Consider the following 63,346-nt stretch of genomic DNA (forward strand, 5'->3'; position numbering starts at 1 on the left):
CTCGAAGTTATATTATTATCTTAAACACAACTAATATTAAATAAACCAACCAAAGTTAGGTAATAGCGATAAATACAAACACAACTTATATTTCACTAATGCAAGTTTATTAGGTCACATGGCTTTAAAATATCTATGTATATTCTCCTATAGATTGTGAATATCAAGAGCAGCCTTAGCACTGCAGCCAACCCATGCAAACATTTGCAACATAAGCAAAAATTTAGGAAGTTTAATGACTGCATTCAAATCATTTACAAGGATCTAAATATGAAGTTGACAATAACAAATTTGAACATTTAGCCCGACTAGAAGACATCATTTTTTTATGTATAGAACCATAACTACCATAACTAAGAAGGATATAGATAAAAACAAATTGTCATTCCTTGCAGCATTGATAATGTCTTGAGCACATTGACCTCTGCTGGAATAAACTTACTAAGCCAATATTCTTATTAAACATGAATTATTCAGATCAAGACATACTTGTTTCGTTCAGGAACCAGGTTGGGTTAGTCACTGGACCAACATGACTAGTACTAGTGACGTGATCGGGCTGTCTCATGCAACATGTCAATTTGCTTTATAAATTGATGGTATCTTGAAAGAGCGTGTTACGCATGATGCATATGTCATTTTGATACAAATGCAATGCTTTGTTGATAATATCATGATAAACCTGAAATATAGACCTCTCTTTTTGTCAATAAGAAAATTTAAGTAGTTTAAATTTTTTTACTGTGATACTATTCTACAACTCTTTTCATTTAGATTTTAGTTTGCTAGAGAGAGGTTTAGCTATACGGGTTTATCAAGATATCACCTAACATGAAAATTGGAAATATTTTCCTAGCAATTTCCACATCAGCTCATAGTGATTATTCTCCTCTTTAATAGAAATAATACATCAAAATGAAAGAAATACCCATAATTGATATCGTTTGTGCTTGAACGTACTACAACAAAAATAAGCAGAAAATGGAAAAAAATGGCATACGAATAAAGAAACATGATGAAAATCCTAGTGTTAGGTAGATATAAATTTGCTAGATTCTACAATTGTAACAACAATTTATGTTAGCAATATGCTAGAATCTAGATAAGAAATTAATTAGAAATTATTTAAAATAATATACTAGTGTTTTTAGGTTAATTGATTTATTATCAATTAGTGTGAAGTAATTTGAAGTTAGAATGCCTTAAAAGTAAGAAAGCAAAAAAAGCATAGTAGTTTTGATAAGCAATAAATATATTTAAGTAATGACACTTAACCTAAATCTTCTGATGCATACATCGCATAGATAAATCAATGCATTGATCTTCTTTTTGAACATACTCTATCAAGACTCTACTAATTAAACTAGTGATTCCGTGTATATGTGAACAAAATAAGACGGTTGATTTTGATCATTGTGTGCAAAATTTTCCGTCCCATTTTTTTTTGTGTATGGGGTATGTGTTTGATCTCAAACATGTTGAAATTTTTCATTAATTTTTATATTTCGTCCAAATAAGTTGTAAAATCAGGTCATTCTTCAAGTTCTGATACCATCTTCATCAATTTGGAACAATCTTTCGTAAATGTCACTTAAAATTGTGAGAAAGATTTCATACATTCAATTGCCCAAATAGAGGTTTCAAATTCCGCATGCAAGGGTGAGAGGCTACCTCTTGTGTTTCTTGTCCCCATCAAACTCTCATAGCTTTCTAATTACTATACCAACCTTACCCAGAGAATACATTATTTTTCTTCTAAGATCCATCAGTGAAACACCATCTTCCTGATTTTGGTGGTATATTTTGTGTAATATCATACATAATGGCCAGTAATTGTGTTTTTTCTGATGTATTACCACATGTGCTTTACTCCAATGTATTATTGATAGCTCAAAATTTTAACCTTTGAATATCGCAATTGCGCACCAAATCACAGTAGTATAAAATGAATCAAATCTACAGAGATCAAGGAGAATAAAGTTAAGCTAAGACAAAAAGAGAGATTGTTGTTTTACTAAAGCTAAGCAGAAATAAAATATATACTAAAAGCTAAAACATATAAACAAAAAGTGTTAAGTATTATAGAAATTATAGCAAATGACATGAATGTTAACAGTTTATCATAGAATTAATTAAGAATCATTCTAGAACTCAAAACACATTTGTATAATCTTCCCACTCCCGTGACTCCAGCCACTATGTCTAACAATCTAGAAAACTAACTCTCGTTGAAACTAAGAGATTAGACACGCATTAAGTTCGAGTTTCGATAGGTTCACAAAGTGCAGTAACATCAACTCATGTTGGATAAGGACACGTTGCTCACAGAGATTATGTTCAAGAAATCAAATCAACTCCTGATGCATAAATTCAGTTAACCTAAGATCGTGAACTAGGTAATAAATCCAATTCAATCGTTAAAATAGTCAACGTGAAGAACTCTAATAAAGATTCTCTAATCAACCAACCTTAAACATTCATTCTCAGTAATTCTTTTGAAACCTTAAACCCTAAATACTTAGACATAACCAGGTAACACAAGATCAATGACAAACTCTGAATAATTAGATTAAATAGATAAAAACAGGATAAATAAATAATTCATAATCTAATAAATACGATAAATTAAGAAATTTCATCTGTTCCGATTTGTGCAGGGTCAAAATATGACACAAATCAAGAAGATAATAAGTTTTAAGAAAATCAATCATGTGTAAATATATGGTCCAATTAGAATCACAAAGTAATATTTTGTATGTATATATATATATATATATATATTTATTTATTTATTTATTTATATTTATATAAGTCTAAATAGAACATTGTATTGTTTATTATGGAGTTTACTTCTATTTTTTCCTTAACAATTCATTAAAGTTTGATAATATTCAGTAAAATTATATATAAACTACATTTAAATTATATGAAAGTCAGATTTTAAAATTTTAATCATATACAACAAATAATATAATATGATAATATGAAAGTCAGATTTTTGAAATTTAATCAATATATATATACAGTAAAATAAACTATTTGTCTTATTTTAGTTAATATATTCTAAAATAAAATAAAAATTAAAAGAGATTTTTTTTGATAACTTATAATTCTATAAACTAATAAAGTGTTATTGTCTCAACATTATTAATTTAAATATTTTTAACTGTAGGTCAAAAATACATCATGGTCAAATTTTAGGCAAACCAAATTAAAAGGAGGAAAAACGAAGTTATTTTTAAGGGAAAAATTTATGTTTACCACTTTCATGGTATCACTTTTCATCTTTACCACCACTAAAGGAACATTTTCAAAAATACATTCTTCACTAAGTGGCAAAAGACTCTTATACCCTTGTTATCTATATATATAATAAATTATTATTTAAATAAATAAATAATTAATATTTTTTATGTTTTCGAATTATACTTTTTTCAAATTCGAACTTTTTAACCAACTTTTTTAAAAAAAAAAATTGGAAATTTTTTATTTTTCCAAAATTTATTTATAAAAATCGAAAATTATGTTTGAAACTATTTTTAAAAAAATATTCATATTTTTGAAGTATTTATTTATATATTTATTAAAATCTTAAATATGAAAAGTGATATTATGAATGTGGTATTTGTGGCAATTTTCCTATTTTTAAGCGTAGTAAACCGGGAAACATACCAGTCTTCAGTTAAACCGGAAAACATACCAGTCTTCAGTTAAACATGCATAACTTTTGATCTAACTGATGGATTGACCTCTAACCTGCGGACCTGTAAAGCTAACTCAATTATGTATCTTGTTTCAGAATATGAGATTCATCCATTGGTCAAAAGTCATCTATCCGTTACAAAATGTTTGGTGCATCTACACAATTTTGCACCTTTAATTGCCTTTTTGAATCCAATTCAGCCTAAATCCTGCAAAAATAAATAACACCAAAAGATTCCAAAATACTCCAAAACACATAATTTGACTCGGTACAAACTCAAAATATAGGTAATAAACTAGCAAAAGCACCGATATATCAATTGCTTCTGTTTCTGCCACTTATAAGATATCACGAGGATCTCTATCAAAATATTATCGAACACATTGGAATTCCGTCCTTTCCATACCTATCAAAGTATCCATGCAAATTGATAATATTCTAGATATCTTCTTATTCTCCATAACAAATCATCTTTATTGGCGAAAACCGGCTGCATAGGAAAGTGTCTGGGTTTGTGCAAAATCCTTGAGAAGCCTCATACCTAAATCGCCCGAGGGCATTTAAATAAGACATGATTTATTGTTTAATAGAGCACACTGTGTATTACATTTGATTCCTCTCATTTTTAGTTTTCTCTTCACTAGTAGACAATCTGAAATAATTTGTCAAATGAAATGTTTTATCTTTGGTGGGCACCTGGGTTTTCAAGAGAAACTCTTTAAAACATTAGTATCTGGTCCAAAAATCGGTTCATGTGTTGCTTTATCTGGATACATATGTTCTATGTGGTATCCAGACTTAATTGTACACTTCCATGATTGTGTAAAGTGATACACATCCTTATATGTGGTCTGCTTCCTATTCAATGGAATACTCTGAATAAATCGTGCATCTATTAGATTAACCAAAATTCTAATTATCTCCATTTCCATGTATGTGGAGTAGTATTGATGAGTTTATCTACCACAAGTGAAGAATTCATGTTGTTAAAAATGAGAACTCTTCAAATCTTCAGAAGAAAACATTTTCTTTAGCATTCAACGTTTCACCTTGCCAAAGAATGCTATTGTATAGAATAACCATTAGAAATTATAATCAACGTATTTGTTGGCTAGAATATATTTAAAAGGGATGAGAGCTTATTCATCCGATCACGAGGGCCAGCTAGAGAGAAAACAACTCAAGTCATCAAGTAGGGTCTATAATGTGAAAGAGCATTATTTATTTATTTTTCATATAATTGTTTTACTATTGTTTATATGTAAAACTAATTTATATTTCTTTTATGGGAAATTCTTCCAAATAGCCTCTTTAAAAAATTTTGTCACAAAAATAACCCTCAAAAAATAAAACGGCCGAAAATAACTTTTTTATTTTGAAAATTTAATATTTATTTTTTATTTTTAAAAATTTGATTTCATCCCCTAAACCCCACCCCTTAACTATAAATCATAAGTCTTAGACTAGTTAACCCTATAGATATAAATATATATTTACCCTTTAATAAAACATATTTTGGTCATTTTCCTCTTTGAAATACTATTTTTGTGAAAATAAACTAAAAAGAGTTATTTAAGGGAATTTCTCTTCTTTTATACTATTATTTGTATTAAATTAGCATTTTAAAACTTTTATTAATAAAATTAGTGAGTTACTTTGTTAAAAAAAAAAATTTAATGAGAAATTTTTGTATTAACAAATGATTTTAATAAAATTATGATTGAGCATAATCAAATATTTATGATAATATTGACTATTGTTTTGTATTAAGAAAAAAGGATTTTGATGAAGAGCTATATTTCCACCAGTCCTCTTTCCTAATTATCTACAGAAACACGAGACCTAACATTGGAACGATGAAGGATGAGTCCTCAAAGTTACTGCTTTCAACATTCAAACTGTTCTTTTGCTTCCTCCAAAAGCAAAACATCCACAAGAATAAGAACAGAAACCAAATCAACATAAGCTGAAACTGAATCAGAGAGTAGGAATAGTTTTGGATCCTATGAATTGTTTGAGAATCGCCTTTTCTTCATCAATCCTCTTCTTCTCTTCAGCGTTTTGCGGTTTTACTTTCCTTTTCTCCTCCAACATCCATTTGAAGAGCTCACGTTGTTGCTTCTCCGGTATTGGCTCGCGTGCCTTGACCACCACTGGGTCAGCCACAGGCTTTTCAATGGTAACAGGAGCTGCTGCGACTGAACCTGATTTAGGAGCAATCTCTTCACTTGCAGGTTCTTCTATGTCCTTCTTCTTAGTCCTAAAGAAAAGGTAACCTGCAAAAGCAATAAGGCCAAGAACCACCAATAAACTAAGTCATAAAATTCTCTGTGAAGGCATGTAAAAACTAGGTTACACAGATATCGACAGCTTATCACACAGCACACAAAGAATTCAATGGACGAGTCAAATGAAACTAGTATTTCCATGATCATGAATTAAAAAAAAAACGATTAAAGAAACAAACCTTGATGAACAAAGGTATCAATGTAATAATCTTACATATCTACTACATTACACCATCATCTATGCATCCATCGACGAAAAAAAGAATACCAACAAAAACCTGGGAGAAAAGTTTTGTCGACAAACAAGGTATAAAGGTAAAATGAGTCAAAGTCTGTTTATCACTAGAGACAGTAAACAAGGCTTATCATCATCATCTCTCTCTCCACTGACATGACTACATTAGATCATCATCTAGGCTTATCATCATGAGTTTTGTACATTAGATCTATCTATCAATCAATCAATCAAAAGCTCAGGCATTCAGATAAAGGTTTAGTAAAGCTTTGTGCTTTATCAATTTCTAAGCTCTAAGAAACGCAAACCCATGCAAAATCCCTAAAATCTTTAAACCCTAATTTTGGAGGGGTGATTTTTACCTCCGACGGCGAGATTGACGGTGAGGAGAAGCGGCCACATGTATTTGTACCTTCGAGCGAACGATTCCTTCGGTGGCGGAGGTGGAGGAGGAGCACCGCCCATCGTATACGAAGCCGCCGCGGCTGCAGCGGGATTTGACGGAGGAACAACGGTGGTTCCGTTGGCTTCGACGTGCTTCAGCTGGGCGATGATATCTGAAGCAATCGAAAGGAGATCAACACAAGTGAAATCACGAGAGCAAAATCATGATTAGGGATTTGAATCAGTTACCCTTCTTCTTGGGTTTGTTAGTGAAAAGCTTGGGTCCTTCTTCACTCATTGCGACTTTCTTTCGATTTCTCCGAGGCTCCTCCGATCTTCTTTACTTCTTCTTCTTCGTAAATGTTTATGTTTATGTTTTTTCTTCCTCTCCACTCAATGGATTTACTTGGGACTTTCACACATTTTCTTTATTTTAACTTTATTTTACACCCCAAAAATAATATTTTTTAATAAATTATTTACTTTTCTGGTTTTGTTTTGAAATTCATACTTGTCAACCTATTTACTAGCATTTCTGTGGATTACTCTGATCATATCTACCACCAAAATTTTGATCTAGTAAAAAAAACAATTTTTTGATAAATTAAATCATTAAAAGGCCCACGACTTTTGCTCTAACGGTTTGGTGGTGTTGGAAATGGAGATGTGGTTATGTTTCTGGAGACGAAGGAAAGTGTCGAGACAGAGTGAAGTTTCTTAAAGAGAAAGCTCGGGAAGTGCTAGCAGCGCATGATAAACTTAGGGATTGCAGTCGAGTTCGGAAACGTGCGGGGATGCAGATATCATGGCGGAGACCAGCGCGTGGATGGATAAAACTAAATACAGATGGAGCATCGAAAGGTAATCCGGGTCTTGCTACTGCGGGGGGTGTTATGCGAGATGAGTATGGTGTGTGGCAGGGAGGTTTTGCCTTTAATATTGAAATCTGTTCAGCACCTTTGGCAGAATTGTGGAGAGTATATTACGGTCTATGTATAGCATGGGACCGGGAATATCGGCAGTTAGAGCTGGAAGTGGACTCAGAGAGTGTGGTGGGCTTTCTTCAGACAGGGATTAACGACTCTAATCCTCTATCATTCCTAGTACGTTTGTGCTATGGCTTCATATCAAGAGACTGGTTAGTTAAGGTGTCGCACGTGTATAGGGAGGCTAATCGTCTAGCAGATGGATTAGCTAACTATGCTTCTTCTTTATCATTGGGTTTGCATGTTTTTGAGCTTGTGCCTGATAGTGTTGGTGCTATCTCTTTGGAGGATATTAAAGGGGTTTCTAGACCTCGACAAGTTTGTATGTAACTTCTCTGTTTTGTTCTAAATAAAAAGTAGGAGACTCATGTTTCCTGCAACCTACCAAAAAAAATAAACTACATAACATTACAAAAAAAATTATGTAAAAAATGTAACTTTTGTTATTATTAATTCATGACGTAATTTGAATATAATTTGCTAATATCATTAAGAAAATTAGAAAAAGAAAGCAACTCTATTTATCAATTATGTTGCTAGAATTAATAAAGTTTACTGTCTAAACTCAAAATTACGAAATCTTTGGTTTTGTTTTTTAACCACAAATCATACCATCGGATCAAATGTTATCTTACATGTTTCACGTTTTGATGCCAATGTCAAATGTTTCAGGAAGAGAGTGAAGCATGAAATAAAAGAAAACCACTGAGCCCTAAAAGCCAATAACACATACATAAACAGAGACATCAGCTCCAAGCTCTTCTGCTTCCTCGGTCTCTAAATCCTCCAAGCCCTGTTTCCACATCATAAACCAACATACCAGAGATTAGAACCTTTGTATTATCTAGTGAAACCAGAACACAACTGTGTTTTTGTTTCTGGTGATACTGACCTGGAGGAGGAGGAGCTGTGCTGCGACCCATTGATGCTAATTCGTGGCTCACTTTCTGTCCAGCTTCTTCTAGTATGCTGACAAGCTCTTTGGCGAACCTCGCATTTGCAGCTGTGAAGAAACTGTAAGCTGTTCCTTTGGCCCCGGCTCTACCAGTTCGTCCAATCCTGTGAACATAATCTTCCAGTGATCCAGGGAAGTCATAGTTTATCACATACTTCACATCCTTAACATCTGTTGTTCAAAAAAACAAAAGAGGTTTATTAGCTTGTCAGAGAGAGTTGATGCTGCAGACAGAGGGGAAAGCATTAGTACCTAGTCCACGAGCTGCAACGTCAGTAGCAGTCATTATAGGGCTTTTGCCTGATCTAAACTCCGAGAGAACCCAATCTCTCTCGGCTTGACTTTTATCACCATGTATTGACAAAGCAGGCCAACCATCCATGCGAAGCTGTCGAGTGATTTGGTCACAGCCCTTTTTGGTGTCAAGGAAGACAAGAATTCTGCTTCCATCCATTATGTCTTCAAGCAACTTCACCAACCTGTACAAAAGGCCAAAACAGTTTATGTTCACAACAATGTCCATAACTAGTGAAGAGAGAGCATATAGGTAAGAAGACGTACTTGTTGTACTTTTGGCTTTCGGAGATGACATCAACAATCTGACGGATTGCACGGTTAGCCTTTAAATCAGAAGATCCTATTATCACCTGCACTTAAGACCAACGAAGCCTGCTAAGTTTTCGTTGACAGCTAAACCCATATGAAAAGACAAAGAGAGTGTGTCACTTACTTTGTATGGGTTGTAAAGAAACTTCTTAGAGAGCTGTTCCACTTCCTTAGGCCAAGTAGCACTCCAGTACAATGTTTGACGGTCTGGCCGAATCTGTAAAGGTTTCAAGAGATTGTAAAGACAAAAGCAACAAGAGTGCACATATTAAGTAGAGTGACACAGTTACGAGAACGAACATGTGAAACAATTTTCCTGATCTGAGGGTCAAACCCCATATCCAGCATTCGATCAGCCTCATCCAAAACAAGATAAGTAACCCTTCGCAAGTTTGTGTTGTTCGACTCCATCATGTCAATCAACCTCCCAGGAGTAGCTATAACAATCTCCACACCTAAAATCATACACCAATATAATCACACACATCAGAATGATGTTATAATGAACAAGAAAAGCTAATAGCTTTGAGAAATTACACCTTTCTGGAGATCACGCACTTGAGGCCCTTTTGGAACACCACCGTAAATGCAAGTGCTCTTAATCTTTGACGATGAACCAAACTTAGACGCTTCTTGCTGTATCTGCACAGCCAGTTCACGTGTAGGAGCAAGAACCAAGACTATTGGACCGTCTCCAGGAGCTGGCAAAAAATTACAACTTTACATCAAAAAAAAAAAAAAAGAAAAAACTTCACAAGCAGATCATCAGGCGTTACCTAAAATTGGCTGAGCATTCACATGGACTATAGCAGGTAGCAAGTAAGAAAGAGTCTTTCCAGAGCCAGTTTCAGCAATGCCGATGAGATCACGTCCCTTTAACGCCATAGGCCACCCTTGAGATTGTATAGGTGTAGGCTCAGTAAAACCAGCCTTCTTAACCTCTTCCAAAACATAATCTGGGACAAAATCAAGAAACTCTCATCAGTAGACATACATGATACACCTAAGCTCAGCTAGTCTCTCAAGATGTAATCTGGGATAATCAAGAAAGTCTTATTAGAAACAGAACAGAACATCTCCTTGTTACAAACGAACAAAACATCCATTATAAGACTATTTAAGGATGAACAGAACAGAACTTAACAGGAAACCCAACAGACTCTCAGGAAATCAAGAAACTCCTATAACAAACGAACACAACATCCATAATACACCTAAGACTCTTTAATACTCAGAACACTACTAACCAGGAAACCCAACATCACGAAAGCTTATAACAAACTCACCAAAAAACTCTTATTACAAAACAAACAGAACATACAACTAAGCTCTCTTCTGTACAAAGAAGAGAACTTACCAGGAAAGCCAACATCACGAAAGCTTTTGACAGGTTTAGGAATATCACGACCTTCAACAGTAATCTCCCTCTTCTTTCGATACTCCTCCACTTCCGCCTCCGTCATAGCCGCCACAGAGGGAGACTCAACATAAAAGTTCTTCTCGAAAGGAGTCAAACCATCCAAATCAGGCTTTTTTGGAGACTCATCGCCGACACTACTACTCTCCCTTTTACTAGCTGAGCTTCCGTATCCCGAGGCTCCACCAAACCCTGTGTCACTACGAGAAAAAGCAAAACTTTAAAATGAAGCAAACTTCTTCTTCCTCCTAACACACACCATCGAGAACAATTTCTCTCTACATACGAGCTTAATCAAAATCAATCGAGTGGAGAGGGCTACACTAGCAGATAAGCCTGAACAAAGCGAACAACAGTTACCTTCGACGGTCACGGTAGGAGGTGGAATCGCCGGTCCGGCTATCGTAGCGACTCATGATCCAATTTCTCCGACTAAGGAGCCCAAATCTAGTCGTTAGGGTTTTACAAATCGAGAGAAAGGAGAGAGAGAGCGACAATGCTCGTATTGCTAAAGTTACAGGAAGCTTGTATTAAAGTCTATAAAGGACAAATTATAATAAGCCACGTGGATAAATGAATGTCACCGCCCCAGTAGTCGTTATTAGGGTCCGGTTTACAAATCCGAGAGAAAGGAGAAGAAAGACAATGCTCGTATGACGGAATGGGTAAAGAAAGTTACGGGAGGCTTGTATTAAACTTTATATAAATGACTAATCATAATTCGCCACGTGGATAAGAGTGTCACCGCCTTAGTATTTTATCACTGTCATAAACTGAAAGCAAGAGAGAGAGCTGAGATAGAATTAAAAAAAAAAATAGAAATGGCGATGGTATCAGCAGCAAGCTCTGGTCTGGTGAGAGCTGCTTTAGACACGAAGCCTAAGAAGCTCCGATACAACCCCAATGCGCCGCGTAACGTCAAGAGAAACCCTAATTCTACTACCTCTTTCGTGCCTCCATCATCTCCTTCGTCTTCTCCGGCGGCGACAGTCTTGACAACAACTAGCGTCTCCGTATCTGATTTGCTGAAACGTCCCGCAAGCAAAGGTAACGACTTTAGGTTTCCTTTATCGTGAAGTGTTATCATTCTTAATAAATGTCTCTGCTTTATTATGAAGAAGACATAGGTGGTGATGAAGATAGTTGTGTTGGATATGAGAAATGGTTTCCAAGTCCGCCGAAAGTGGGGAAGCCTAGATCCGTCTTCAATGCTGCCTCGCTAGCTTACATAGGCGATTCCATCTACGAGGTTTGTCTTCTAACTCCCATCTATGAGATTGTTGTTTAGGACAAAAGTCTTTTCTTTGTAATTTGTCCTTTAGGATGCAAGAATATCATATGATGGATATGTTAGTGTTTGTAGCAATAAGATACTCACTATGAGCTTGGGCTTTGTGATTTTAGACTAGTTCTTTGTACTTAATCCTTGTTTTTTTTAAGGATGCAAGAGTGTCTAAAGATTGTGTTTCCGACATTAAGACAGTGACTTTGTTGATACTCATTCCATGTTATTAACTGAGGTTGTGGCGTTAGAAAAAATGTTGTCAGTTACTATAATTTTAGACAATTTTTTTGTACTTAATCCTTGTTGTTTTAGGATGCAAGAATGTCAGAAGAATGATAGTGTTTACAGCATTGAGAATTTAACAGTCATTATCTGGATTTTAGACAAGAGTTTTGTACTTGATCCTTGTTTAGAATACCGAATGATGATCGAGCTGGTGTTTATACCACTACGATAGTCACTATAAGCTTGTGCTTTGTGATTTTAGACAAGTTCTTGTACAAAACCATTCTTGTTTTGGGGATGCAAGAATGTCAGAATATAATCATGTTCATGTTGACAATTAATATGATTTTAGACAAGTTTTTGTATCTTAATCCTTGTTTAGGTTGCAATAATATCAACTGAATGAATATGGTACTCTTTATAGCATTAAGATAGTCACTATGAGCATGTACTTTGTAATTTTAGATAAGTTTTTGTACTTGTCATAATGATTGTGTTTACAATGTTAGGAAAGTCACTTTGTTGATACTCCTTCCAAGGTATTAATCATTTTCTCTTGGCTTTGTGCAGATATACGCTCGTCGCCATTTTCTTTTCCCTCCACTGAGTATTGAAGAATATAACGACCGTGTTCGAGCAGTGGTGCGATGTGAAGCACAAGTATGTTTTTTTTTTATTTTTATCTTCTAGTCTTCTTGTGTATGTACGCTATATTGTTTTAACATGTTCACTCCTCCAGTATCTCTCTTACACATTTGATATCGGTTTGCAAGTACTTTAAGCCTGAAAATGTAAATTAGCATGCTTCTTCTCACAGCGTTGGTATCTTTGTCATTGTTCTTGTTCTTGTTTAACCTAAACTGTTCTCTGTGTCTTCCCCTTCAGTATGCTTTGCTGCATAAGCTCCTTGATGAGGATTTCTTAACTAAAGATGAAAGGTCAGTTGCAAAACACCGTTATTTAGTGGTTCTACCTACCATCTTTTCATCATATGATTGTTTGAATCACATGCTATACACTAAGTTCTCTGGCTAAACTATATATTAAATCGATCTGATGAGAACTTTTTTTGGTGCAGAGAGATACTTCGGTGGGGAAAAAACGTAGGCTCGGTTAAAACACGGTCAACTAGGCGTGCTGGTGTTGCGGTTTATAACAAGGCCTCATCATTGGAAACACTTGTAAGTTTGTTCTTCATAATCTGAAACTCAATAAGTGTAAATACAAATTTATCCTTCTAAACTATGTTGAACTTCTCAGATTGGCTATTTGTATCTAGCAAACGGCAAGAGATTAGAAGAAATAATGCAGAAGCTGGGGTTCTCAAGTAGTTCTTCAACAGAGATAATGGTTAAGGAGGCCAAGCACAAACTATCAGCTTTAAAATAAACTTTATATATATAGCTGTATCTTTTGAAAATGTTTTAGAACATTGAATCCACTTAATCTAATCGTTACTAAGTTTTGGTGATGTTTTGTTACAACTAAGTCCCAAGAGAAAGGTCTTCAAAAACCACGTAAATGGCCCTAAACCGAACTTAACCAATGTAACATCCTGAGTATATGTCTTTTGAGGGTCGGTCCAACTCGGTTCAGTCACATCCACTTTTTTTCATTTCCTTCAGTTGAGTCAACAATAAAACGATGTCATTTTTTAGTAGAGAGACGGTTCCGAAAGACTAACATTCCCGTCTCTACATGGGCCTATATATGGGTTTGAATAGAAAGACTTAAGCCCAGCAATTATTAAGAGTTCTCAAATTTCTTGAACAGAGAGTCAGAGACTCTAAAATCACCTATGGGTTTGCCGGTTTGGTGTCAATAGTGATTAATTTTAGGTATCCCCTAAACCCGATCAGTAATCCAAAACTCCCGGTCCGATAATATACGATATGCATACCGGTTATGGTAGTGGGACCAAGAGCGAAGACGTTTCAAGGAGACCCGAAACGGAAACATTGGGAACGGGTGTCTGAAAGTTCGTCTGACCGCTTGTGTGAATTAGAAGAGAAGAGTCAAACCCAATGATGACTCTTTGCTTAAGGGGTATAATCCAATTACATAAGAACACGTGTCCTTCTGGTCTTCTACGGCTTCACCGACCTGTCACTTTCACTTATGTCTGTAGTATGAGATTCCTCTCCATAGCTGCAGTAAATAATGTTATACCATTACAAGTAAAAAAATTAATGTAATTATATATCATAGCTTAAATGTATTTTTTAGGAATAAATGAATATACAAAATTGACAATATCATTTAGAATGAAGAAGTACATAACATGTGCTCCTTTTTTTTTTTTTTTGTGCACAACATAACATGTGCTCCTTATGTTCCCATTTGTCTTAATCAAAATTCAAAATTATCACTAAGGAAAAAGAAAATGGAATTCAAACTTCTTAATAATTATTATGACTATTATAAGTCTTTGATTAAAGGTCGAAAATGACGTCGATGAAAAATTAGGTGCTATGAAAAAAAAAAGAATAATTTTTAAAGTTTATGAAGTTTAATTTGATAAATTAAATCTTTGCAGATTATATAGGCCTTTTAGTTTTACTTTCGTTGCATGTGCGGGGGTCCACTCTGTCTTTCCTTGCTATATCAGCTTGTGTATTATCCTGCTCTGGCTATTTACCTATTCTTATTTCTACATACCTTTTGATTTTTTGATAAACATGTTTAACCGAATTGTTTTATCAAACCCCAAGTGATTATACAACGATAACCTACGTTTGATATAAACCTAAACATGATGGGGTTTCTTGATTTAAATAAAAAAAATAAAAAAATTAAGTTTTGTTTTATAATGTACTATATAGTTTTCTTCGTACGTCGAGATATCAAGATTTTAAAATGCGGAGCCACGCGTTGTTGACGTGGAGACGTAGACATGTAATTTTATTGACCTATGGTTTTTTTCGAATCTTGATTAATCATGCCTTGATAGTGATGCATTTTTGAGTTATCTAATAGTGAATTATGTTTTGTGAAATTGGAAAAAAAAATATGTTTTGTGAATAAATAAACCTTGTTTTATCGATGAATTTGCATATTTCTGTATTGGGTTCAATACAACCGTATATGAATGTTTGCAGATTTCCATTCCATGTTGGTTCAACAAATTTATATATTGGTACAAAAACATGCATGTTATAGATAATATATATAACCAAAAAAACACATTTTATAGATAATTAACATATGTACTTTGGACCTTTCTTATAAAAACACGATCTAAAGCGAAGTTTTCAGACAACGTCACATGTTTTGTAATATATTATTTGTCTAATGCAAACAAGAAAACTCTTGTTAAAATTATTGTGTATGTTAATCTCTGTATATTGTTTTCAACTCCGATCTCTTATGTATAAAAAAAAAAACTCCGATCTCTTATGTATAACGTCTAATTACAAATAGTATTACTTTATGATCAGAAGTTCACACATGATTATGGATGCATAGGTGTCACGAAAGAGAACACCGCTTTGATGTGAGTGGACATTTATATAATTTCTTCCATCAAGAAAACGAATTTGATTTCATTTTCTATATATAGCTCACTTATGACATTAACAACCATGTATAAAAGATGGACTAAATTCGTAAAATGGTTGACAAAAGAGGTTCGTATAAGGACACCATAACAGCATTGATGATTAATAAGTTTTGATCAGTATTTGATTTTATTTAAAATGTTGATAAGATAAGGAGTGTAGTGGTGTCTAGTCTACGCCCTTGGACCGACCATGGTCTACGCATGTATAGTTTATAATTTTTAAAAATGCAAAAATTGTCAATGATTTGTGTCCATAGCTCGATGTATATATAAAGTAGGTTAGGGCATGTGTCACTGAATAAATTTTTGCGTCCACTGAACCATAGTTAATCATTCAATTATATTTTCTCCTTTAACATGAAAAATCCTCAAGAACCCAATAAAAAAAGAAAAGTGAACCTTTCTCCCTTTTAATCAATGAATCAATCATGTATAGTACTGTAATTTACAAAAAAAAAAAGTATTCTCTGTTGGTTAGGGTCTTAAAGTTTGAGGTTTCGCGATGCCTGAGATTTAATTGGCCATACAAGAATTTGTTTGCATATTATATACTCTTTTATATTTTAAACTGATCATAACTTCAAAATATTCACATATAACAAACACAAAGAAAATTAAACTAGAAATGTTTTATATTGATATTTCAAAATGTTAGAAGTTTTTTAGATCATTTTTTATTTTCTCAAAACTATGTTACCAAATATATTTAAGAAAATTTGATCTTATAACAAAAAATAAAATATTTCACCAACTAATCATATTATCCCATTTTTCTCTTCCTGTTTCTCTTTACTTTTTACTACAAATCTAGTATTTTTTTCAATATCATTCATCAAATTAACCTTTATATTTAATAGTCTATTTTGTAGTTTGTTGAATATTTTTTTTATTTATAGTGTTACTTATAACAAAGTAACATTAGCAATATGTGTGTTACTTTTTTAATATGTGTGTTTTGACTAAAATATCTTATATTTATGAATGGAAGTATAATTTTGAAGTCAATCAAGATTACTCAAAATTATAGCACGGAAATCATAAAAAATTGTTCAATAACAAAAAAAAAAGATATTTAAACATGGGAGTGGGAGTGCAAATTTTTGTTCATTTTATACAACACACATCAATATTCAAAACATGATTATATATAATTTTAGATGAATTGACAATGTTGTTACAAAAGTAGAAACCAATAAATTACAGATTCTGTTCCACAAAACACAGTACAATTATGAAGACTGGAATAATAAAAACTATTAATAGTGAGTGCATGCACGAAAGCGAATTCAAACATGTCTTCTCACTATCTCGAGAAACGTACAAACTTACAATCCTCTTTCTGCAAGCTTTTCACACAACTGTGCGAGAAAGTATATAAAAATTTGGCCCACCTTTCTTTATCAAAACAAAAAAAATTATATAAAAAACAGTTTCCCAATAACCATATTGTATGAAAAACGGTGATAATAATTTAAAAGGACAGACTGCTCTGTGCTTCTGTGTAAGCTGTAAATTATTATTTATAATTTCTTTTTTCCATTAGCAGTAGGGTTCCCCATTGCTATTATTATTATTTTCTTTTAAATTCCGAATTTATAAGCTTCAAATATAACACAAAGAGAGAAAGATAATAGAGTTTCTTCTCTTGTCCACAATCTCTCTCTTCTCTCCCCTCTTCTTCTAGGTATTGTGGATTTACTTCCTTCTTCCTTCTTGCTTTTTTTTTCTTATTTTGTTATTGATTGTTGTGTGCTCTTGTTGTTTGTTAATGTTTCTTTGGAGTGTTGTTGGTAAAAAGCAAGCCTTAAAAGCTTTCTTGTTCAAGTTTGAAACGAACAAGAACAAAACTCTGGTTCTTATGTTCAGCTTTCAAACAAACTTTCTCTCTTGACATATCTTGGACTTTGGGTCTTATTATTATTTTTGATTTTCCCATAAGCTAAAGCTTGTCTCTTGGGTTGAAGCCAACCAAGAAAGCTTAATTTAAATAGCTATATAATTATATATGGGTTTCAAGAACTTCTTGGATGTTTCTGCTTGAGTCTTCTTTTTGCTAGTTTCCCCACTACTATTTGTCTGCTTTTTACTAATTACATACACAGATCTGAATTTTTTTGTTTTATTAATTCTTATTAAGGTTTTAATACTGATGATGATGAACAAAGATATGTTATATAATCATCAACAACAACATGGGGAGGAAAACATGTCCAATCTAACATCAGCTTCAGGAGATCATGCAAGTGTGTCTTCAGGAAACAGAACTGAGACTAGTGGCTCCAACTTTCATTACAACACTAATCCAAATCAGCAACAGGAAGAACAGTGTCTTGCTCCACAACCATCTCAAAAGAAGAAGAGAAACCAACCCGGCAATCCAGGTAATTTTAAGATTTTTTATATATAAATTCAACAAATAAAACGAATATTGTTTGTACCCGTTTGAGTTTTGTCTTAATAATTCATTTTTGGTGTTTTTCCTGATTTTTTTTATTCAGACCCAGAAGCAGAAGTGTTGGCTTTATCACCAAAAACACTAATGGCAACAAACAGATTCATATGCGAGATCTGCAACAAAGGGTTTCAAAGAGACCAGAACTTGCAGCTTCACAAGAGAGGACACAATCTACCATGGAAGCTTAAACAAAGATCAAACAAAGACGTGATAAGGAAGAAAGTCTATGTCTGTCCCGAGCCAAACTGTGTCCATCATCATCCATCAAGAGCTCTAGGAGACTTAACAGGAATCAAAAAGCATTTCTTTAGAAAACATGGGGAGAAAAAATGGAAATGCGATAAGTGTTCGAAGAAGTATGCGGTGCAATCAGATTGGAAGGCTCATGCTAAGACTTGTGGCACCAAAGAATACAAATGCGACTGTGGAACTCTCTTTTCAAGGTAAAATTAAACCAACATTTAATTTCATATGTTTTTTCTTATTTTATCAAAGATGCATTTGATGAAACTTGTGCATTCATATTTAAGTCTAAGGTTATCTACAAGGAAGAAGACAAGATGTGTTGTGTAATGTGATAATGAGTGACACATAGTATATGACTAGTTTCATTTAATTTTGAATAGGACAAAGGTGATAAATTTATTTAGTAGCTCAAAGAATCTCATTTAAACAACTATTTATTATTGTGGTACCTCTTTTTTAATTTAACTGGTTATATATATATATAATTTTTTTCTTCAGTCCTAAATATGAATTTATGTACGGTTTACATTTATTTCATATTGTTCTATCATCTTATTATTCACACGTGACACACCCCCACAAATAATACAAAATGCTTCATGGACCTACAAAACCTCACAAAGTCGCATTGTTTATTTGATTTATTTGAAAGTAGTTTTTATTTTAATTAATTGTGATGTTTTGTGGAATATCTGCAGGAGGGATAGCTTCATAACTCATAGAGCATTTTGTGATGCATTAGCAGAAGAGAGTGCAAGAGCCATACCAAACCCTATTCTCATCCAATCTTCTTCTCCTCATCAAACTCAACACAACATAAACTTCTCTTCCTCCTCACAAAACATCACCAGCCACAATAACAATCCCCATGGTCATGATGAACTTCCCATGAAGCAAGAAGAGCCACATCATCACTTCCACAACATCCCTCCTTGGCTCATCTCATCAAACCCTAACCCTAATGGCAACAATGCTAATTACTTCCCTCTTGCTTCTTCTTCAGCAAACTTCCACCACCCATCTCCGGCTATGTCAGCCACAGCTTTGCTCCAGAAAGCAGCTCAAATGGGTCCCTCAAAGTCAACAACCACTCCAGAGGAAGACGAGAAGTCGAGCTATAATAAGCTGATCACAACTACAATGGCTGCATCGATGATGACGTCACCTTCAGAACCTGGATTCGGGTTTCAAGACTACTATATGATGAATCATCATGCTCATCATCATGACGGCGTTGGAGAAGCTTTCGACGGTGGTTTTAACGCCGGAGATGAGAGGAACGATGTGGTGGACGACAGTGGAGGAGAGACTAGAGATTTCTTGGGGTTAAGACCGTTAATGTCTCATAATGAGATTCTAAGCTTCGCTAATAATCTTGGCAACTGTATCAACACGTCTGCTTCAGAGCAACAACAACGATACAGCCATCAAGATTAGGTACTAGGTCGCTAGCATATGTATAGAGATTTTTATATGAAGTTAAAAATATTATATGTTAAGTGTTCTCGGAAAGATAATCATCCCGGTGCAAGTAAGGCAACTTTATACCAGAAAAATTATAATTTTATTTCATAGCTAAGACCTCGTTGCGTATTTTATGGTTAATGAAATGGTCAAGGTGAAGTCCGCACGTGCAAAAGAGGCTAGGTGTAGGAAAACTTCCTCCTCATATTATTGAGTTGAAATGAATTTTTTTTTGTATTGACATAGTTATGAAATTTAAAATATTTAATTTAATTATAATTTCTCTTGTCGATTCTCTTACAAATAATTATGAAATTTTAAAATAACTCTAAATCTAACATACCAAGTTAGATTGATCATAAATGTCAAACTTAACACTTTCGGAAAGTCATAAATGTTCAACTCAAAATTCCGTTTTGTTCATAGATTAATCCATTTCAATCCATATTTCTTATATATTTTTATAAGTTGGATTAACTTCAATATAAAATTCCTAACAGTTACTTAAGAATTCAATTATTTTATAAAATGGTGAGTAACAAAGATCTACTTTACATAAGATTAAGTTTATATATATAGATGAATTTTGAAATCCAAAAATGAAGTAAACTTTTTTGTTTTCTGCTTAAACATTGGAACTTATTAGAATTTAATAATATATAAGTACAAAAAATTCTAGGATTATAGCTGATGGGAGAATATTAATCTTCTTTTTTTTTTTTGAGAAAGAGAATATTAATCTTTGGAACAACAACAAATGTTGCCGTGGCCTCTAGGACTGGCTTGACATAAGCCAATAGTCGTTGGTGGGAAGTTAGGCGGACCACACTGACTCTTACAGTCTTGATTGCTCTTACACGGGCCTTTGTAAACACAATCCGAACGATGCTCGTCATTCTCCCTTACATCTGTAAATTACCATTGTGAACAATAAAAAAAATTAGACAGATCTAAATATGATTTTTGATTGTAGATATGATTATAATATATAAACGTCTTACCTCTTGACAGAGAAGTCAGTAGGAGAGAACATATAACGAGTATGCCTACAGATTGAAGCTTTGATAATGCCATTTTGTTGGTATGATGTAAACTTTACTCTCTCTCTTTTTTTTTCTTTTGGTGCTTGGTGTGAACAAAGTAAGGGAGCAAGAGCATGCTTATAAGTACAAGCGATGGAGCTGGTAAGACATGTGTAGTATCTAATTTGTTTATTGTCTTGAGATTTCTTTCTAAATTAATAGGTCAGATCTTTGTAGAGGTTATATAAAATTAATATAATAATATATGTGATATTTAAATTTATAATCTTAAATTATTTTACAGATTATATTTAGAAGAAATTTTATTTCATTAGATTTTTAATTATATAGTATAAGTATTATGAATTTAAATATCACATATCTTATTATATTAATTTTATATAACCTTTACAAAGATTTGACCCATTAATTATATAGTGTTCCAAAAAAAAAGTATACGTATTATGAAAAAACTACAAGATAATTTGAATTTCTTTATGGTTAGTGTATATCGCTCAACTTTTGAACCAATTCTTTCAATTTTATATTATAAATGTTTGAAATTAAATATATGATCTTGAGAAAAATTAATATGAGAAAGTAAGATTATATGATCTTTTTAGAATTTGTGTTCAGAAATCTCAAAAGGATAATCTACTACTAATGGTTCACTCTATTTTTTACTCTAAAATAGAGTAACTCTATAATAGAGTATGAGTTTGCTCCAATGTTACTCTATTTTAGAGTAGAAAATAGAGTGATGAACAAAAAAAAAAAAATTACTCTATATTTGGAGTAAACCTATTTTTTACTCTATTATAGAGTAAGAAATAGAGTACCATTGGAGCATTCTTTACTCTAAACTCTATTTTAGAGTGAAAAATAGAGTGGGGTTGGAGATGCTCTAATTGATTTGGTATTAACTTTTCCTTAAAAAGAAACTTAATATTTTTATAATAAGATCTGACATCAAACAAGTATTATTGTCGAATCAATTAAAATGTATAAGATCCAAATTGCATGATGAACATTTGAGTTCAGAGATAAAATTATGAAATTAATAATTTAAAATGAACAAAATGCATTAAAAATAAGTTGAGTTATTGAATCTATTTTACTAACGCGTCTAAGTAGGATGAGACTGTTATAACATTATGAATGTTATATAATATTTCTTGAAATATAATTTGTTACTTAATAAATTGTAGTGAAAATTTTGAATATTGGAATCGGTTTTGAAGATTTTCCTTTACTTATTATGATTAGAGTTATGAAGCATTTTATTTCCGGAATAAATGTAAAATTTCTCTTTAAAAATGAAATCAAATTGAAATTTTAGCCAAATCCTTGCATAGATAGATGTATAGTACTCTTTCCGTTTCATAAAGATAAACTTTTTAGTATTTTCAGACATATTAAGAAAATATATTAAACTATCATAATAAATGTATTGTTTTCTGTAATTTTTAATTTTCAATAACTTTTAATCAATAATAATTCAATAAAGTCAATTAATTTTCTTAAAGTTTATAATTTTTTCATAGGAAACATAAAAAATACATTTCTGTGAAACAAACTTTTTTCTAAAAAGTTTATCTTAATGAAATGGAGGGAATATTATTTAATGACTTAATGAGCTTTGGGTTGGATTGATTACCACAAAATAATCAAATTGTAACCACACTCATTAGGAAAATTAGTAGCTATCCGAGTGATACCTTTATAATCGCCTTGGAACACTAGTCATTGCCAATGCCAATGTCGCCGATATAAGTTGCTTAATTCGTTTGAAAAAGAAGGTGTGTACAATTATCTCCGTGATATTATGGTAATGATCGGGGCATCTCATGGGTGGGGTAGCTAGTTTATATGCTAATTTCGAGATTGTACATACCACGCTAAAAATGTATCATGTTAACAATATAAAACCCATTAGTATAATTAATTGATTGGTATAAGAAACTAAAACGTGGCTTACACAAAACATTGAAGAAGCAGTTTAACAATACGTATAGAATAAAAGATACCATATAATATGAAGTCTTACCAGTATACTAACTCAAAGTTATATATGAATGGAGTACAATGTTTGAGCTTAACTGTAAATATTACAAAAAGTGTAAACTCATATACGTAATGCATATTGTTACTGAAGGTAAATAATCAAAGCTAAAAACAGAACACTAAGTCTTTAACAAATTTGCGATATGGTATCTGGTGCTGCTTATATCAGTTCAATTTTTTTTTTTAATGTGTTAGTGTTCTTATATTTTGACTAAGCAAATGATATAATTCAAAGACTTGATTCAGTGTGCAATGTATCAGTAATGTGCTACTGCTTTTAACTTATTGGAAGTGGTTACTGTTGTTTTGTTGTTCTCTTCAACACAAACATATTAATTTCCGTACTGTTCCAAACTTTCACTTTAAGTTGAAACAGAGAGCACCAAAGAGGTTTCATCAGAGACCCGTGTTGGATCACCGGAGTTTGCTGCCACGACTCCAACTTCTTTGCCGGAGCTTCCTTCTTCTCCCCGAAAAGCAACTGAGTCTTTAGGCCGTCAACAATCTCGTCAATCTTCTTAAACTGGTATGGCCACTTGTTATTATACAGAAAGTGCCTCTGATCGAATCTGTTGTCCTCTGGAGAATAACACTGCAACAAGAGAATCTGTGTACTCTCTTTTCAAGGTAAAATAAGACCAACATGTAATTTATACTAGGTAGTAATCCGCATCTTGCGCGAAATGAGATTATTAATTTTATTATTTTAAAGATAATAAGACATTAAGTCTGTTTAATTTGGATACCGGTTCGGTTTTAAGTTGGTTTTTTCGGGTTTTAGTCTCCTATTATATAACTAGTATCCTAAATCCATATTAATTTTCGTTTGTTCGATTAAAAGGCTTGAGGTTTTTGTTTTTTTTTTGTGATAAACCAGAGACTATTATTATTTGTTTGATTTCATGTTATATGGATTTTAGACAATCCTGTTGTCAACCATTCGTTTCATATTATAATTTCTAAACGCATGCAAAATCAAATCAAATCTAGATAATAGTTGAAGAAAAATAAATATAAAGATAAATGATTTCATTACAATTTGGTCAATGGTGAAAGGAAACATTAAAATGAAAGAATATTTTAACTTCCTATAGAATTAGAATTCTCACTTGCAGTGAATATTTAACTATATAGATGTTCACTTCAACATGCACATGTATGTGTATGTAAAAATATATAAAGGTGGTTGATAAATATATAAAGATACCGCTGATTAATATTAAAAAACATGAGGGAACAGTGAAGACGAGTGCGTCATCAGCACAAAATAGAACATCGATCGTTATAAAATTAATAATAAAACAGCCACGTGTTTAGAATAAAAAAAGGAAACATTTTCTCTTTCCTAAACTATTTCTTACGAGGAGCTCTATTAAAACAACACGTCAGCACATTACGTTTCAAAGTGATGTGAATGTGCCACGTGCCGAACATAGTGTGAATGCATTTAACCCAAATGCTTCTCTTTTAATATATAGGATATATGCTCTTTTTTTCTCTTATTTTATCAAAGATGCATTTGATGAAACCTGTGCATTCATATTTTAAGTCTATGGTTATATGTACAAGAAGACAAGATGTGTGGTGTGATATGATAATGAGTGACACATAGTATATGAATAGTTTCATTTAATTTTGAATAGGACAAAGGAAATAATTAATTAAGTAGCTCAAAGAATCTCATTTAAAAAACTAATAGGATCCTAAGACATGCGCTTTGCACAGAGTGAATTTATATGAAAATTATTTAAGAAATATTGTATGGAAAAATAAAATTTATATTTTTGATCGAATTAATATTTTTGGCTCTTAAACAATTTTTTCAAAAACGTTTTTGTTAATTACATAATTGGTTTAATGATGAGCTAATCCCCTTTTCAAAAAAAAAAAAAAAGTTAAAAATCACTTATCATATAAAAACCTAACTTTTAGGTCGAAGAATCTCAAGCCTACTATTTGGTTACAATGAAACTATGTCAGCTCGGTTTTATATCATGATTTAGCAATTTAAAAATTAATTATGATTACGACAAGTTTACGTTCACGTGCAAATCCTATCTATCTTCAATAATATTTTTCTCATTTTTGTGTCGCTTTTTTGGTTTTGGTTATTGCTTGATATAAATATTGATTTTTAAGTTTATTTTCATTTCATTATTTTGTTTTGGCGTGAGATTCAGAAAATGTTCAAGATTTAAAATTACTAAAGAGATACATACTTAGGTTAATATATGCGCCTTGTGCAGTATACATATTTTATACTTATTACTTATTTATGTTTTTCTGCATATTATGAACTAATAAATAAATAATTATATATTAAATAACTAAGAATAAGTTACTATTATATAATAAATTAGCGTGTACATATAAATCAAACGACCGCTCTTGTTTATTCGCAATCATTTTACCGTAAATAAATCAAAACAATCAGTCTTATCTATCGTATATGATATATAATTAAATTTTAGTGATATTCAAATAAATATATAGTAAATTTACACCAACGATTTTTTTAAATGTGGAATGCTTAGTGGTTTCAATAATTTATAATCACTTAAAAAACAATGAAGATATCGAAATTAAAATATTAACTTTTCAATATATGTTCAACACAGATATCAAAATATAAGTATATATTTTGTATGATGTATAGTTTAATTTAATATATATTAACATAGGCACCTATTAAAATAAAATTATTTATTCATATGATTTTACAATCATTTTATCTTATTAGAAAAAAATTTAAACCTTGATCACAAAAGTTTATGCGAAACTTTTAACAGTTTTAGTAATTTATACTCGTTTAAAAAAATCAAAATACAACATATAAAAACAAAATCAAATTTTTATTATATGATTAATGCAATTGTGTAATTTATTTCAGTAATAAATAATTAAATGAAAATGATAGAAAATATACAGATTGTTAGCAAATCTTTATTATTTAAAATCATTAATTTCCATATATATCTTAATCACATTAGGTAATTCCGTATGCTTTATTTAAGGAAAAATATATAATAATTTCAATTTGATAACTGAATATTTTTTAATGGATATATTATATAATATAATATTCCCTAACAATTTGATTTTGGACTAACAAAATTTTCAATTGATTTTCAAGCCGACACTTAAGCGCAAAATTAACATACTAATTACGTGGCAACTCAACAAGACACTTTTTTAATTAGTACAAACTATATGTTATAAATTTCTAAATGTTTCTCTATTAATATATAGAGGATTTATTATTATGATACTTTAAAAAAAAATTGTCAACTGAATTTTATTAAAGGGACAAAGCCCAAAAGGAACAGAGCCTACAAACTTTAAGAACAACATAAGCCCAAACAAGTAGGGTATCATGAAAACAACACTTGGGGCTGTAAGCCCAACAAGTTAAACCGTTGTGGAAGAAACGAGAAACACGTCACCCACCACGTTTATGAACGCCCAACGCTCACTATACACGCGTCAAGGAAATAGATCGCTTCCTCTGCGGGAGCCAGAGAAGATGCACGACGAACTCCACTATCAGCGGAAACGAACCAGTGAAGAGACCAACAGAGAAGCACTCACATAAGTTCAACCCGAAGATCTTAGTCTGGCGAATCAAGGCTTCTAGAAGATAACACCGTCTTCAATCGAACCAAAGAACTCTGTTCTTCCTGCGAGAACAATCGACCATCTTTGAAAATAAATTTTAGCTTGAAGATGAATCATCCCTGACCAAAGGGAAGGCAGAAGACAGAGGATCAGATCGAGAAGTCAGTGAGGCAGGGGAGGGTAAGAAGCAACGATCGGATTTATGCCGGCAAAAACAGTGCTTAAGGAACCATCGTTTCCAGGGGAGAAGCCGACGAAGCAAGTGCTATGGAAGCCACCGCTTCCATGAGACAAAACCCCAATCCACGGGAGTCAAGGCCGAAGGAAACCGGCTGGCGACAATGAAATCACTTTCTCTCTTATCTGTGAAAGATACTAGAGAGGGAACAAAGATGAGAGAGAAAGCCCAATGGTACTTCATTTTAATTTAACTTGTAATATATATTTTTCTTCTGTCCTAATATGAATTTTTGTACGGTTTACGTTTATTTTATATTGTTCTATCCTCTTATTATTCACACCTTATTATTCACACATGACACACCCCCACAAATAATACAACACTAGATAGACACCGCGCCATGCACATAATTATATATTATATAAAATATTATGTTACATAAAATGTTAAACCAAGAGGAGACTTGGTTGTTACTAAAGTACATTCAAAAACAATGTTTCGAAATATTGGACCGGCCGGTCAAACCGAATTGGACCAATTTGATCGTGATTCATTAAAAAGCCGAATTTCGGTTTGAAATTTAAGAAAAACTGATAAAACCACTCAAAACCGGTAAAACCGTGACTTGAGTCAACTTTAAAACCGAGTTCTAAAAATTAACATATAATTAATGTGTTATTATTTTTTATTAAAATTTTATATTTCATAATAAATGTGTGACTATTACTATTTAATTGGTTTTTTAATTTAATTCTATTTTCTTAAAAATATAAGTATTTTTTGTGTTGCTCTCATACACTATTCTTATTTTTTTAATATTTATAAAAATTAAGATTTTAGTTATAAGAAAAAATAAATACTGTAGTTTGAACGATTAGTTAATTTTTTTTATCAATTTCAATTCACAAAATATTTGCTTGGTTATTATATATACCTAGATTTATGTTTATTGTTTATTTTTAGTTAATAAAATATATAATAAAAACATATTATATTTAAAACAATTTTTTAGATCCATAAATATATGATTATATATATATAATTTTTAAATATAAAATTTGGTTCGACAAGTTGAACCGATCAAGTCAGTCATCCAGTAACTATACTGAATCGATATCCAAACCAATTTTCAAAACATTTCCAAAGACGTGCATTAAATAACCAAATAGGAAATATAGTTTGCGGTTTTGAATATATCGCCGTATAATATTTTTTGCGATTTTGCTTTAAATTATCCACAAAATAAGACGAATAAATTGAATCTATAATCAATGTATAATTATATGGTTTATGTGGCAAATCAATTAGAATGCCACATATGGTAACTTTCATATATTATTTCGATATACAAATATTATACTTTGACAGATTAATAGCGCATTTATTATCTTAAATGATTTATATTCTAAAAAGCATATGTATACAAACCTAATAATCAAATACACAATGAAATTTGTGATATACTATTTTTCCATTAAAGAAAATATTCTATACTTATTGCATGTTTCCCTAAATGGAATATATAATTACTAATTTCTATTCCTAAACCACAAGTATTTCATTATATAATATATAATATTTGTTATTTAGTTAACCATATTTCAGAGCTAGTATGGGGGATATACTATATGCTCATGTTCGAAACTACGCTAGGCGCTTCATAATTAACATATACTAGGTGGTAACCTACGCTCTGCGCAGGATGAATGAAATAAATTAGATTAAAACTTTTAATTTATAGACATTAGAAAGTTCAAAATCATATTAACAAATATTATATATTATATAATGAAATACTGAACGAAATTGTGCATGTAAGTTTATATAAAGTAAGCTTCAACTTAAAAAAAAAAACTTGTGTAATTGAAGTATATTGTGTAAAAGTAAATATATAAGAATAAGCAAAGACTAATATATGGAAAAATACTTAATTTTAATGATATATGAGATTATTTTGATGTACGTGTTGGCCACCTAAACATATATAAACATAGTATTAGTAATAATAAACCTGAAAATAATATTTCTCACAGTTAAACATAGTATTAGTTAACCAAATCATTAATTGTTGAAAATAATATGGTCAGCTTTCTTAATGTACATGAAACAAATACAAAAAAAAATGAGAATTATTTTTTATTTTCTCACAATTAAACATATACAAAAGAATAGAGAAAATCATACAGGCCTAAATAAGCACATGATTGTCTCAAGTGTTACTGACCCACAAGTTAAGTTCTTTTAATTTTATTGACATCACCCAAAACAAAACAAAAATTAAGGAAAGGAAACTTAGGTTTGAATAAACTTTATCAATGTACAAAATTAAGGAAAATAAACTTAGGGTTGAAAAAGATTATAGTAGTTTTGATGTCTAGTCCAACTTTTATGTGGAGAATAAATTATATAAATTAAATGAATAAGATAAGGAAACGTAGGTTTGAATACCAAATATACATTGAATTATAAATGACTTGTTACATTAATAGTCTAATTTGACTTTTCAATCAAACCAAAAAGATTGCAAATCATGTTTTATGATTTCTATAATTCTTTTTTTTGTTAGAGCGGTTATCCAAAAATATCAAAGGACCCCGAATATCAATTCATTAAAAAAAATTTAATAACTACCATACCAATTTTGATCTTTTCAAAAAAAAAAAACCAAAACAACACGTTGTTTAAGAACAAACTGTATGATCCTTTCAAAAATACACGATCAGTAACCTTAACGAAAATAAAAACTACATTTAACAGTTAATAAATATATTATGTACAACATGTGAAATTGTATGATCCATTCAAGAAGTCAATGTTAATATATATAACCAAAACAATATTATAGTCATACACCATGAGGGAGAAGAGTGGCTCTTGAATATTCGGTTTTTTGATCCTACAGAATAGTAAATATTTGTAAGACATACATCGTTTGGTGATATCATATAGTAAATGCCATTTCCTATAAATAAATAAAAAACATCAGATAATAAAGAATTAACATGTTGAAGATGTACTATGCATCAAAATTTATAACTTACTTTTTCATCAACAAAAGCCATCTCTATAGTCTCTCCATCAGCAGCTGAATATTTCTTCCAAAGTCTAATGACTTTCACCTTAATCATCCCTAGAGACTTCTTTGATTTTAAATCAGAGATGAAATTCAAGCCTTGCATTTTAAATGATAGTTTTGAATTGTTTGGGCTGTGATAGAGGTGTAGACATAGTATATGTAAGGTATATATGTATATTGCATGGAATATAAATTGTAAATGGTGAAAATTCTCTTGGCAACTAAATTTTTACGCCAAAAATCTTGAATACAATCCCTAATTGTGGCTGTTTTCTTTGGAAATAAATTATTTATGTCTACAATTTAAAAAGGATCGTCTAATTTTCATTAATTTATAATCTCCTCATTGATAATATTTATGTCTAGAATCCCTAATTGTGCATGATCTCTGAATTTATATGGCAAAAAGTAATCAAGTCAAGAATCAAAATTGTAATATTGTCATACCTAAATAGTTAGCTCAAATTAGTCAACCATAATAAATTTAGAAGTCTAAACATTCGACTTCCCATAAAGAAAAGTATTCATAGTCGACCATCAATGTTTAAAAATAAAATCGTATCATATCTCGATTCATATGGAAAAAAGAGATCAAACATTAAGATGGTCGTCTATTTTGCAATCGCATGATTGATAATACTCAATTGTCTAGAATTCCTAATTGATCATATCTCCGCATTTAATTGTCAATCACGCATTACTTCTTTCTATTTTTAGTTTCCATATGTTACATGATTTCATTTCTACTTGTCAATCCTTTTAAATTAATATATTGGATCGTTTCATGTCAATTTTAAACATACTGAACATTGCAAAGAAGCACTATGTTATATTACATGTACTACGATGTCTTTAAAAATAAATGGATCGTTTAATAATATGAAGACATATACCATTTTATAGTGATATAAAACATGTTTACAATAACCGAATTTGATATCAACGTAACCTTTAGATCATATATAAAGCAACATTACAAAGAAATAAAAAACTGCAACAAACAGTTGGTTTTGATTTGTTAATCGATTTTTATATCACATAATATATCATTATATTTCATACGATATTGACCTAAATTGTAAACCATCGACCATGTAGTGACGGAAGCATACAAGCCATTACAAACATTAAAAGCATGTTCGAAATATATATAGATCACCATAATGTTTTACATTCACATACAGCCATTCATATTATCATCCATAACATCCCACGTAATCAATTAATATGTTTTACACATTATATTAAACTATATTTAATGAGTAATGGTAAAAAATGTAATTAATTTAGTAAGTAGAGGGTTTTTACATAAAGAGACTGAGAAGACCTATGGTGATGCCACATAGAAAATGTCATTCTTGTTAATAACACATGAACATGAGGTTAGTCTCCTAAAATGCTCTTCAAATAATAAAAAGAAGATGTACGAAGCACATATATAATAACCATGTTTGTTAGTTAGTTAACCATGTTTGTTAACTCGTCAAAGAACTACAAAAGTTAACCATGTTTGTTAAATCGACAAAGAACTACAAAAGTAATCATAATTACATTGGCAATTTACAATAACATAGATATATAACAAGCATGTATGTACGAAGCACATATATAATATGTTACGTTTCAAAATGGGTTGATAAGTACAACATGAATATAGTTTTGCGGTGTCAATACGCATATAATTCCTTTGGTTTCGAGCTAATCAACTCAATATATAAAACGAATATCTTATATCAAAGTGATAGTGTTACAAAAATAAATAAATAAATATATATATATCAAAGTGATGACTTGGAAACTATAGATAACACAGTACTTATATAAGATTAAGTTTATTTGTGTGTTTGAATATGATCGGGATATTGAATATCAAAGACTAATATACAAGTATGTATCTAGCTGTGGCCACATATTTAATGTTTAATTTTTTATTGTTTTGTTAAACATTTACTATTAACTCCATAGTTTGATTAATTAATATTATGTAGGATCAAATATAAAATGTATAATCATAATCACTATACAAATGGTCGATTGTAATCTCACCAGAAAATTATTCAGATCCTTATTCTCTTTAAAAATATACAGTATAAAAATGACTGTGCTATATTATTCAGTAATTTCATTATTTTTTTTGTGCATGCTATAAGCCCCATGATACCATTTACTAATCGTTAGTGTAAAAAGTTATATTCCTAGTGTTGCAAAGGTCGTTGTGTAAGAAGTGTTGAAAACGTCATCGTGTAAGTTTGTTTTCGATTCCTTATTATTTTTAAAAAATATAAATATAATGCAATAGATATAATACAATACATAATTTCATAAATGGTATCAATGGAATTATTAGTAATTTAGTCTAGTGTAGAAAAAATCTATACTATACTAAAAGCTCTTATTCTAGAGCTCTAAGACTGTCCACGTAGGATGAGAAATTCAGGCCAATCAGAACATTTTATTTTGACATGTCACCATTAATGAAACAAAGTGGACTTCTCTATGGGTTCTTTTAAAATTTATATGGGCTCTTTTAAAATTATCTTTTGGCCCATCAAAACCCACGCCTTCAATCTTCCCGACTTTCCTCTTTCGCGACTCCTTTCAGACGCTTGCACTTCATCTTCTCCAAATTCTGTTTTTTTCTCAATAAATAATGATGTTAAATATTTTATCACATGCGAAGAAACTCGAAGCAGAAGAATCAAAACCCAAGATGGGAAACAAGAGATTAAAACAAGAATTAACGTGGACGGCGACAAGAACGGCGATGCAGAAAAAGCCGATGCGGAAGACGGAGGAGAGGAAGAAGAAGCCGAGCGGCGGATTCATCAGCAGCAGCGCGGCGGCGGAGAGTCGCGTCGGGAGCGGAAGAGACGGACTCCGAGCAGTGAGAGGGAGGACTCGAAGAGCTACCGATCGGGGAGTAGGGAGAGAGGAAGCGGTAGCAGACGAGTAAGCAGATCTCCGGAGAGAAGATCGGAGACGACGAACCCTAATAACGGCATTGGCAGTTCTGTAAATTCGAGTAACAACAACAATATACCTGCCAAGTTCGTTTCGGTTCCTGCAACGGGTAAAGAGAAGAGAAGCAGCAACAACAACGCAGATGCGTCTATTAAAAGGGTTGCTGTCAAGAGAAATGTGGCGTCTCCAAGGTCTCAGTCGCCTGCAAGAGCGGCGTCTCCTAGAGCTCAGTCTCCAGCGAGAGTTATCAACCACTCCTAAAGGTTAAAGCTTTAATTCTTTTCCAGAATTTTTGATCCTGATGGTAAATTGGTTTCTCTTATGTCAACCGTCTTAACTGGTTCGAGATTCCATTTTTACAGAAATCTGCAAAAGTGTCGCCTACACGTGTTCGAACCTGAAGGTGTGGTCCATAAAAGAGATTTAGATAAGTTTTGCAAAGCTCTCATCTTTTTTAATTGAGCAGTGAATCTGGCATTGTTGTAATCTTCTTACTCTGATTCTATTGAAAACCATTTCTTATACATATGTTCTTCGCACCAACACGAGAGAATTGGTATGACAGCTACACGAGTTTATGTACTTATCTCTTGAAAGTTTACTTCAACAAGCATATTTGATCTTAATGATACAATAGATAAATGGTGTAGCAAATAAAAGTCTTATAGCAGTTGGCGAGACAAATCTTATCTTGAAAAAGACTATTCACCATGTTTCTACAATGCTGAAGAGGGTACCCCTTAAGCCGAGAAAAAAACTATAATCTCTTGATTCCCACGTTAATGTATGTTTAATAATCTCCAAATCTCTGTCAAGCATATATTTGTGCTCAATATCTTGAATGTGTTTTAACTTACTAACAAAATGTGTAAACTGGCTTACTTTGTGATAATTAATTTTTTAGGGACAGATGAACTGGTCAATGGAACATAGCCAGCATGAGCCTAAGACTGAGCTTTGATAGAGGAACGAAAGGTACTGATACACAATTCTTCTCTTTTTGACGCAATTGTTTGATTTGTCAAGGGTGTTTTAGCATTTGAGATCTTGAACATAGATTTATCCTTCATGAATAACTTTTACCTCCCACTTATTTATTTGCTTGCCACCGACTGATTCTATTGTTATGTGAACGTGTAGTTTCCTACACTTCTGCACCATTTGGAGATTATATTGCTTCTCCACTACTACTAAATATACATGGTTACAAAAAGCTTTTCCTGCAAACTAGAGTAATGTACTCAATTTTGATTCATCTCAATGGTCAATGTGTCTCTGAAGGTGGTTCAAAGAAATCTGCTGAAAATGGGTTTATGACAGGAGGTGGCTGTAATAGCTCGAGCAGCAGAGTAGGAAGACAAACCTGGTGATTTATTTTTCTTTGAAATCGCATGTGTATGCACATTAATCTTTTCTTAATGTACACATTATTGAGTATTGAATAAATTTGGAGGGGATAATGTCACCAGAACTTGATGTCAAATTCGATTATCATTATTTGCCTGATTCAAGGTCCAAGCTGTGGAGTAGAAGTTGGAATGCGGCTCTGGAGACAAATCAGTGTTGGGTAGATAAGGTATTGAATTAGTTTTGGGTAAGCGGAAATGGTTGTTCAACTGTAAACTATTATTTGTATGTTTGACTCCAACCGTTGAACATGAAAGGAATGTCTTAAACACCTGAAAAGAAGTAAGTCACAAGATTCATACACCACAGAAGAAGTAAGACACAAGAGTTGGAAGTGGTGACGACAATGTAAGAAGGAAACTAAAAGAATATTTGTAATGGGAAGATTAAAAAAGTTTCTACGGTTTGTGTGTTCCTGAGGATTCGGTTTGGTGTGTTTTGTTTTCATAGCCAAAATGGTGCGCTTAGTAAAATACAAATATAGAGATGGAACGATAATTTCAAATTAAAATTAGTTATACAAAGCTTAGCTGAAGTAGCAGTATGTTATATATATAAAAAATAAATTTCTAATGGGTTCTTAAAAGATAGTTGTATAGAATACGATTTACATTACATATACGACTGAATATAATTCCAAGTGTTGATTATATTCACTAAGTTCAATGTTAAAAAACTTCATAAAGCCACTTAGAAATATACATATTCATAACCAATTTTTAAGGATTAAGTGTATGTATTTTCTTGAGCCCTCATATAATATATAAACTGAAATTATTCATATATACAATAAAAATTACTTTCTCCATTTTCTAATAGATGAGGTTTTAGAGATTTTTTTCCAAACTATATACCGTTTTTAATTTTTAATATGAAATTTATTATTTTTATGATGGTTTTTAATAGATAGACAGTGAAGGTGTTCTTATTATAAAATATATAGAGAAACAAACTAAATGTTTTTTAATTTATGTGCATAAATACAAAACATCAAGAAATACAAACAGAAAGAACATAATACATTTATTCATGTATAATTTAAATTTATAACTATTTATATTCTACTCTTATCATTTGTAGATGTTACTGTTAAGAACTAAATAAGAGTCATGCATTTTGGTTTAATATATATTATTCCTTGCTACGTACCAATAAAAAATAGAATATTCTTTAAAATAGTTATTAATTTAGATTATATACTTAGTTAAATATAAATTCTCTACAATTTAGTTTTAATACTGACATTTTAAACAATTTTTTTTTTCAATAAAAAATCTTTCCACACAAAACAAATTGAAATATTTAAAAAATATAGAAGTTAAGTAAAAAATGCAAGTTTAGTGATTTAAAATAAGTTTTATCAAATTATTTATCAATTTTACATTTTTTCACCATCCCATACATATTCAGATAGTAAAAAAAAATGTGTTTCACTCATATTTAAAACAAACTAATATTTATATTCTCATTTATATATATGTGTAATATATATGTATTAAATATAATGATATTTGCATAAACCCGGGCGTAGCCCGGGAAAAATCTCTAGTAGTTATAAATGTAGGCTGAGAAAGCATGTGGAAGCGACACATCAGATAAATGACATGGATGTCATTAAAATAAAAAAACTAAGGTTATTTTTTAAAAATGTCCATGTACCAATAAGTAAGGGATGCTTCATGGACCTACAAAACCTCACAAAGTCGTATTGTTTATTTGATTTATTTGAAAGTAGTTTTTATTTTAATTAATTAATTGTGATGTTTTGTGGAATATATGCAGGAGGGATAGCTTCTTAACTCATAGAGCATTTTGTGATGCATTAGCAGAAGAGAGTGCAAGAGCCATACCAAACCCTATTCACATCCAATCTTCTTCTCCTCATCAAACTCAAAACAACATAAACTTCTCTTCCTCTTCACAAAACATCACCAGCCACAATAACAATCCCCATTCCTATGAAGCAAGAAAAGCCACATCATCACTTCCACAACATCCCTCCTTGGCTCATCTCATCAAACCCTAACCCTAATGGCAACAATGCTAATTACTTCCCTCTTGCTTCTTCTTCTGCAAGCTTCCACCACTCATCTCCAGCAATGTCAGCCACAGCTTTGCTCCATAAAGCAGCTCAAATGGGTCGAACAAAGTCAACAGCTACTCCAGAGGAAGAAGAAGAGAGGGTTGATGACTACTACAATACAATGGCTGCATCGATGATGACGTCACCATCAGAACATGGATTCGGGTTTCAAGACTACTATATGATGAATCAGCATCCTCATCATCATCACGGCGTTGGAGAAGCTTTCGACGGTGGTTTTATCGCCGTAGACGAGAAGAACGATGTGGGAGACGACGGTGGTGGAGAGACTAGAGATTTCTTGGGGTTAAAATCGTTAATGTCTGATAATGAGATGCTAAGTTTCGCTAATAATCTTGGTAACTGTATCAACACTTCTGCTTCAGAGCAGCAAGAACGATACAGCCATCAAGATTAGGTACTAGGTCGGTAGCATATGTATATAGAGTTTAAAAATTAGTGTTCTCGAAAGATAATTTTTATATAAGATTCTAAGAACATGATTATTCCTAGAGCAGGGATCACAAGATGTAGATAACAGTGAAAAGGGGGGTCGAAGGGGAAGGACCCATTAACGAAATTCAGGAGTCCTTTTCACCTCAGGCTCTGCTTCTGGATGAACTTGTGTCTCAGGCTCTTCCTTCACAGAAAGCTAGAACCTTTGAATGCTGGAGTGATCAATGAGGGTAGTTTTAAGTAGTATCACCTGAAGCATGTTAATCTAAAGAGGTTGAACACAAGCTAGAACCACCAGAAATGAACACATACATACATGAAAGCTATAGACTTTTAACCTCGACAAGGGCTGAGGAGGAGGAGCAGTGGTAGCGAAATAGTCATCATCTTCATCGTAGCTGTTGATATCAGAAGACCTGTGGCTCAGGCTCCTTAGTGAAGGAGGAAGCTTTGGCCTTATCGGACTTCTTCTTCTTATTCCTCCGAGTATCCAAAGCAGCGAACAAGTTGGTGTGAATTGTCGTTCACCGCTTCTCTCCTTCTTTTGTGACGGAGAACAGTGAGAGGAGAGAAGAAAGAAAGACAAAAAAAAAAGAAAATACAAAAAAACAAAACTTTGGCTCATAGCCTGACACGTCTTTCTATAGCCCTCTCCTCTTAAAATCGGTCACACAAATCTCATTTTAAAGATCGATAATCTACCTTTTCTTTTCTTTTCTTTTAATTAATTCACTTTTTTCAGTTTTTTTTTTTTTTTTTTTTTGAACTTACTTTTTTCAGTTTTTGGGTTAAGGATCCCACTAAGGATTAGGGATAAACATGGTCTAATAATTTTATTTCATGGTCGTCTGACTGTTAATTCATGTGTGTATATGGTGAATGAAATGGTCAAAGGGAAGTCAACATATTGTTTCTCGCTCCTCCGCAGTCCGCACCAAAGGAGGCCACGTATAGGAAAACTTCCTCGTAATATTATTGAGTTGAATTTTTTTTTTTTGTATTCACGTACATAAGCAAAACAAGTTCGTTACAAAAATTTATGTATGATTACAAAATATTTCATTAGATTTTATATTTTCAGTTCTCGTACAGAGAATTATGAAATTTTAAAATAACTCTAAATTTAACTCAAAATTTCGTTTATCAGTTCATGGATTGATCCAATTTCAATCCGTATTTCTTATTGCATATTTTTATAAGTTAGATTAACTTCATTATTAAATTCCTAACAATAAGAACTCAATTATTTTAGAACACAGTAAATAACAAAGATCCATTTTATATATTGTTAATAGTTGATGGGAGAAAATTAATCTTTTCACAACAACAAATGGTGCCGTGAGCTCTGACTTGGCATGAGGCAATGGTCGTTGGTGGAAAGTTCGGCGGTCCACACCGACTCTTGCATTCCTGATAGGTCTTACACGGACCTTTGTAAACACAATCTGAACGATGCTCAGTATTCTCACTTAAACCTGTTAATTAACAATGTTAAACAATAATTTATTTATTTTTGGTGTAAAAACAATATTTTTTTAAAAACTAGACAAATATTACAATATAATTTTTAATTGTAGATATGAATAGAAAATATAAACCTTATTACCTCTTGACTGAGAAGTCACTAGGAGAGAACATATAACGAGTAAGACTACAGATTGAAGCTTTGATAATGCCATTTTGTTGGTATGATGTAAGCTTTACTATACTTTATTTTTTCTTTTGGTGCTTGGTGTGAACAAAGTAAGGGAGCAAGAGCATGCTTATAAATACAAGCGATGGAGCGGGTAAGACATGTTTAGTATCTAATTTATTTATTGTCTTGAGATTTCTTTCTAAATTAATGGGTCAAATCTTTGTAGAGGTTATATAAAAATCTTCAAAAGATTGTAACATACTGTACATTCATTGCATGGATTTCAAATTAATCTCTATAATATTATGTGAGAAATCAGTTTACTACGTGTCGCGCTCACGTTAACTCTCACAGTAGTTGATTACAATGATACCCTTAATGAATTGGTTAATTATAATTATAATTGTCATTATTGATATTTTCTTTCTATCTGATAATATTTCAAATTTCCTTATTTTAAGTATTTTCCTTTTTTCCTTATTTGTTTTTGATTTTTCAATCTTAGTATTTTTATTTATTTTTCAAAATGAAATATATAATAAAAATGAAATATTCAAAGACTAAATAAAAAATATTTTACAAAAAAAAGAAAGAACATATTTTAGGAAAATTTATACTATATATGATGTGATTTTATAAAAAAAAAGGAAAGTTCACAAAAAAACAATCTTGATATTAATGTGAAATAAACATCTCTTTTACCAATAATACATTATTTTAATTTTATCAACAAAATTTTCCCATATTATTAAAAAATTTCTAAATAACATAAACTAGGATATCTTTGATGAACTAAAATATTATATAGATGTAATTCTTTTTACCAAAATACATTATAAATACAAATATACAAACTATAATCAAACCTAATATACCACTAAAGTTTCTGTAAGGCTTAATATTTTTTTTCCTTTTTACTAAAAAGTTTAATATATTTATACAACCTAATATACATTTAATAAGAATACATAAACCAATATGAACTGTTATGGTTAAGATTATTTAGAATAATTTTTAATTTATCTTTTATACATTTAAAGTATACAGTTATTTTAAATTTACGTAAAGAAATTTATTTGTAGATATCTATACGTTCATGAGATTTTAAAATTTTATTAAAGTATAGTTAGATATTTACGATGAAGAACTGAAATACTGTAATAAATAAATCCATCAAATTTTGTTAAACTAAAATCAAAAGTAGTTGTACATAGATTTGAAGAAACATATATGTAACTCAATATAACCTATAAAGTACGTAACTTAAACAATCCAAAATTTTATACCCAAAATCATTAACCAAATTTTATCTATTTAGAACAATAAAAATAGTCAAATTACGTTATAATATATCCAAATAATAATCAAATCGACTAGCTATTATAAAATAAAAGCACATATTTAATGAAAATAACAAAATATTAATCAAAAATCATACATATAAATTATAAAATAATTAAAAAAAAACTTAAACATTAATTAATTTATAATATATTTATTTTTTAAATATTTGTATCCGTGTACGCGCACGAGAAAGTCACCTAGTATAATAATATATGTGATATTTAAATAAATAATCTTAAATTATTTTACAGTTTATATTTAGAAGACATTTTATTTCATTAGTTTTTTAATTGTATAGTATAAGTATTATGAAAAAACTACAAGATGAAATTACGTGCTTTCGATATGTATTAGGTCTTACTATATTAATTTGAATTTCCTCCTAATTATGGTTAGTGTATTTCACTCGAACCAATTCTTTCAATTTTATATAAAAATGTTTGAAAATAAATATATTATTTTGAGAAAAATTAATATGAATAAGTAAGATTATATGATCTTTTTAGAGTTTGTGTTCAGAAATCTCAAAAGGATAATCTACTACTAATTGATTTGGTATGGTATTAACTTTTTTCTTAAAAAGAAACTTAATATATTTATAAGAAGATCTGACATCAAACAAGTATTATTGTCGAATCAATTAAAATGTAATAAGATCCAAATTGCATTAACCAAATGCATTAAAAATAATTTGTTACTAGATTTTGATCCGTGCTTAGAAAGCGCGGATTTGTTTTTTTTTTTTTCATTTATTGATCGAAAACTGATTTACAAACTACCATTATTTTCTGTTTAGAACCATAAAAATTGAGTTTTTAAGTTTTTATCATTTGTTTTTTTTTCTTTTCAAAATATGGTATCTGTTTGAAATATGACAGTTGTTCTATAATAATGTTTGAGTTTTAAGATTTATTTTCATATCCGACCTAGATTCATGGTCGAACTTATAGATCTGATACATTGTATATAATCCGGTTCAGATTCAATGAAAAATTCGTTAATTAAAAATAAGCCGGTAAAAACTCAAAAAGTCACTATTAACCTTCAATCTGATACCATTGATCCGATAAAATACAAAATATCTGATAGTATTTTTTCAAAAAAAATTGATTAAATTACTCATATTTTTTTAATATTACACAACTTAGTGATTCCTTAGAATTTGATGAAATGTTATTATATTATCCGTATAAAAATGATAATAAAAATCTTATTGATATGACAATATTAGTTTATTTTCGTTATTAATAACCTATTATAAGTTTATGTTTTTATTTTAGATTTAAAATTTGATTTTAAAATAATTTTTAAAATATTCTTGAACACTCGTAATTGCCATATTAATATTATCTATAAAATGACATTATACATGGAAAAATGATATTTAGATATGTATATGATATATGGTGTAGGATATATGATTTAGTTTGTATTGAAAATCTGTATAATATTCAAATGATGCATTTTGAATATTGATACATATATTTAAGAAAATGATATTTTCATGTTTGTTAATTTATTTATGTTTCATAATATATTTATACTTATATTAAATTTAAAGTTAATATATCTTTTAAATATATATAGGCCCATTATTAGTAGATCTATTTAGGTGTATTTGTAGGCCCAAAACCAAAAGACCTAAATGCCATTAATGAATTTAATTAATCCTTTGTAAAAATAAGGGTATTTTTGAGAAAAGTGTAATTTTCATTAAGGGAATGATCCTCTTTTAATGGTATTGATTGAATCTATTTTACTAATGTGTCTTAACCAAGATGAGGATGCTATTACATTATGAATGTTATATAATATTTCTTGAAATATAATTTGTTACTTAATAAATTGTAGTGAATATATGGAATATTGGAATCGGTTTTGAAGATATTCATTTACTCATTATGATTAGAGTTATGAAGCAATTGATTTCCGAACTAAATGTTAAGTTTCTCTTTAAAAATGAAATCAATTTGAAATTTTAGCCAAATCCTTGAATAGATAGATGTATAGTGAAGATTAACCAAATGCATTAACAATGAGTAGAGCACTTGAATCTATTTTACTAAATATTACAACTGAGAAAACATGCTCTCAAACTAAACTTTAAACATGTATAAACATAAGTTTGTTGCATAATAATGAACTTTTAACAAGATCATATGATCATCGACTTACTCAGAAAGAAAACTTATTGCAAGTGGTTACTGTTGTTTTGTTGTTCTCTTCAACACAAACATGTTATTTGTTCCCACACTGTTCCAAACTTCCACTTTTAAGTTGAAACAGAGAGGTAAAGAGGTTTCGTCAGAGACCCGCGCTTGGATCACCGGAATTTGCAGCCACGACTCCAACTTCTTTGCCGTAGCTTGCTTCTTCTCCTGGAAAAGCAACTGAGTCACCATTTAGGCCGTCAACAATCTCGTCAATCTTCTTGAACTGGTATGGCCACTTGCTATTATACAGAAACTGCCTCAGATCGAACCTGTTGTCCTCTGGAGAGTAACTCTGCAACAAGAGAACCCCTATTGAGTTTTCTCTCACTCGTGACAGTTTCAAAACATGTATCAGACAAGTTTCTGTTCAGTAGCAGTACCTCAGCGTGGTAGGACGGTGTGAGGACAGTCATCTTGTGTCGATTGATCGAATAATACTTGAAGAAGTACTTCACTTTCTCAGCTACTTCTGCTGGGCTTAGCTTTGTTCCCCACTTGTAACATAGATTCTGCAGAATCATTACAAAACAATTATAGTCTCAGTGCATCATGGTTTAGTACATTTGTCTAAAGATCAGAACTCAAACCTTGAACATGGAAACTGGGCCACACCGGAATATCTTCCTCATCCTTCCATAGACTGAGAGCTCTTCATATGTCATTCCCATGTCGACTTCATCAAGCTGTTTTCACAACACAAGATGTCTGAATAAACACTTCAGCTGTAGAAACTAGGGCTGGGATTTTGAACCGAACCGGCCAAACTGAAATTTTCAGTTAGTTCGGTTTGATTCAGTAGGATTTATAAAAAGTTTGGTTTTTGGTTCGGTTCAGCAAATATAATCAAAACATACCAAATTTCAAACCAAATAACCAAACTAACCGAATTTAACCAAACTTATCCGAAATTTTAATAAAAAATTAAACAAAAATATGACCAACTAAAAAACTTTGATAGGATTTTCAAAAACCGAACTAACCAAATACCAAACTTTATTTTGGATTAGTTCAGTAAGTTTATGTTGAACCAAACTACCCGCCTAATAGAGACTCCCAAACAGTTTTGTTATTACCTGAGAATAGTCAGAACGAATGGGCTCAAGCTCAGCTGTTGGTGGAGCAGCTTCTATCTCTGCCAAGGACTGATAACCGAGATTCGTTGCAGCCCATCTTAGGAACAACCTCAGATCCTGTTTACTAATACTTCCTATGGGGTTTATGTCTGCTGAGCTACAATCATACTGTTTCAACCAAAAGAGTGTATTTACATTAACAATCTATGTAGCAGTAAAAAGAGATAAGTCCCCATCACCTTTGTCAGGTAACCACGAAGTCCTTCATCAACATTGGAGCTGCCTAGAACAAGGTAAAAGCCTGGTTTGCTATGAACCCAAGGCAAGAGAGACGCTAACATAAACGCTAACACCATTCTCATCCGTGCTTGAATGTTCTGCAACCCAAGATTCTCAACGTTTGATCCTCCATCAACCTGTACACGACAAAACCCATAACCATTTCATTTCATTATCATCAAGTTTGGATTGTTGATCCAGTGCTAGATACCTTATACCGAGGACGCATGCCAGTAACCGTTTGAAATAAAGTTAGAACCGCAGAGACAACGCCATCTATGCAAACATCAAGATGCCATGCACCGATCTCGTCTGCAAGCTGCTTTGCACGCATTTTTGTCGCCTCAGAACTGCAAAATCAAGATCTCAATAAGCAAAACGTTTCATGTTTGATGCAGTCATATCTTCTTTGATACTGTTAACTAAGTTACCTGTTTTCAGACCCCATAAACACAGTGTAAAATATTCGCTTAGCAAACTCTTTGCTCTCAGTAGGAAACTCTCCATTAGTATAATTCCCAATCCGTTTGGCATCAGTTTTCACTTGCTCATCTCCATTTGCAATCTCTACACAAGAAGAATATCAACATCATCATGGAAGTGTCTTCCAGTCGAAGTCGATATTCTAAATATCGGTCTAGACAGCAAGTAAATTGGTAACAATCTTCTCCATTTGATCGGATTAAACCATTTTAAATTGGTTCTAAATCAATTTAAATTAATTTGAATCTGCTAAAATTAAACAATAATGTTAGTGAAAATCCACAAATCTACTTTATTTTCTTTTTGTATATGTAATTTTTGTAGTTCATCAAAATAAATTTATAATTAAACCCAAAAGCTAAAAAATCAAATGTAAATGTAAAACATATAAAAATAAATTGATAGTTTGTTAACCCCTAGACTGGGTCTTAGGCCCAAATAATTTGTCTAGTCGCTAGTTTTATACGAAACATCTAGTTACCACCTAGCGAATTCTTGAACATTGCTTCAAGTTATTCACATGGTTGTCCAATAAGAGAATCACAACAGTCCAACATACCTTTAACAACAAGTTGGCACATGCAGCCAACAATAGCCGCCACAGACGAGCTGTCTGCTCCACCAGAAAGAGGAAGCAAGAACCCTGAAGCGCCGCTTCTTCTCAAATAGTCCCATAGCCAGCAAGCAGGACCAAAGGCTATTTCTTCTTGTGGAAAGTGGTACATAATCTACATACGAACAAGTATTAGATTTGGAAACTTTTAGAACATTCACTTAAAACGTATATAGGAAGCAGAGGAGGATAGAGAACCTTCTTCGGACTGCTTAGTGTCATTTTTAGGTTGAAGGACTGAGTCAGCCTACAGGGCACGTATACTGAAGATACTTTCACTTTACAACTTGCTTGTTCCTGAAAACTACTTATCGATCCGCGAAGACTAGCAACCGCATCTAGATCCACTTGGGAAGTGATGACCTCAACGTCCTTCAACGAGAACTGTGAGCCTTGAGCTACAACATCTCCGTTTACAACAATGCATGCACATCCATCTTCCAATTGGGTTAAAACGAAACAAATCAAGAATCAAGATGATCACTACTAAGACTATAAAAAAAAACAAATATTTCAATCCTAAGGTCTTTGAACAAACCGTAGTATAAGCGGCCACCATCGCATCCCTGTTGATTGCTGTACATATAAACACCACCACGAGCATGAGTAGCCCCCATGAAAGCATTCAAACGAATATCAAGCTTTCTTAGCTGGTGATGACTCCCACTCGCATTCATAAACACCTCCACACCGTTCAGCGCAAGCTCAGCATGAGGAGGGACTGGACTAAACAGCTCCTCACAGACTTCGGCTGCAACAGCTCTGATAAAGAAAATGTATAATAGTTGATTTTTTTTTTATTAAAGTTCTCATGGAATGTTTATAGCAGCATTATATTCAAAACTCACGTGTCGATAAACTGGATGTAACCATATCCAAAAGGGACTGATTCCTGTGACAAGGCCTCTGAGATTTCAATAGGGAGGTGAAACTCCTCGAGCTCTCCTCTCTGCTTCCAAGCCGTGAACCACCTCAGCTCTCTATAGTTTCCATCGTTGGCGAGGCACATCTTTGGTCGAATCATGATGATTCTTTTGTTCATACAGAGAACCTGACAGTTATACCGTTCTGCTCCTTTGATTACAGGCATTCCTATGCTACATAATATATCATTCGTCCAGTCACCAAGCAGCAATTCCTTTAAACAATCCCACCTGAAATAACATATTCACAGGAACATTAAGAAAATGTGTTTCCAGAAATAGTATCAAAGTAGGGATGGGATTTTGAACCGAACCGTAATTTCGGTTAGTTTGGTTCGATTCGGTAGGTTTTCTAAAAAAGTTCGGCTTTCGGTTCGGTTTGGTTTGGTTTGGCAGAAATTGGTACTTCGGTTTTAAGAAATTATACCCCAACCATACCAAAAACGCAAACCGGACTAACCAAATTTCAAATCAAACTAACCGAATTTATCCAAAATTTTAGCAAAAGTAAACAAAAATCTTACCGAAATCAAAAACTTCAGTAAGATTTTCATAAAACCGAAACTAACCGAATACAGAACCAAAATTTATTTCGGGTGACTTTGGTAAGATTTATGTTTAACCGAACTAACCAAAGTATTCGAACTGAACTACTCGAATTGAATAACCCAAACCGAATAACCCGAACTAACCGAACCGGCATGCCTATATCAAACCATTAAAGTGAGTAATGGAAACGAAGAAAAGAGAAGAGTTTACGCGTGAGTGACGGTGTCTAGCTCCAAGAAGTGATCCTCACAGCCATAACCAGTGACCTCGAGCTCGGGACCAAGCCTGATGGCGGCACCGGCAGCCTTAGCCTGGACAATGGAAGCCTTGATGTTCTTCATGTTGCATTCGAAGTCCATAGCCCATTGGTTCAAGTTACACGTCGCTACTTTCAACATCCTCATCTTCGTGGCTCAAATAATCTACTCTACAATCTGCATACATTCTATAGTGTCTTAGTAACAGTTTGAGAGACGATCAAAGCTAAACACTGAACACCTGCATCTATCCAATAACATCTAACTGATTATATCAATTTCAAAATGAAAGTGAACCAAACTTAAAGACTCACCTTAGAAACAATATGCATGATGGCAAACGGAATAGAATATACAGAGAGGGAAAGTGTTCAAACGCACCTTGCAAATGGAATCTTTGAGACCTTTAAATCTCAAATCCAATCTGATCACAAATCAGAAAATCAAATGAGCTATTAGCAATTTTATAATCAAATTTCAAAGTCCAGGAAAGTGTCAAACAAGGAACATCGTCGCTCACCTATTTTCAGCGTATGGAAGACTCAAAGATTCTCTTCTCTTTGAAGAAGAAGAAGAATCACATCGGCTCTCGTAGTCGTTCGTACACGGCGGGTTTGATCATTACTTTAGATGGGCCAGTAATGGGCTCCCTTTAAAAGGCCCATTTTGTTGGATGATTTTAAGTTTTTAACCTCCCCCAATTTCTCATCGGAAAAACGTTCAGCGATCATCATCACTCGTAGTTTCCTATTTTTCCAGGTACGCAGCAGAATCTTCTATCTCTATCCTCTTCGATTAATCCTCGTATTCAATCTGTTTCGAGTTAATTGCATCGTAAGGATTCTTGTAGAGTTTGTTATCGTGTATCTCTCTAGATTTCTAAGTAGAGTATTAGATATGTTTCTGCTTCACAGAGATCTGTTTTTATTACTGTTCAAGATTTAAAAACAATACGACGTCGTTTAATACCAGGCAAGTAGTGAGAATCGGAGGAATGGATCAGTTCTCAGGAGGAGGCAATTGGTCGATGATCCCCAACGTTCAAGCGCAGGGTAACTTCGGTACACCCACCAATCAAGACCATCTATTCCTCCAGCAACAACAGCCACAACAGTTTCATCATCCACAGCAACAACAAACCCAACAGCAGTTCCAGCCACAACAACAGCAACAAGAGATGCAGTTCCAGCAATTCCAACAACAACAACAGTTCATTCAACAGCAGCAGTTCCATCACCAGCAACACCGTCTGCTACATTCTCCTCAGCAGCAGCAGCCGCAGTCGTCTTTGCAGTCCCCTCCGCCGCAGCAGACGGTGGTTCATACTCCGCAATCGATGATGCACACACCGCAGCAGCAGCAGCAGTTGGTGCATACTCCGCAGCAATCGGTTCAGACTCCGCAGCAGCACCAGTCTTTAGCTTCCCATTTCCATCTCTATCCGGTAAGCAGCAAACCACATTATCCAGTTTTTATGGAATCATTGTGTGTGTGTCTAATGTCTGTTATTGGCAGTTGGTGGAGAAACTATCAGATGCAGTTGAAACTGGAACACGAGATCAGAACTCTGATGCCCTGGTTTGTCCTCTTGTCTTTAGGTAATATTCTGTCTAGGGTTCTTGCCTCTTGGTTGTTGAATTGTCTTGGGTATGGAACTGTAGGTGAGTGAATTGAACGGTCATTTTGACAAGTGTCAACAGCTGTTAAATTCGATTTCAGGATCTCTAGGATCTAAAACTACTATGGTAATGAACCTAAGTTTCTTTTCTTTTGGATTAGAAACAGAAGTGTGTTTCTCTCTGTTTGGTCTGATATAATCTTTGTGTGTTTAATAGACTGTTGATGGACAAAAGAGGAATTTAGAAGAAAGTGAGCAACTGCTTCAACAAAGAAGGTAATATATATAGCAAACTTGTCACACGATAGTATTGTCTCTTATTTGCCCCACACACATCTTTCTCTTACTTTGTGTTCTTAATACATCTTTGGTCAGGGACTTGATTATGGAATATAGGAAATCTATTGAAGATCTTGTCAAGATAGAGCCATAGTTCCATATTTTTCTCAAGATGTGTGTTGTATCTTTATTTACTCATATTCTGCAGTTTTAGCTGCCCATAAAGACCAATAATGTAAGCACTGAACCGATTTTTTTAATTAGAAAAATAATGAAAATGGTGTTTTTTTTTTTTTTTTTTGGTTTGTTTCAATATATTATTACAGTAGAGCACAAGTGATCATGTGTTTTGTCTACATCAATACTTGAAACAAATGAGTAAAAACCTGTGTCTGTAAACGTACAATGCATAGAAGAACCACATCTATACTCCTGGCACCTGCGACAAAAACAAGTGAATCTCTATATGAACTTACTTCTGAATTCCTCTGATCAACACAAAAAGGGGTCAATGGATTGATTTTCACCACCTTTCTCCTTTTCTCTTTGTTGGAAACTGTTTCTGTTGAAGAAAAGCTGGATGAAGATGAACCAATACTGCTGCTTACACCGTTTGTGTAACCTTGGATTGAGCTTGTTGAGTGTTACTATTGGTAGATGGAGTCATGGAGCTTGTCCTTCTTCTGCCAGTTTCTCAGTACATTAGATTCATGACCGTGGGAAGAAGCTTGGTTGATAAAGAGATCAGCTCAGGTAGCTGTTAAACCGTAGTCATTGATTTAGAATATATATTGTGACCAATCATTCTAGTTAGAATCCACAATGAAGTTTGAAAAAACATATACCGCGCCATTACGAAATTCTGGTGAGATGTCTAGTTTCACGCACATGGCTTTGGCAACGAGGTAGACAACAAAGAGAAGCCAATATATAGAGGATTCCTGCAATGAGAGAGATGTAAAATCATAAGTTTTAATGAACAAATACCTGAAGCCCGGAAAATATATCAAAGAAATTTGTCAAAACCCGAAAATATGTGAATATCCGAAAATGTCAAATTCTTAATCCAAAATTCAATCCGAAAACCCATAAAATACTCAAAATTTTATTTGAATAACCAAAATATTTTTCTAAAAATTTGAAATATAATATGAAACCCAAACTATCTGAAATCTAAAACCCTGAATCCAAATATAAAAAAATACTCATAGTACCGAAAAATACTCAAAAGTACTTAACATATACAAATTTTATAAGTAATAAAGATCTGATCGGATTTCTGGTAGAAATCAGACTCAAACCGTGATCCGCGAGTCTGTACACAATAAGTATTTTAGCGTAAAACCTGTTCTTCCTGATTGGTTTTGGTTTGTAATTTTTGGATCCGGTTAAAATTCCGAAGCCTAGTTTGATAGGATCAAACCAGGTGGTGAGATTCCCAGCATGGACTAAACCCTATATTATTTCAGGAGATCTCAATGGTAATGCTTCAACCACGCTCAATAATCTGGTCTTTGTTAATCCAAAACAAGTTGGGCCTTATTAAGACCCAATAGTGCTGCTTAAATTTTTTTAAAATAATAATTAAGAGAAATCGATTTTGTAGCTCTTCCTCTCGTGTTTGTTGTCCTCTTCCCCTCCCAGACCAGACAAGACAAGACATAAGCTACCTTTTATCCGAATACTGGGTTTTCATTTCTCGTCATTTCAAATCATCGAAACCCTAATAAATCTACATCAGGTGATTCATCTCGATCTCTTTCTCCTTGATTCATGTTTCTTTTCCGATACTCAATTCCATGATTCTTGGATCAAGTTTTTTTTTCTCTTCAGAGTTTTGTAGATTATTTATATTCTCTGATCTTGATAAGATCTTTTTTATTTTGTGTATTCGATTCATCGCAAATGATTCGTTTTTCCAGGAGAAGTTGACTCCAAAATCGATTTGAGATCCGATTATGAATATCTTATTGTATGTATTCGATCTAGAAATATATATGTTACGGTTTCACGATCATTAACTACGATGATCACGAGTTGTCACTTTCGTGTTCTGTAATGAAATCACTTGTCTTAATACGAGTTTTCATGTCGTTGTACAGGCTTCAGCGTCCTTTGTCGAGTTTGCTCCCTTGTTTCAGATAAAGGTTCATGTCAGATCTTGAAGTTCAAGTCCCCACTGCCTTTGGTAAATTTTTCAACTTAATTAAACCCGCTTTATGGTTGATACTCTTTTTAATATTAATTATGTAATAAATTGATTGGAAGCTAATTTTATTTTATTTGTATCCTGTTTGTTTGGTGCTTGTATAAAGATCCGTTTGCTGATGCAAATGCTGAGGACGCTGGAGCTGGAGCTGGAACAAAGGAATACGTGCACATACGTGTTCAGCAGCGTAATGGTAGAAAAAGCCTGACCACTGTCCAGGGCCTTAAGAAAGAGTACAGCTATACCAAGATCCTCAAAGACCTCAAGAAAGAGTTTTGCTGCAATGGCACTGTCGTCCAAGACTCTGAGCTAGGACAGGTCTGTCTTTGTATCCTCTTTTGATTACTTCTGTCTACTAGGCAAGTTTTGTTCTATATAGTCAAGCAATTGTGGTTTCTAACAAGAATACTAGTCCTGATGACTAGTTTTTTTTGTAATAAACAGATAAATATTTAAATTTGAAAATATATATACTTTATCATGAGTTGAGGATTTTCTATAAATTGTAGGTTATTCAGCTTCAAGGTGATCAGAGGAAGAACGTGTCCACCTTCCTTGTTCAGGTAGAACCATTTGTTTTTTTGTTCGTTTGAAGTTGGTTTATAGCAAAAGATTTGTGTGTTCTGATCTTAAGAGTGTTCAAGCAGGCTGGTCTTGTGAAGAAGGATAACATCAAGATCCATGGTTTTTGAGCAAATTCTAGATACTTGTTGTTCATCTTTGCACAACATCTTCAGTTTGCAGCATCAATCAGCCACTACTATTAACTATCACTTATGTATTAATTATTAATGTTCTGATATATATATTCTGTTTAAAAAAAAATCAAGTGGTTTGCTTATGAGTGTATTGAAAAAATGTATGAACTTTTCATTTGCGTTTGTAGTGTGAGATCATCAATAAAACTTGCTCCGATTTGTGAATTGACTGCAAAAGAAAGGAAAGAAAAACAAGTGCTAAACCGGAGATGAGAGGAGGTTTACGGTTTGATGCATAAACCAAAACGGTCCAAACTGGTTTTTGATCCATGTGCTCTGTGCGTGCGTGTATTATACCAACAAAAAGCAGAAACACTATGGTTAACAATTTAATCAGTAGAAAATTGGTTTGCTTATATAAATAGATTTTATTAATTGAAAGAATATTCTTTACCTTTTTTATCTCAGTGCTGAGTAGAAAATTGGTTTTTTTTTTTTTTTGACAACATAACTAGGTAACTAAATCACCCGATTCATAGAGCCAAATCGATGGGGTAGAATTGACATAAAGCATAGCTGAAGGAGAACTCCTCGCACCACGTGCAAGCTTGTCCGCCAAAGTGTTTTGTGCTCTTGTATATGTCTGATCCGGAATTCGGGAAAGAAAATCTTATTGCGGTTGAATTCTTCCAAATGTGCAGAGAAAGCTGGCCATTCTGCAGGTGTCGACACCTTCTTCAACATGAATTGACTTGGTAGAAGTAGAAAATTGGTTTATGTAAATAGATTCAACATGATTTGTAGTAATCTCTCTACTTTTTTATTTATTTATTTCAGTGCTGACTGCAATGAATCTAAAATATGTAAACTAAATTAAAAAATTACCAACCAGATTAGTTTTAAAATAAAAAATAAAATAAAGGCTAATATTTAATTAAAAAAAAAGGAAGCTACATACAACGAAAATTGCTGCGTTGGTTTTGAGTTGCAGTCCGAGAGAGAGTGAAGGAGGAGAAGAGAGAGAGAGAACGAGAGGAGCCATAGCCAATCTCCTTCCTTCTCCCTCCCAAAATTTTCAATCTCTGTCTCTCTCTCGTAGCGTTTTCGTTTACGTTCCTCTTCTCGCATCGAGGATCGGCGATTCTCTTACACCGTGAACACGCCTACCTTCGCGTTGATCATGAACGAGCCTCCCCGATTTCAGGTACATCTCGCCTCGGAGATTTTCTCCGATCTCTCTCTCTCTCTGTATATAACGTGACATTCACGTGATCTCCACCTCTCTCTTGTGTCACAAGTTATCTGATTGTCATCATCTAGGGCAAAATCGAACAACCTAATTTCAAAATCTAACACGTTTTGTTCGAATCTGGCAGTAACATTGAGGAGGTTCCAAATCAAATGGCTCGTCGTAGTAGAATTAGATCAAGGATCAAGAAGAGCCATTTCTACACGTTCAGATGCCTCAGGCCCAAAACGCTCGACGATCAAGGCCCCCACGTCATCAACGGACCAGGCTACACCCGCATCGTCCACTGCAACCAGCCTCATCTCCACTTAGCGACTAAGCTCCTCAGGTACAGATCCAACTACGTCTCCACCACTAGGTACAACATGCTCACTTTCCTCCCCAAATGCCTCTACGAGCAGTTCCACCGCGTCGCCAACTTCTACTTCCTCGTCGCTGCCATCCTCTCCGTCTTCCCTCTCTCGCCTTTCAACAAGTGGAGCATGATTGCTCCGCTTGTTTTCGTCGTTGGGCTTAGTATGGGTAAAGAGGCCTTGGAGGACTGGCGGAGGTTTATGCAGGACGTGGGGGTGAACTCGAGGAAGGCTTGTGTTCATAAAGGACATGGTGAATTTGGTCGTAGGATGTGGAAGAAGCTTCGTGTCGGGGATGTGGTGAGAGTTGATAAAGATGAGTTTTTTCCTGCTGATTTGCTCTTGTTGTCGAGCAGCTACGAGGATGGGATATGTTATGTGGAGACGATGAACTTAGATGGGGAGACTAACTTGAAAGTTAAGAGGTGTTTGGATGCTACCTTGGCGTTGGAAAAGGATGAGTCTTTTCAGAGTTTCTCTGGGATTATCAAATGCGAAGACCCGAATCCCAACTTGTATACCTTCGTTGGGAACCTTGAGTGTGATGGGCAGGTTTATCCACTTGATCCTAACCAGATTCTGCTGAGAGATTCTAAGCTGAGGAACACCACTTATATCTATGGGGTTGTGGTTTTCACCGGTCATGACACGAAAGTCATGCAGAATTCGACCAAGTCTCCTTCAAAGAGAAGCAGCATTGAGAAGAGAATGGATTATATTATATACACTCTCTTTGCGCTTCTTTTGTTTGTCTCCTTCATCAGCTCTCTCGGGTTTGCCGTGATGACGAAAGTTCAAATGGGAAACTGGTGGTACTTGCGACCAGACAGGCCTGAGAGCTTAACGAATCCAAAGAATCCTCTCTACGCTTGGGTAGTCCATTTGATCACTGCTCTGTTGCTTTACGGCTACTTGATTCCCATCTCGCTGTATGTTTCCATCGAGTTAGTGAAAGTCTTGCAAGCATCTTTCATTAATCAAGACTTGCAGTTGTATGACAGCGAGAGCGGGACTCCAGCTCAGGCACGCACATCGAATTTGAACGAAGAGCTGGGACAAGTTGATACCATCCTTTCTGATAAAACAGGAACTTTGACGTGTAACCAGATGGACTTTCTGAAATGCTCAATCGCTGGTACTTCTTACGGTGTCCGTGCCAGTGAAGTGGAACTAGCTGCTGCAAAGCAGATGGCGATGGATCTCGAGGAGCAAGGTGATGAGATTACAAACGTTCCAATGAGTACAGTCAGGACACAACGCTACACCAAACTTGCCAGCAGGACGTCCTCAGATTTTGAGTTGGAGACTGTAATCACTGCTAGTGATGAAAAGGATCGGAAGCAGACAACTGGCATTAAGGGGTTTAGTTTCGAGGATAACCGTCTGATGGATGATAACTGGGTAAATGAGCCGAATCCTGATGAGATTTTGATGTTTTTCCGTATACTAGCGGTTTGTCATACTGCTATTCCTGAGGTGGATGAAGATACTGGAAAGTGTACTTATGAAGCCGAGTCTCCTGATGAAGTTGCTTTCCTTGTTGCTTCTAGGGAGTTTGGTTTTGAGTTTACTAAGAGAACTCAAACAAGTGTTTTTATTGCTGAACGGTTTTCACCTTCAGGCCAGCCAGTTGATAGGTGAGACTGTAAATTAATCAGTTGATGTGTTTCATGTAGATGTCTAATCATGTGGTGGTTATTTTTACAGAGAATACAAAGTGTTAAATCTTCTAGACTTCACTAGCAAAAGAAAAAGAATGTCTGCCATTATCAGGGATGAGGAAGGGCAGATTCTTCTACTCTGTAAAGGTGCTGACAGGTTTGGATACATAACTTCAAGCTAGTTCCATTATCCACATTGATTATCACTTCTTCTACGCGAACTTTAATGTTTTTCCTTTTAATTTTTGTAGCATCATATTTGAACGGTTATCAAAGAAAGGTAAAGATTATCTAGGAGCTACTACCAAGCACTTGAATGAATACGGTGAAGCTGGTTTACGTACATTGGCACTCGGATATAGAAAGCTGGATGAAGCAGAGTATTCGGAATGGAACAGTGAATTTCATAAAGCCAAAACTTCTGTTGGAGCTGATAGAGATGAATTGCTGGAGAAGGTATCAGATATGATGGAGAAGGAATTGATCCTTGTTGGAGCTACTGCTGTAGAGGACAAACTGCAAAAGGGGGTATGCTATATAGGACAAACTTCATTGTGATTACCCAATATCACTCTTTCAAAAACTTCTTTTCAGCTTACTTTTTGTAGTTCACTTGATCAGGTTCCTCAATGCATAGATAATCTTGCCCAAGCTGGTCTCAAGATATGGGTTTTGACAGGAGATAAGATGGAGACAGCAATAAACATAGGGTTTGTTCTTCTTTATTGCGAATACCACAGACCCTGGAACTGATTTTTTTTTTTTTACAAGATTTATTCTCCTCTAAGACTAAATGGACTAAATGATTTGGTTGGCCAAAATGCAGATACGCCTGCAGTTTACTTCGACAGGGTATGAAGCAGATATCCATTTCATTTGCTAATGTAGAGGAATCATCTCAAAACTCCGAAACTGTACGTATCTTATGTCGAAACTATTAAAAAAGTACATTACTGTTTCATTCGAGTATTTCGTGTGATGTAGATAAAAAAATGTCTTTAATGTTCAGGCTGCAAAGGAGAGTATTTTGATGCAGATCACAAATGCCTCACAGATGATCAAAATAGAAAAAGATCCACATGCAGCGTTTGCTTTGATCATTGATGGGAAGACACTTACATATGCTTTGAAGGATGATGCCAAGTACCAGTTTCTTGCACTTGCAGTTGTCTGTGCATCAGTAATCTGCTGTCGTGTCTCTCCTAAACAGAAAGCACTTGTATGGAAAATTCCATAAACCTTCAAAACAATTTTATTAGTTTCCCAAACATTACAATTGTCTTGATTATTTTTTTGTCAGATAACAAGGCTAGCGAAAGAAGGAACAGGGAAGACAACTTTGGCAATCGGTGATGGTGCAAATGATGTTGGCATGATTCAAGAAGCTGATATTGGTGTTGGCATCAGCGGCGTTGAAGGCATGCAGGTGCTTAAACTTCTCTTCAACACAATGAGACATACATAGTCAAGTTTCGCCTATTTTTCTAACAAAACACGTTTCTATTTTCTTTTTGCAGGCTGTAATGGCAAGTGACTTCTCCATAGCCCAGTTTCGCTTTCTGGAGAGACTACTTGTTGTCCACGGACATTGGTGCTACAAGAGAATAGCCCAAATGGTTAGTATATACGTTTCAGATAATTTGATATATCACCAGACAGCATATACACTTGATCTTCATTGGTAAATGTTGCTTTCACAGATCTGTTACTTCTTCTACAAGAACATAGCGTTTGGCCTAACTCTCTTCTACTTCGAAGCCTTCACCGGATTTTCTGGTCAATCAATATTCAACGACTCCTACTTATTACTCTTCAACGTTGTTCTCACTTCTCTCCCCGTCATTTCTCTCGGAGTTTTCGAACAAGATGTTCCTTCTGATGTCTGCTTAGAGGTTATAGTCTCCCTTTATCATCTTCACATACAAAACAAAACACTTCCTAAACTTCATATCTTTGCCTCTGTTTTTATAGTTCCCTGCATTGTATCAACAAGGCCCCAAGAACCTGTTCTTCGACTGGTACAGGATCCTCGGATGGATGGGGAATGGAGTTTACGCATCCATAGTCATCTTCACACTCAACCTCGGAATCTTCCATGTCCAATCATTCCGCTCTGATGGCCAAACCGCAGACATGAACGCCATGGGAACCGCCATGTTCACTTGCATCATATGGGCAGTAAATGTACAAATAGCTCTCACCATGAGCCACTTCACTTGGATCCAACACGTAATGATTTGGGGAAGCATAGGAGCTTGGTACATCTTCCTCGCCCTTTACGGTATGCTACCACCAAAACTCTCTGGTAACATCTTCCACATGCTCATCGAGGTTCTAGCGCCTGCGCCGATCTTCTGGCTTACCACACTCCTGGTCATTGCCGCTACAACGCTCCCTTACTTGTTTCACATCTCGTACCAAAGATCGGTGAACCCTCTTGACCATCACATTATACAAGAGATCAAGCATTTCAAGATTGATTTAGAGGATGAGAGAATGTGGAAACGAGAGAAGTCCAAGGCTAGAGAGAAGACAAAGATTGGTTTCACGGCTAGAGTTGATGCTAAGATCAGACAGCTAAGAGTGAAGCTTCAGAGGAAACATTCGGTGTTGAGTGTCATGAGTGGGACTTCTTCTAATGATACAACTTCAAACTCACAACAGACTTAATTTAAGATCAAGTAAATTTTGTTTTAACTCCATTGTTTTATGAGATATTGCACTCCCTATACAAACATAACTCTATAATTTGCATGGATGGAAGTTTGCTTTTCTTACTGATGTGTTTTTTTTTTAATGTCAGTTATGCCCTTATTTCAAGTATTAACACATTCTAAAAATATTACGCATTTACAAAGTTCCTATATTGATATACCACGTGTGAAAGATTTTGTCTAGAGAAAGCACTATAATCGATACATGCATTGTCTAAAAATCAAACATGTTCATCTCTCATCTGTCCCAATTTCATTGTTTATTCCGTCGAACCTTTCTTCACTCCTTCATCTCTGTCTTGCTCCGTCGTGGCTGTCGTCCACGCAGTTGACTTGCTTCATCTTCCTTGTTCATCTACGCCATCGACTAAAAACAGAGCCACCACGAACGTCTCCGCCTCAAGTTTCTTCTTCTTCGCCGCAAATCGTCGTGTTTGTCTCGGTTCACCGGACCATCTCCCTCATCTTTCTCTGCCGATGTCGTCATGCTCGGATTCAAGCCTAGCCATAGTGTTCATCCTCGCCGTCTCTGTCTCGTTACAGAAGATATCGAACAATATTGGCGATTTCTTATGTTTTGCAACACAAGCCCTCCAACCTTTAGATATTCTCAAGGTGGCTCCAATATTTTCAAGTGTACAAATAGTTTCACAAATCGGCTCCAGACTTTTAGATTCTACATTTCAAACCCTTTAAAAACTCCCCGAATAGTCCTCGGAGTCTTAGATGTTTTCAATGTTAAAATTCAAATGACAATCTTGAGATAATTAGTGTATATTACCAGCTAAATATAACCATAAAAGCCAAGTAAAATTTTTAACCGACTATTTCACAAATTATATCATTAATTTGTATATATTACCGGCTAACTATAAAAATGTAGAGATAATTAGTATATATTACCGGTTAACAATAACAAAAAAATTCAAGTACAATGTTAACCGGCTAAACAACCATTTAATCATTTGTATTGTGATTTGTTAATGAGTTAATTTTATATTTATCCGAACATGTAAATTTAATCATATGTTTTGTGATTTATTAGAGAGTTAATTTTTTGTTTATCTGAACTGATACAAAATAACAATCATTAACTGATCAAAATAGCCGGTAAATATGAATTAAATACCAGCTAAAATGTAAAGTATCCGGATACATCAAAATATAACAATGCTAATTTAAAAATGAGACATATAAGCTATATGTATAACTGGTAATTTAAATCTAAATATCAGTTAACATATAATATATCCAGTTAAATAATAATATAGACATGTTAATTTATAAATTATCTAAAAAGTCACATTATAACCGGCTAACTTACATATCAACAATATAAGTTAAAGCTTACACTGTTGAGAAGCTCTACATTGTTTCAATAAAAAAAAAACTAGCAGCATTCAAAATTAAATCAATAAAAACAAATAAAAAATATGCAAAATAACAGGGACCAGTTTTGCAAAAACAACAAAAATGGATCCTCAACTTGCATCGATCGAACTGAGAAGATCCAACCGCTTGATTTATCATGCTCGAACTGCAGTACTCGATCCAGCCCAAAATATACAAATTGATCGCTTACTGAACATCGTTCTACTCGATTCAATCCTCTCGGCATAAGCTTCATCTCATGTGCCCACAATCGAACGACGGAGATGTGACAGCGGCGAGAAGAGAAGACACAGACACGGCAGCGAGAAGAGAAGACGCGGACACGGCAGCAAGAAGAGAAGACGCAGGCAACGTTCTGGTGCGGCGGAGATGCGGCGACACCAGTGGAACGGAGACAAATTTTTTTCATTACGTGTATATAGATATATATATAATAATATATGTTGGCTTTTTATATTAAAATTTAAACTACCTAATTAAAGAAGGGACATATGGTAAAATACTCCTAGACAAATAGTCTGACAACCATGTTTTCTAGAGCTTTTCCATTTTTGCAAATTTTACAGTTATTGTATATTTTTTCTTGCAAATCGCTCTTTCTTATATGTGTATTGAAGATAGATAAAGAAAACAAAAATTATATTATTTTTTTCTCACTATTCAAATCGTTTATATAACTAGATATTAGAAAAAAGAAAGAGGGTACTGAACTGCGTTTACGTATGTGTACACACTAATATTAATGAAAATGAAAAAGAAATACATTACAAACTACATTATTGCTACAACCATAACGGCTTTTTTGGAATTGCAAACATTTGCTGCCTAACCTTACCAACACACGAATTGTGGAACTACTACATGAGAAGGTATATATTTCAAATCCCAAATGCAATTTAATATCTCTTATGCAAACTATTTTTTTTTAAATATATCAAAAATTAACATTCAAATTTAAAAATGTTAATATTTCCTTTGTTAATTTTTTTTTGGGTTTTCGGAAAATAACCGCTCTTTCTTTAAAATTATAAAAAAAAATTATATTTTTTTTGTTTTTGTTTTTGAAAGGTAGTCGTTTCTTTTAATTAAAGTGAAAAAAAGAAAATTCGTGTTAGCCGTTTGAAAAGTAGCCGTTTCTGTTTTGGTTTTCGGGAAGTAGCCGTTGTTAGATTTCCTTTTTATCTATAAAAAGTCCACTTCCAACGATCTCACATCAGATAATCCCATTCTCCTTTCCATCAAGAAAATAATAATAATAATCAGTTTCGGAACCATGGAGCCGGAGAGCAACTTCCCGTCCCCTTCTTCTCCGTCGCTCATATCCTAATACAACCCATAGAAAACAAGATCATGTTTGTAATCGGGAGCTACATCATGTACGACGACGACGAAGCTATCGGCCGTGATTCTGATTCCCAAAGTAAACGCCGTCTCCCTTTCTCTCATCCGTAAGGTATCAAAATCCTCTTTCTTTCTCTGTTTTTTAAAATGCTTTTTGTTTTCTCAAAAGCTTCTTTTTTTGGGGGGGAAGAGGGAGATTCTATATTGCCCGGATTGATTATAAGACAAATTCATAATGTGAAAACAAGTAGAACAGCGTCCAGTCATTGATCGTTAGCGATCGTAACGTTTCATTTGTCTTTTTATACTTATGATTTACTTAGTCCACTCATAAATAATCAATCCGGTAATTTTAATCGACTTCTTTCTCTCTGTTTTAAAAATGTTTTTTTTTTGTCAAAAGCTTTTTTTGGGGGAAATTCTATATTAGTGGACTGATAGACACTAAATTCATAATGTGTAAACAAATAGAATGTCGTGTCCAGTCATTTATTTGTCCGTTAGAGATCATTAATTTCTTTCATTTTGCCTTTATACTTATGGTCATTTTAGTCACTCAAAATCAGTTCGGCAATTAAGAGTTTCCCCCATTCGTATTTTCATGGTTTCCTTTTCAAATCTTTTGCTTGTTTGTTGTGTTGTGTGTTTCTTGTTTTTTCGTGTTTGCTTGTTTGTCGAGTTAGAAATCAGTGATGCTGTGTTATGGAACTTGACATTGAAGCCTTATCTGGATATGGGTTTTTAAAGAAGAAGCTGTCGTCGACCTCTCTTCTGCATATCATACAAGTTATGTTACAAACTTATAGTTCATCGATGTATTGCGCTGAAATTAGGACTTCGTTTGATGCTCACCGTGGCCAATGAATATGTAATGTTGCCATTACACATGATGTGTTATTAATTTTATTATCTGAAGAACTCCTGCCATAAATGATATTTGTGATCTTGATGATACCATGTTTCTTTTAGACTGACAAGAAAAGAACTAAAAAGTAAAGACTATAGAAATTACATAAAATAGACTTATTATTATTTTAAAAGTATTTATTTAGACTTACACAATCATCTAAAATTATACTAACAATAGTTTTAAAACAACCTTTTATCAAAAAAAAAAGTTTGAAAGTTAAATGATATATTATTAATTTTATTCTCTAAAGAACTCATGCCATAAATGACACGTGTGATTTTGATGATACGATGTCTCTGTTAGATTGGCAAGAAAAAGACTAAAAAGTAAAGACTAAATTACAAAAAATAGACTTATTATTATTTTTAGAATATTCATTTAGACTTACACAATCATCTAAATTTATAATATATAACAAAAGTTTGAAAACAACCTTTTGTCAAAAAGAAAAGTTTGAAAACAACCTTCATTTCATTTCCAGTGTGATCTTACCAAAACTTTATAAAAAGAAGTTGTCGGGTCATTTCATTGGTACACTTTCAGGGATCTTAACAAATTTCTATACCAAAATCAAAAGTCTAAATGCAAAATTAATTAAAATTTTGTTCTATTTCAGCACAAAATACTATGGTATTGAAACAAAAAATACTATGGTTAAATGTGGAGAAGTAAATACAATCTAATATAAAAACTCAATCGAATAAATATTATATATCTAAATTACATATATCTAAACTAAAATATTATAATATATATAATACAAAATAATTTAAATATAATTGGAATATTAATAACTTTTATCATATATTTTTTAATACTTTTATATCCATGCATGAGCACGAGAATAATTAATATGTGTTGTCTATGAACTTCCTCGTATAGTTTTAAAATCCAAAAAATTACTTGACATTATCCCTCTTGATTGGTTTTAGAAGGAAAAAAATTTGCCATCCGAAAAAAAAGATGGGAGATAGTTGGATTACTCCTCGATAATTTAGACTTTCTCTCATTTATATATAAATATGTTTTAAATTTCTATTAGCTAATAAACATTACTTGACATTATTCCTCTAGATTGGTTGTAGAAGGAAAAAAAATTGTCATCCAAAAAAGAAGCTGGGAGATAGTTGGATTACTCCTTGATAATTTAGACTTTCTCTCATTTATATATAAATATTTTTTAAACTTCTATTAGCTAATAAAAATTTAATCATTTATTATTCTTTAAGCGTATCATTCTAGTATTTAATGTGAGATCTCAAATGCAAAATATCATTTCAAAAATATTAATGTATATGTGTTAGATATTTAGAAATTAAAAAATAATGTATGATATAGTTATAGTTTATAAATCATTATTTTACTTTAATTTTGAAAAAGATCACATTATCATATATAGACTCTTTAAAAACTTAGAATGAATTCTAACAATTAAAATTTACATTTAAATGGTTACCATTTTAATAAATACCATAATTTTATTATGAAAAACAAAAAAAAATTAACTCTCATAAATTATTTATAAATGTTTAAAAATTATTTATAAAAATGTATAAACTCAGCCTCACCAACTAATTACTAAATTATAAACAATATGCACTAAACTTTAAAACATAAATATTATAATATTTTTGATTGAGTGTATTTTTGAAAATTTTGTATCCAATTTAATATTATGCAAGCAATTTCTCAAAATTTCACTCGCCTTTCCATGAAATATGATTGTGTACTTCCATTTATATTTCATTAGTTTTGTGTTGGATATTCACCGGTACTTTTAATTTTAAATTTCACTAAGAACTAAAATATTAAATATATAAATAAATAAAAATCATTTTATCCATAAGATTGCTACATGGTAAACAATTAAGTTTTCATTATTTTTATTTTCAAATTTTACATGAAATTTGGTACTAATTCTAATATAATATTTTATCAATTCACTTTAATGAAGAAAAAGGCAAAAGACAACCGACATATCAATATTTGTTATTTTTATTTAGATTTGGCAACTTAATACACTTTATTATGCTACAAAACTAACAACAATTAATAATATTGTTATTTTTTCTTTGATAAAGTCATGTATTATTATAAATATTATTTGAGTTTTAATGTAGATAAAAAATCAGGGTTAACAACTATAAAGGCATACGCAGTCACTCGTTCCGTCGCTTTTTTTAGTGCAAAAACTATCCCCTTTCCTTTTTTTGATACATTCAGTTCTACATTGAGTAATATCACATTCTCCTTTATTGATTGGGTACATGTCGATACAAGTTTTTGGTTTTGACGGTGGTCCTCTTTTCTGAGCAATCGTCATTACTCCTGTTATTACAATAGTTAAAATATAACTTCAGTTTTCATATTTAAAACAGAAAATTAGTATTTTTGGTTAAAAGAGTTTTTTTTTATATAGGAAAAGAAAAACTTCAACTATGAACATCTCTTTCTTAGTCATTGATTATTTTGGGTACATTGCTAAACTCAAGATTATAGAATTCAATATACAAATTATATAGGTATATAAAATAATATGATATCACAATAACTTTAGTTTTAAATAATTGTACAATATAATAATAAAATTTAAAATGCAAATACAAATACAAATACATACCGAAAAGAAGAATTGTGAGCATAACACAACCAATAAGCGGAGGTTGAAAAGCATTTTTCATCTTTGATAATTAAATAAATGTGTTTTAAAATTACAAACACAGATAATTATATTTATAGATGAATCAAAAATTGAAACATATCTAATTTAAGCTATGTATCTTCTAAAATTCCGATATAAAAGGATCTAATTTGACCAAAATTTTTTTTTCAAAATTTCTAGTTTTTATTTGTATGATAGATAAAAAAATTTTGACTTG

General features: G+C 32.8%; 8 protein-coding genes and 3 long non-coding RNA genes across 17 annotated transcripts; 5 read left to right on the plus strand and 6 right to left on the minus strand.

Annotated features, from left to right (window-relative positions):
• Positions 1 to 5,565: 5,565 nt before the first annotated feature.
• On the minus strand, positions 5,566 to 7,046 carry LOC106443563. The gene is made up of 3 exons (XM_013885119.3): positions 6,860 to 7,046; positions 6,589 to 6,783; positions 5,566 to 5,979 (listed from the first exon to the last, which is right to left on the minus strand). Exons 1-3 carry the CDS (start codon positions 6,906 to 6,908, stop codon positions 5,681 to 5,683), a joined length of 543 nt encoding a protein of 180 aa, XP_013740573.1. The 5' UTR covers positions 6,909 to 7,046; the 3' UTR covers positions 5,566 to 5,680.
• Positions 7,047 to 8,167: 1,121 nt separating this feature from the next.
• Positions 8,168 to 11,175, minus strand: LOC106443553 (DEAD-box ATP-dependent RNA helicase 20). Its single transcript, XM_013885111.3, has 10 exons — positions 10,935 to 11,175; positions 10,515 to 10,774; positions 9,934 to 10,113; positions 9,697 to 9,858; positions 9,458 to 9,612; positions 9,282 to 9,374; positions 9,113 to 9,198; positions 8,804 to 9,030; positions 8,489 to 8,722; positions 8,168 to 8,389 (listed from the first exon to the last, which is right to left on the minus strand). Exons 1-10 carry the CDS (start codon positions 10,988 to 10,990, stop codon positions 8,343 to 8,345), a joined length of 1,500 nt encoding a protein of 499 aa, XP_013740565.1. The 5' UTR covers positions 10,991 to 11,175; the 3' UTR covers positions 8,168 to 8,342.
• Positions 11,176 to 11,344: 169 nt separating this feature from the next.
• On the plus strand, positions 11,345 to 13,555 carry LOC106443535 (mini-ribonuclease 3). 3 transcript variants are annotated; one of them, XM_013885095.3, is made up of 6 exons: positions 11,345 to 11,621; positions 11,693 to 11,823; positions 12,655 to 12,744; positions 12,970 to 13,022; positions 13,163 to 13,265; positions 13,345 to 13,555. In XM_013885095.3, exons 1-6 carry the CDS (start codon positions 11,396 to 11,398, stop codon positions 13,471 to 13,473), a joined length of 732 nt encoding a protein of 243 aa, XP_013740549.1. In that variant the 5' UTR covers positions 11,345 to 11,395; the 3' UTR covers positions 13,474 to 13,555. The 3 variants fall into 3 exon arrangements, with proteins under 3 accessions (XP_013740549.1, XP_013740555.1, XP_022545425.1); XM_013885101.3 differs by having other exon boundaries at positions 11,696 to 11,823; XM_022689704.2 differs by having other exon boundaries at positions 11,702 to 11,823.
• Positions 13,556 to 17,088: 3,533 nt separating this feature from the next.
• LOC106443504 (protein indeterminate-domain 7) lies at positions 17,089 to 36,838 on the plus strand. Of its 3 annotated transcripts, none has more exons than XM_022689707.2 (6): positions 17,089 to 17,327; positions 17,781 to 18,024; positions 18,142 to 18,541; positions 19,043 to 19,251; positions 36,112 to 36,642; positions 36,736 to 36,838. In XM_022689707.2, the coding sequence occupies exons 2-5, from the start codon at positions 17,793 to 17,795 to the stop codon at positions 36,633 to 36,635; spliced, it is 1,365 nt and encodes a 454-aa protein (XP_022545428.2). In that variant the 5' UTR covers positions 17,089 to 17,327; positions 17,781 to 17,792; the 3' UTR covers positions 36,636 to 36,642; positions 36,736 to 36,838. The 3 variants fall into 3 exon arrangements, with proteins under 3 accessions (XP_022545428.2, XP_022545429.2, XP_013740522.1); XM_022689708.2 differs by having other exon boundaries at positions 36,112 to 36,635; XM_013885068.3 differs by lacking the exons at positions 36,112 to 36,642; positions 36,736 to 36,838 and having other exon boundaries at positions 17,090 to 17,327; positions 19,043 to 19,916.
• LOC111199662 lies at positions 20,358 to 22,114 on the minus strand. The gene is made up of 2 exons (XR_002653446.2): positions 20,810 to 22,114; positions 20,358 to 20,716 (listed from the first exon to the last, which is right to left on the minus strand). It is a non-coding gene; the product is annotated as an uncharacterized LOC111199662 (long non-coding RNA).
• Positions 36,674 to 37,357, minus strand: LOC106443528. Its single transcript, XR_001288031.3, has 2 exons — positions 37,012 to 37,357; positions 36,674 to 36,923 (listed from the first exon to the last, which is right to left on the minus strand). It is a non-coding gene; the product is annotated as an uncharacterized LOC106443528 (long non-coding RNA).
• A 579-nt stretch (positions 37,358 to 37,936) lies between these two features.
• LOC111199661 lies at positions 37,937 to 40,789 on the minus strand. Its single transcript, XR_002653445.2, has 2 exons — positions 38,280 to 40,789; positions 37,937 to 38,148 (listed from the first exon to the last, which is right to left on the minus strand). It is a non-coding gene; the product is annotated as an uncharacterized LOC111199661 (long non-coding RNA).
• Positions 40,790 to 41,658: 869 nt separating this feature from the next.
• Positions 41,659 to 46,805, minus strand: LOC106443470 (glutamine-dependent NAD(+) synthetase). 2 transcript variants are annotated; one of them, XM_013885041.3, is made up of 14 exons: positions 46,564 to 46,805; positions 46,358 to 46,467; positions 45,997 to 46,220; positions 45,163 to 45,468; positions 44,853 to 45,076; positions 44,513 to 44,751; positions 44,261 to 44,429; positions 43,650 to 43,785; positions 43,430 to 43,568; positions 43,179 to 43,355; positions 42,940 to 43,107; positions 42,454 to 42,549; positions 42,247 to 42,375; positions 41,659 to 42,158 (listed from the first exon to the last, which is right to left on the minus strand). In XM_013885041.3, the coding sequence occupies exons 3-14, from the start codon at positions 46,188 to 46,190 to the stop codon at positions 41,958 to 41,960; spliced, it is 2,178 nt and encodes a 725-aa protein (XP_013740495.1). In that variant the 5' UTR covers positions 46,191 to 46,220; positions 46,358 to 46,467; positions 46,564 to 46,805; the 3' UTR covers positions 41,659 to 41,957. The 2 variants fall into 2 exon arrangements, with proteins under 2 accessions (XP_013740495.1, XP_013740488.1); XM_013885034.3 differs by having other exon boundaries at positions 46,425 to 46,467; positions 46,564 to 46,757.
• LOC106443488 (mediator of RNA polymerase II transcription subunit 9) lies at positions 46,635 to 48,235 on the plus strand. 2 transcript variants are annotated; one of them, XM_013885050.3, is made up of 6 exons: positions 46,635 to 46,802; positions 47,016 to 47,487; positions 47,559 to 47,621; positions 47,705 to 47,788; positions 47,879 to 47,937; positions 48,037 to 48,235. In XM_013885050.3, the coding sequence occupies exons 2-6, from the start codon at positions 47,038 to 47,040 to the stop codon at positions 48,092 to 48,094; spliced, it is 714 nt and encodes a 237-aa protein (XP_013740504.2). In that variant the 5' UTR covers positions 46,635 to 46,802; positions 47,016 to 47,037; the 3' UTR covers positions 48,095 to 48,235. The 2 variants fall into 2 exon arrangements, with proteins under 2 accessions (XP_013740504.2, XP_013740512.2); XM_013885058.3 differs by having other exon boundaries at positions 46,717 to 46,802; positions 46,983 to 47,487.
• A 1,275-nt stretch (positions 48,236 to 49,510) lies between these two features.
• LOC106443460 (protein translation factor SUI1 homolog 2-like) lies at positions 49,511 to 51,072 on the plus strand. The gene is made up of 5 exons (XM_013885024.3): positions 49,511 to 49,681; positions 50,043 to 50,128; positions 50,256 to 50,467; positions 50,659 to 50,712; positions 50,797 to 51,072. Exons 2-5 carry the CDS (start codon positions 50,092 to 50,094, stop codon positions 50,839 to 50,841), a joined length of 348 nt encoding a protein of 115 aa, XP_013740478.1. The 5' UTR covers positions 49,511 to 49,681; positions 50,043 to 50,091; the 3' UTR covers positions 50,842 to 51,072.
• A 454-nt stretch (positions 51,073 to 51,526) lies between these two features.
• Positions 51,527 to 56,887, plus strand: LOC106443449 (phospholipid-transporting ATPase 6). The gene is made up of 11 exons (XM_013885012.3): positions 51,527 to 52,051; positions 52,224 to 54,086; positions 54,157 to 54,267; positions 54,362 to 54,638; positions 54,732 to 54,820; positions 54,937 to 55,024; positions 55,120 to 55,329; positions 55,411 to 55,536; positions 55,628 to 55,726; positions 55,811 to 56,002; positions 56,082 to 56,887. The coding sequence occupies exons 2-11, from the start codon at positions 52,249 to 52,251 to the stop codon at positions 56,778 to 56,780; spliced, it is 3,729 nt and encodes a 1,242-aa protein (XP_013740466.2). The 5' UTR covers positions 51,527 to 52,051; positions 52,224 to 52,248; the 3' UTR covers positions 56,781 to 56,887.
• Positions 56,888 to 63,346: the final 6,459 nt, after the last annotated feature.

The sequence above is a fragment of the Brassica napus genome, chromosome A8 (assembly GCF_020379485.1).
Source record: "Brassica napus cultivar Da-Ae chromosome A8, Da-Ae, whole genome shotgun sequence".
NCBI classification, from domain to species: Eukaryota; Viridiplantae; Streptophyta; class Magnoliopsida; order Brassicales; family Brassicaceae; genus Brassica; species Brassica napus.

Excerpts from the sequence above, each read along its gene's own strand:
- LOC106443563 (XM_013885119.3), bottom strand. The coding sequence starts at position 6,908 with ATGAGTGAAGAAGGACCCAAGCTTTTCACTAACAAACCCAAGAAGAAG. Across the intron at positions 6,784-6,859 it reads TAACAAACCCAAGAAGAAGG|ATATCATCGCCCAGCTGAAG; the intron begins GTAACTGATTCA and ends CGATTGCTTCAG. Across the intron at positions 5,980-6,588 it reads CGTCAATCTCGCCGTCGGAG|GTTACCTTTTCTTTAGGACT; the intron begins GTAAAAATCACC and ends TTGCTTTTGCAG.
- LOC106443553 (XM_013885111.3), bottom strand. The coding sequence starts at position 10,990 with ATGAGTCGCTACGATAGCCGGACCGGCGATTCCACCTCCTACCGTGAC. Across the intron at positions 9,375-9,457 it reads TCAGGAAAATTGTTTCACAT|ATTCGGCCAGACCGTCAAAC; the intron begins GTTCGTTCTCGT and ends AAACCTTTACAG. Across the intron at positions 8,723-8,803 it reads CGTTGCAGCTCGTGGACTAG|ATGTTAAGGATGTGAAGTAT; the intron begins GTACTAATGCTT and ends TTTGAACAACAG.
- LOC106443535 (XM_013885095.3), top strand. The coding sequence starts at position 11,396 with ATGGCGATGGTATCAGCAGCAAGCTCTGGTCTGGTGAGAGCTGCTTTA. Across the intron at positions 11,622-11,692 it reads GAAACGTCCCGCAAGCAAAG|AAGACATAGGTGGTGATGAA; the intron begins GTAACGACTTTA and ends TTTATTATGAAG. Across the intron at positions 13,023-13,162 it reads TTCTTAACTAAAGATGAAAG|AGAGATACTTCGGTGGGGAA; the intron begins GTCAGTTGCAAA and ends TTTTTGGTGCAG.
- LOC106443504 (XM_013885068.3), top strand. The coding sequence starts at position 17,793 with ATGATGATGAACAAAGATATGTTATATAATCATCAACAACAACATGGG. Across the intron at positions 18,025-18,141 it reads AAACCAACCCGGCAATCCAG|ACCCAGAAGCAGAAGTGTTG; the intron begins GTAATTTTAAGA and ends TTTTTTATTCAG. Across the intron at positions 18,542-19,042 it reads TGTGGAACTCTCTTTTCAAG|GAGGGATAGCTTCATAACTC; the intron begins GTAAAATTAAAC and ends GAATATCTGCAG.
- LOC106443470 (XM_013885041.3), bottom strand. The coding sequence starts at position 46,190 with ATGAGGATGTTGAAAGTAGCGACGTGTAACTTGAACCAATGGGCTATG. Across the intron at positions 42,550-42,939 it reads TTCGTTCTGACTATTCTCAG|CTTGATGAAGTCGACATGGG; the intron begins GTAATAACAAAA and ends TTGTGAAAACAG. Across the intron at positions 42,376-42,453 it reads GCCCAGTTTCCATGTTCAAG|AATCTATGTTACAAGTGGGG; the intron begins GTTTGAGTTCTG and ends ATGATTCTGCAG.
- LOC106443488 (XM_013885050.3), top strand. The coding sequence starts at position 47,038 with ATGGATCAGTTCTCAGGAGGAGGCAATTGGTCGATGATCCCCAACGTT. Across the intron at positions 47,488-47,558 it reads CCCATTTCCATCTCTATCCG|TTGGTGGAGAAACTATCAGA; the intron begins GTAAGCAGCAAA and ends TGTTATTGGCAG. Across the intron at positions 47,938-48,036 it reads CAACTGCTTCAACAAAGAAG|GGACTTGATTATGGAATATA; the intron begins GTAATATATATA and ends ATCTTTGGTCAG.
- LOC106443460 (XM_013885024.3), top strand. The coding sequence starts at position 50,092 with ATGTCAGATCTTGAAGTTCAAGTCCCCACTGCCTTTG. Across the intron at positions 50,468-50,658 it reads AAGACTCTGAGCTAGGACAG|GTTATTCAGCTTCAAGGTGA; the intron begins GTCTGTCTTTGT and ends TATAAATTGTAG. Across the intron at positions 50,713-50,796 it reads TGTCCACCTTCCTTGTTCAG|GCTGGTCTTGTGAAGAAGGA; the intron begins GTAGAACCATTT and ends GTGTTCAAGCAG.
- LOC106443449 (XM_013885012.3), top strand. The coding sequence starts at position 52,249 with ATGGCTCGTCGTAGTAGAATTAGATCAAGGATCAAGAAGAGCCATTTC. Across the intron at positions 54,639-54,731 it reads AGGACAAACTGCAAAAGGGG|GTTCCTCAATGCATAGATAA; the intron begins GTATGCTATATA and ends TCACTTGATCAG. Across the intron at positions 55,727-55,810 it reads ACAAGAGAATAGCCCAAATG|ATCTGTTACTTCTTCTACAA; the intron begins GTTAGTATATAC and ends TTGCTTTCACAG.